The sequence below is a fragment of the Miscanthus floridulus genome, chromosome 3 (assembly GCF_019320115.1).
Source record: "Miscanthus floridulus cultivar M001 chromosome 3, ASM1932011v1, whole genome shotgun sequence".
In the NCBI taxonomy this organism is placed as follows: Eukaryota; Viridiplantae; Streptophyta; class Magnoliopsida; order Poales; family Poaceae; genus Miscanthus; species Miscanthus floridulus.
This window is the reverse complement of record NC_089582.1, coordinates 24,045,898-24,116,375: the sequence shown is the minus strand read 5'-3', so window position 1 is coordinate 24,116,375 and position 70,478 is coordinate 24,045,898. Positions and strand designations below refer to the sequence as shown.

The 70,478-nt window shown below is 47.7% G+C and overlaps 6 protein-coding genes across 6 annotated transcripts in view; 2 read left to right on the top strand and 4 right to left on the bottom strand.

Moving 5' to 3' along the window:
* Positions 1-2,747, bottom strand: part of LOC136543339 (uncharacterized) — a 3,965-nt gene extending 1,218 nt beyond the window's left edge. The window contains exons 1-2 of the mRNA XM_066535816.1: positions 2,664-2,747; positions 1-257 (exon numbers count right to left, since the gene is read on the bottom strand). The exon at positions 1-257 is cut by the window's left edge and continues 33 nt beyond it. Coding sequence (XP_066391913.1) covers positions 1-257; positions 2,664-2,747 — 341 coding nt within the window. The remainder of the gene's footprint in view (positions 258-2,663) is intronic.
* Positions 2,748-25,550: 22,803 nt separating this feature from the next.
* On the bottom strand, positions 25,551-25,946 carry LOC136543338 (uncharacterized). Its single transcript, XM_066535815.1, has one exon. The coding sequence runs from the start codon at positions 25,944-25,946 to the stop codon at positions 25,551-25,553; it is 396 nt and encodes a 131-aa protein (XP_066391912.1).
* Positions 25,947-38,741: 12,795 nt separating this feature from the next.
* On the bottom strand, positions 38,742-40,394 carry LOC136543337 (uncharacterized). The gene is made up of 3 exons (XM_066535814.1): positions 40,284-40,394; positions 39,378-40,179; positions 38,742-39,287 (listed from the first exon to the last, which is right to left on the bottom strand). Exons 1-3 carry the CDS (start codon positions 40,392-40,394, stop codon positions 39,205-39,207), a joined length of 996 nt encoding a protein of 331 aa, XP_066391911.1. The 3' UTR covers positions 38,742-39,204.
* Positions 40,395-43,020: 2,626 nt separating this feature from the next.
* Positions 43,021-44,385, top strand: LOC136545236 (carboxylesterase 15-like). The gene has a single exon (XM_066537284.1). The coding sequence runs from the start codon at positions 43,061-43,063 to the stop codon at positions 44,135-44,137; it is 1,077 nt and encodes a 358-aa protein (XP_066393381.1). The 5' UTR covers positions 43,021-43,060; the 3' UTR covers positions 44,138-44,385.
* Positions 44,386-57,241: 12,856 nt separating this feature from the next.
* Positions 57,242-58,450, bottom strand: LOC136545235 (carboxylesterase 15-like). Its single transcript, XM_066537283.1, has one exon. The coding sequence runs from the start codon at positions 58,420-58,422 to the stop codon at positions 57,349-57,351; it is 1,074 nt and encodes a 357-aa protein (XP_066393380.1). The 5' UTR covers positions 58,423-58,450; the 3' UTR covers positions 57,242-57,348.
* Positions 58,451-59,709: 1,259 nt separating this feature from the next.
* On the top strand, positions 59,710-60,610 carry LOC136543336 (uncharacterized). The gene is made up of 4 exons (XM_066535812.1): positions 59,710-59,922; positions 60,010-60,200; positions 60,309-60,470; positions 60,574-60,610. Exons 1-4 carry the CDS (start codon positions 59,710-59,712, stop codon positions 60,608-60,610), a joined length of 603 nt encoding a protein of 200 aa, XP_066391909.1.
* The last annotated feature ends 9,868 nt before the right edge of the window (positions 60,611-70,478 follow it).

Below are 70,478 nucleotides of genomic sequence, written 5' to 3'. Positions count from 1 at the left end.
AATGCACTCAATTCCTCAACCTGCTTGTCCCCATTGTCATCAATCAAATTCATGTAGCCAAACAAAAACATGCCCTTATTCAGATGCAGGATGGGCCGGCCGTGCCGGGCTGGCCACTGGAGGTGGCAGCCGCGCTGCTGGAGGAGGGGCCGCGCCGGGCTGCTCGCTGGAGGAGGGGCCGCCAGGATGGCCGCTGGAGGTGGCGGCCGCGCCGGACCAGCCCCGGCCGCGCGCGATGCACCAGGCGGGTGAAAGCTCTAGTTTGGTTTTGATGAATTGATGAAACCCTAAGTGCTAACCTAGTTTATCAAGTGATCATAAGATAGGTAGCACACTCCAAGTGGTGAAGCAAATGAAGATCATAACATGATGATGATGCCATGATGATGATCAAGTGCTTGGACTTGGAAAGAAGAAAGAGAAAAACAAAAAGCTCAAGGCAAAGGTATAAACCATAGGAGCTATTTTGTGTTAGTGATAAAGACACTTAGAGAGTGTGATCACATTTTGGTTTGATAGCCGTACTATTAAAAGGGGTGAAACTCGTATCCGAATGCGGTTATCAAAGTGCCACTAGATGCTCTAACTCATTGCATATGCATTTAGGATCTAGTGGAGAACTAACACCCTTGAAAATATTTATGAAAATATGGTAACACATGTGCACAAGGTGATACAGTTGGTGGTTGGCACATTTGATCAAGGGTGGTGAAGTTTAGGTGCAAGGGTAAGTAACTCCACCGGTGGAGTGTCCGTCCGTAGAGTGCAGACAGTCCGACGGTGCCACTGGCGCCCTAGACTGAAAAGACGGAGGTCACTGTAAGTGACCGGACGCTGGTCTCAGAGGCACCAACGCGTCCGGTCAAGTGTGGCATCTAAGACGCTAGCGTCGGTCAAACGACTGGACGCTGGGTCTTGGACTGACCGAACGCTGAGGTCCAGGGTTCGGTCCTATTGTCGAATAGCGCAGAGAAAAGTCACTGAGTGACCGGACGCTGGCAGGGTCCGGTCAAGCATGACCGGACGTGTCCGGTCGAAGAAATCCGTTTCTAGAACCTTACTGGAAACGACCGGACGCTGGAAGTTGAGCGTCCGGTCAGTTATAGCGCAGCGTCCGGTCAACACAAGTGACCGTTGAGATCAGGACACGTGGCTGTCGTCGGGCGACCGGACGCTGTGGTCCAGCGTCCGGTCAACATGACCGGAGCGTCCGGTCAGCCCGTGTTGTGCCCAGTGAAGGGGTACAACGGCTCTATTTCGTGGGGGCTTCTATTTAAGCCCCATGGCCGATTCAAGCTCACTCTCTTGGCCATTTTACATTGACGTAGCAACCTTATGAGCTTAGCCAAAGCCTTCCCACTCATCTCCATCATTGATTCATCATCTTCGTGAGATTGGGAGAGAATCCAAGTGCATTGCTTGAGTGTTTGCATCTAGAGGCACTTGGTGTTCGTGTTTCGCTGCGGATTTCGCTTGTTACTCTTGGTGGTTGCCGCCACCTAGATGGCTTGGAGCAGCAAGGATCGTTGAACGGAGGGTGGTGATTGTCTCCGGCTCCGATCATGGTGATTGTGAGGGGTTCTTGACCTTTCCCCGGCGGAGCGCCAAAAGGTACTCTAGTGGATTGCTCGTGGCTTGTGTGATCCTCATCTTGTGTTGGTTGTGCGGCACCCTATTGAGGGTTTGGCGTGTGATGCCAATTAGCGCGTGAACCTCTAAGTGAGTGAATCGCCACAACGAGGAGTAGCTTGCTGGCAAGCAAGTGAACCTCAGTAAAAAATCATTGTGTTCATCATTGATTCTGAGGTGATTGGTCTTCATTATTATTCATCCTTGTGATTGATTGGTTTCTTCATCTACACGGCGGTATAACCTTCTTGACCACTCTCTTTATATTACCGCAAACTAGTTGTCAAGCTCTTTAGTGTAGTTAGTTGTGAGAGCTTGGTTGGTTGGTTGGTGTGGCTCTTTAGTTTTTGGTGTTTCTAAAAAAATCCTTCGTTCAAACTAAAGACTTTAAAAGTTCTTGGTGTTTGTAGCTGTTAACTGAATCATTAACATTTTATTACGTTGGAAAAAAATGTAAACTTGTTGATTCACAAGCCACAAACAATCTGCTAATCGCCCTGCGGGTCGGCAGCTGGCAGCCACAGCGTGTAGTTTCGCGGCATGAAGTGGCAGATCTCCTCCCCACGCGTCGCGTTCAGCATCTCGAAGTAGCGGGCGTCCCAGCTCGTGGTGTTGGCGCGGCACATGGCGATCGCGGTCACTATTTGGTCAAAATGTTCCTCTCAACTACAGTTGGAGCAATCACAATGTGCTTTAAAAGCAGTCGATAGGAAATAAATTATTCCTTACAGACTGCCTATAGAGTAATTCATAGCAAAAGTCACCCGTAAACCTATGAACATGACATTGACAAGCCTTAGGCCTCGTTCGTTTTGGCCCGGAACGGTCCGGAACGTGGCCTGATCCGCCCGGATTGACATGGCTCGGTTCGAAGTCAGGTCGGGCTAGGATTGGTCGTTCGGTTAGATACGGCCCGGAAAGGAAACTGGCCAGGTTTGGCCATTCCGCCCCCTCCGTGGCCCGGAACAAAGCCACACCTCCTACCCTCCGGATCGGATCCTGGAGGGAGGCGGTGCGAGGTACGACGCGAGAACCAGAGGCGAGGCGACCACGAGCTCCCGCAGTGGGGGCGATGGCGGGGCGGCGCGAGGCGACGGCGACGGCGACGGCGACACCATCGACTCCAACCGTACGTCCTTCCCCTTCCTCATCCTTCTCGCCGGTGATCCCCTCGCTCTCCCCTTCGTCCTCGTCATCTCTCCCTCTAGGTTCTTGATCCTGGACGACGAGCACGATGATCTAGTTCTAGTTGAGATCCGCGGTGCGGGTACGTGGGATATGGATTAAATTTTGTGCTAGTGAGTTCTCCTCTTCCTTCCCCTTTTTTCTCCCTGGTGCTGCCTAGGGTTCATAGTTTTGGAAGTCAAGATTCTTTTTCTTATAAAGTATTGAAGCCTCGATTGGTTAATGATGAGTTGATGCAATTGCTTGGGTGTTCTGTTTACACACTGTTCCTTGTGTTCTGATTATAAAGTCTCTAGGTAATTCATGACAGGGGTTAGGAAATGTGGGTAGGTTCTTAGGTGGTGCTGAGTTGTTATATATGACAAATATATCGCGGTCCTAAATGAGAAGGTAGATGCCTAACATGATGCCTGTTATGTTTAATTGTGGTGCCTTCTTGCTGTATGAGTTTTGTCACCATATCCTAATATCCATGTGTCATGAGTTATGCAACTGCAAAGACAACTTATTTAGCAACTTTAGTCTAACTGAAAATTAACCATTTGATATGAGATGTCGTATTGTTTTGTTTTGTTTTCCAAAAGAGAGAAAAAAAGACACTGATTGGACCAAAGACTTGTCCAGGTAGCAGAGTACTAGTATACTCCTCGTAGCAAAATTGAAGTTGGCGTACTACAATATGTCATAATCCATGCTAGCTTATTTTGTGTTAATTATGACCATGGCTGCTGCTGAAACGCTGCAACTTATATTTAGTTTCTGAACTTCATTATGTATCCCGTGCATGCTTGTCTTCTATTAGTATAGCAACCTGGTTACGTATATGCTTCATCCATTTTAAGTGCTGACTGTAATGGTTTAGTTCAGTTTATAAATTGATTCCATACAATTTAATCATATTCGTAAGTCTATAGTAACTGTAACTTAAATATGAGTATTGCCTGCTAGGTCAAACATATGCTTAGATCATTGTAAACGTGGAAGTATGATATGAATGTGAGGAAAACATTGAAAACCACCTGCTAAGCGCAAACTTCTTGTCTGAACCAAATCAGCACCATGAATACCTAGTGATTTAATTATCTGGACCTACAGTAGATGCTTACTCATGTCTTGTCCATTCTATAAACGTCTGCATTGTAGAACTGGCCTCTGATGTATTTTACCATCATATGTCCGTCAGAAAACTTATTGCCATATAGTCTCTATTCTTCATTCTTATAAAAGCAAATTATAGCCACAATGTATAGCCTGTTCGCTTGCTCGTATACGATCGTGGATTATAAGCTAGAATAGTATTTTTTCTCTCACACCAAACCAGCTAGCAGTAAATAATCCACGATCGTTTACGGCCTGCCGAACAAGCTGTATAATAGATGCCATGTGCACTTGTGCTAATTCATGAAGATCCTAGTCACACCAGTGGTGCATCTTTATTTGGTGGAACTTATCTCTACTTGTAAAAATATTTTCATGTGTTGGTGCCACTCCGACGGTGTGGCAGCAACAGCAGTACCCAGCGGTATGCTTGTGCACTTGTGCTAATTCATGAAGATGCTAGTCTCCTTTTCAAATACCCACTCTGATTTAATGCCTGTGCACTCTAATTTTTAAATGGCATCTGCAGTGGTTACTAATTTAATTTTAGCAGTACTCGTTGCTTGCTTATTATACTTGCAACGCATATAATTTAATTAACTCTTGGCTTATACATGTACTATTGTATTTTACCTATAAAAGAATTTTCTGTTCTATATTTTAGAATTTGTTGCGAGATCTCATAGTATTATTTATACTATGATCAGCAGGACTATTCCTATTTTGGTTAGGAGCTAGGGCTAATGGATTATATATTTTTTGGAATTGCAGTTCTCCATTAGAATTTTAGTTAGGAGCTAGGGCTAATCTAATTTGTCACTATTCCTGATTATGAATCCAAATACTATTGTCATGCCTACGGAACTGATGTTGAACTTTTTGTCAACCAGGCTTGAGAGCAGGGGCGGACCCAGCACTAGGGCAGCCCAGGCCATGGCCCTAGTCGCGACCCATGTAACAAGGGAGCAAGCCTTCACTTTTTTTTTGGCCCATCAATCCATCGTTCCATCAACAACACAGGCAGCGAGCAAGTGAGCACCAACGGAGACAGAGTGAGAGCCGCTCGGCCTTGGCGAGTCGCGCAGGCGCAGGGGAGGCTCCACGACCGGCGGCTCCGCTAGTGCGCACCGGCGCGGCGCTGGCTGCGCCCAGCCGACAGCCTACGCTCACCGGCCCTCCGCTCCGTCTCTGCCCTCCGGCCTCCACGCTCCGGCTCCGGCGCTCCGCGGCGGCCAGCGGCGCAGCCTCGCCCCCTCCGCTGTGCGCTCCGTGGCGGCGCGGCCGGCAGCTCCTTCCTCTGTTCCTCACTTCCTCAGCCAGTCAGCCGGGTGCCGGACTGTCGGGCGCCCGCCTGCTGACCGGTGAGCCTCCTGCCCTCCTTCCTTGCAAGTTTGGATCTGACCGGTGAGCTGAACAGTTGAATACTTATGCGTTCATGCTCATCAAATGTCAGCGTAAATCATTTGTTCGTTTCAATTAGCATTTACAAAATGAGCATTCAATCTAAGATTTGGCCCTAGTCTTGGTCAATTCCTGGGTCCGCCACTGCTTGAGAGGCTTGAGTGTGCAGGAGGTCTAAGGTCTTCATATATTTATCAACATCACTAGATAACCTAGAGTTCTTGTAACTTCTATGAGAGATTTATGCTTCCGCCTGTTCAAACTCTATTTTGTCTTGATCAAGACTGAAAGACTGAAAGGATGATGCTTATTGATCAAGACTCTATTTTTGTTTGCTACTTGTCTGCTACTTCTCCCCTCATTTCAGTCCCTTGCTTTTCATACATGTAGATAAATGTTTACTGTCAAGTTGCTATCAAACAAGCTGCTAATGTATACTGTAAGTTGCTGTCGAACAAGTGACCTTGATTTGCTGTCAAACAAGTGTTTACATTGAGTCGTTAAAGTTTTTCATTCCTGGCCGAACGGGCCTCATGTTGTAGAGTATTGATTCCTGGGCCGGATCCATTGGTGACAAGGTTTCAGTGAACCACCCGGATTCACTCGATCTGGCCTATGAATAGAAACAGGCGTGTTTTCAACCTTGCACAATTGAACTAGGCCTTAAGAGTTTCGCGGTACAAAAAAAAATCTCGGCACCTCGATCGCCATTATGACTCATCCGTCGTTCTCGTCTAGTACAAATCAAGCCAAATCACTGTCGGTCATTCAACCGGCGGCAAGGCATTCGCCATCCGGTGAGGCCTACAAGCATACTGGACCGGGCCAACATTTGGTGACGGGTGCTTTGCCTTTGTGACCCAAAAGACCCAGACCCGATGGAAGCCCACGTGGCGACTCTAAAATTCAGAGAGCCTATAATAGTAAATTGGAAAAAAAATCTATTTTATCTGCCTGAATTATCCTCAAAGTCTAGTTTTCCTCTCTAAACTCGAAAACCGGGTAAGCCTCCTCCCTCAACTTTTAAAATAATTCATTTTACCTCCTTGACCCGGTTATAGGCGGTTTTCAAAGGCGGTTTTATCTTTATCTTTTTTATTTATTTTGGCTGAATTTTTTAAAAATCATAAAATACAAAATCCAATCTTCTTGGACTCCACATGAGTAGATCTACACACTGAATATATAATACGATATGCTTTAATATAAAGTTTTTGCTGTAACTTTAGATCTATGCTTTTCTGTAATTAATTCAAAGCTATAATTTCTAGGGTCCAATTGTGGTGAAATTTTTATGGTGAGCTAATTATTATATGATTGAACTGTAGTAAAAATTTCACTGCTCATTGGATCATGTATAACTGAGTTATAGATTTATTTATTTTATGCTTGTTAAATAGTTTTAAAATAGTTAAAAGTGTGTAAAAATAGAAGTGAGTATGAAATTTTTACTACAATTAAAGAATATAATAATTAGACCACCATAAAAATTTCATCACAATTGGAGCATAGAAACTACAGCTATGAATTAATTACAGAAAATCATAGATCTAAAGCTACAACAAAAACTTTTTACTAAAGAATACCATATTATATGTTTGTTGTGTAGATCTACTCATATGGAGTCCAAAAAATTGAATTTTTCATTTTATGATTTTTCTGTGATTTGATATGATTTTTCAAATATTCTGCCAAAATAAATAAAAAAGAAAAAGACAAAACCGTCTTTGAAAACCACCCATAACCGAGTCAGGGAGATAAAATGAATGATTTTAAAAGTCGAGGAAGGTGGTTTACTCGGTTTTCGAGTTCAGGGAGGAAAACTAAACATCGAGGATTGTTTAGGGAGATAAAATGAATTTTTTCCTAGTAAATTTATTTATTCCACTAGAAACATCTGCTCGGCTGCCTTTCTTGTACAGTTACTACGGCTGTGGCTGCATGTTCCTCTCCGGCTACTGTAGCTAACTGGCAGCATCGGCACAAACCACGAGCACAGCCGATCGGGGATAACAATCCGCCTCTCAAACACTCTGTCCCAAACGAAATGCAATTCTAGCTTCTGAATTTTGTTCTATAAAATGATGCACATGATATAGCGGAGTTTGTTTCGTTCCTTTAGAAACCGCGTGCGACATTTACTACCTAGCGGTACTACCTATGACGTTAGGATAATAGATTATCATTTTTTAAACAATTAGCTAATAGATTATCAGTGTATTTAAGGGCGCTCCCAATGCTATATGTAGGACTTGTTTGACTACACATAAATCCATCCTAATCTATACGGTTTGAGAGGGATTGAGGTAGAGCTTAAACTAAATTTCACCTCAATCCCTCATAAACCACAGGGATTGGGGTGGATTTGTGTCGGTGTGAAAAATAACCAACAAGTAAATATTTGTAGTTTTGTTGTACGTTGTGATCGGATGTGGCCTAGCACTCAATGATACAGGATTTATACTGGTTCAGACAACGTGCCCTACGTTCAGTTTCAGTCGATCGGTGACTTTTTTCCTGAGCCCAGGTGCTCGAAGTTTGCTGTGGGGTTACAAACGAGTGAGCAATGAGAAGGGGATGTTAGAGGTCCGGTCGGACTCTGAACCAAATGGAAGAGAGTGACAGATGCTCTAACGTGCACTAAGTATTGGAGCGTATGCTCTGTGTAGATGTCGAGTTCTAGAGCTGTTGAGCTATTCGAGTCCTTAGGTCGTCGAGTCCTCGAGTCGTCTAGCGTCCCCCTATTAGGAGAGAGCGCATCCCCTTTTATAGGTGAAAGGGATGTCCTTACAAGTCAGAGAGAAAGAGAGAGAGAGCATACTTGTGCTACCTAGTCTTGTTGCCAACGCTATCGGGTATGAGATGGTTGTCAGCGCTCACAACATTGTTTATGCTCTAACACGTATGGAAGGTTGTGGAGTGTCCGTCTGTCATAGCCTGGTGGCACCGTCCTGTAGATGCGCAGGGTATGGCAAGGTACGGTCCTCGGTATTGCGGTTGACTTAAGCGCCTTATCTTATCTGCTCCGCCTGCGCCCTAGGCCCACACCGAGTGGGCGTCCCTGGTCAGTTGCTCCCAGTTGGCCCCAATCGTGTCAGTCAGGAAAGAGCAGCGAGCAGAGGTCCGGCGTATCCTCGGTCGAAGAAAAGGGGTCGAACGAGGCAGAGCCCGCGACCCAAAGGTCGGGCGAGGCCGAGCCCCCGACACAGAGGTCGGCCCTTTCTACCCCTCACTTAAAAGGTGCCCTGAGCAGTTGTCGAACCCATCGGTGGGCCAACCTTTAAAATCTTGGTCCTAGATGGGCCATAGGAGCGTTTTTAGCTCCGTATCCCTCTTTCCTGTGACGGGCCATGGCCCGTTCATGAAGGCCTTGGTCGGAGGTGCCGGTTAGGGACCGGATCGTGGTCTTAGCCTGTTATTGTGTATCTGGGCCGGTCCAGGCGTGTGCTGTCATTGCACCGCCTGATGGGCCGAGTTTTATAGGGAAGCGGGTCCATTAGGGACCCCGAGTTTATGAACCCGACAGGAGCCCCCGAGCCCCTTTGAGACTTCTATGAAGTCATGAAGGGGCTGTTATTGGAACTTTGGTGTTCCCCCCTTTGTTTGTTGTACCGCGTAGGTTAACCAAATAGGATTTAGGCACCTAGTCTCCATGTGGAGGACTGGCAAAGGCCGTGGAGGCGCATAAAGTGGATACGGGCGCCTAGCCCCTGAGGAAGGGATTGGCGAAGGCCACGGAGGCGCGCCATGCAGATATAGGCGCCCAGCCCCTGAGGAGGAGACTCGCTGGTAATCCGTTTTCCATCGGGTGCGCGCGAGCGCTCCTGGTGGATGTAGCCCCCGAGCCTGTGGCTGACTGAGGAGTTGATCGGAGGCTGAGTACCTTGGTACTCTTTTTTGGGGCTACGGACCCTTGTGTCTCTTCCGGTCAGGGTGTTCGCTCATGTGAAAGGTCCTTGTGTGGTTTTGGTAATTGAGTGACAACCTAGGTTGCAAGTGTGAAGGGCAAGTTGGAGGCTTTGGAGCGATGGACCATGTGGCGGTGAAGCTTGAGCAAGACTCAGCGCCGATGGACGAAGGAAATAGTGAAAAGCAAGTGATGTTAAGATCGATGAACCAATATGATCATGTGATGATACAAAGTGGATCATATCACTGTTGATCATGTTGCTGCATGTGTTGCTTCAACATTAGAGGAGATGAAATGGAATGCGCATGGCAAAGGTATAACCTAGAGTAACCGGACACTCAGGGCTTGCGTTCGGTCAGTGCTGACGTACGCTGATGTGGTGGCGTGAGGAACAGCAGTGATGCGTGGCAGTCGAAGAATGACTGGACTTAGGTGTTGTGTCCGATCGTGCAGGATCGGACGCTTTCGGTCACAAAATAGAGGCTCGGGGAGCTCTCTAGAAATGACTGAACTTTTGCTGGTCTATGTACGGTCATGATCAGACTGACGCGTCTGGTCGTGAATGGAACCTCTCTAGAAACGATCGAACTCGGCAGAGGTGCGTCCGATCTTGGCACTGTGCTGTGTCCGGTCATCACTTGATCATTGGTGTGTGGTAGCTGACCGTTGAGATCAAGCGACTGAGGTTGAATGGAGGCGACACGTGGCATGCATCCGTTGATTGAACGCTGGACCGGGTGCGTCCGGTCGATCTGACCGGAGCGTTCGATCGCCCCGAGCAGTGCCCAGTGAAGGGTTACAACGGCTCTATTTTTGTGGGGGTTATAAATAGAAGGTGGTCTTGGCTATGGCTAAGGCCGAGCACCTTTGGGGATTTTGTGTCCATGCTTAAGAGTGTTTGGGAGCCCTCTAACTCACTCTAGCTTGATAGTGTTGATCCAATTGAGTGAGTGAGCGGTTTTAGTGCAATTGCATCATGAAGTTGCATCGAGTGGCACTAGGAGGTCATCTTGCAAGCCAGTGGTGCTTTTACTCTTGGAGGTTGCCACCTCCTAGATGGCTTGGTGGTGGTCTCCGTCGAAGCCCACAAGAAGCTTGTGTGGTGCTCTAGAGAAGAGCTTTGTGAGGGGCATTGTGCTTGTCCCGCGGGAGCCACGAAGAGCAACTCTAGTTGAGCGTGTCATTGAGCTACCCTCACCTTCGGGGTAGGTTCATGCGGTGCCTGACGTGCGGGCTTTGCGGATGATGCCAATTAGCTGCCGAACCACCAAGTGAGCGATCGACATAACAGGGATATAGCGTGTTGGCAAGCACGTGAACCTCGGGAGAAAATCACCGTGTCAACATTGTTTTTCCCGTTGGTTTGCAATCCCCTTACACAAGCTTATAATCATTTTCATATACATTGTGCTTGTGTAGTTGCTCTTGTAATTAGTTAGCTTGTGTAGCTCACTAGTTACCTTCTTGCTTGTGTAGCATAGAAGTAGCTCCCTTGCTTGGCTAATTTGGTTTGTGTAACCTTGTTAGTCGCATTGCTTAGTTTGTGTAGCTAAGTATTTGCGCTCTCTAATTTGGCATCGATTGCCTTGTTATTGAGAATTGCTAGTGAGCTTAGAAGCTTTATGCTTTTGCTTACTAGAATTGTGTAGGAGCTCCCCGGTGTGCAAAATACTAGTGGCATAGGTTTGTGTGACCTTGCTCCTAAAATTGGATAGGTGAGCTCTAGCTAGCTCAGCACCTTTGTTGGCTAAATAGGATCTTTGCAAGGTGCTTGTGAACTTCGATAGAGGGGTGTAGTCTTGGCTAGATCTATTGTTTTAATTCCATATTTGTTTCGGTTAGTCATCGCGATTAAATTTAGAAAGGACTATTCACCCCCCTCTAGTCCGCCATCTCAATCCTACAAGTGGTATCAGAGCGGGGTCTCTCATTTGTGGTCTTAACCGACCCGAGAGGATGGTGAACTTTGGGCTAGATGTTGTTTGTGACACACACATTTTTTATGGCACATACTATGTAGGTGGAAACGTCATATGCTTGATCATTTCCAGATTTGGGTCCCAAGGCATGGTGGATCATTGTTGTTGGTTTTTCTCATGACGCCTTAGATAAGGACAACTTAACCCAAGCACAAGAGGATTGCTTACAACTTGATCATTGTGCCCTTTATTATCTAACGTGTGCTTTACATGATGATGTTTTTAGACGTGTGTGGAATTTAGAGTGTGCTCATGATATGTGGATGGCATGCCAAGCCTTCTACAGTGACTCCTCCACAAGTGATGATGGCAAATTCAAGAAGGAGGATGATCACAAGGTGGAGGCACATGAGTGTGTTGAGCATGACCATAATTTGGTGATTGTGGAATATTGCTCCACCTCATAGTCAAGTGATAATAATGATGATGCTACCACAAAATCATTTGATAAGATTGATGGTGATGCCTCAAGTAATGCACATGATGTTCCTACCCCATGCACACTTGATGGTGATGATGGATCATGCTCGGGCTATGAGATGATGTTTCTTCAAGCTCTCCAACTACACCACATTGCTTTATGTCACAAGGTGACACCAAGGTATCAAATGATAATGTGGTTGATCATGTTGATTCATATGATGAGCTTGTGAGTAGACTTGCTAGCATAACCATGTCCTTAGAAAATGAGAAAGCTAAAACTTTGAAATTGGAAAATGAAAACTCATTTCTAAGGAACTCTTGTGAAGAATATAATAAATTACTTGATAGTCTAAAATCTTCACATTGTGAGCTAAAATTGAATCATGAGACACTACTTGCATCTCATGAAGAATTATTAGAACATGCTTTTCTCATTAAAATGTTTACAAAGAAACTTAAAAAAATGAGAGCTCATCACATGGATCAAATGATAAATTGCAAAATATTGCTAACCCTTGCGATGTAGACAAGAAGCATGTGTCCACCTCTTGTGATGATTTATTAGATATGCCATGCTCTTCACATATAGATGCTTGTTCTACTTCTATGTCTTGTGAGACTAACCTTTTGAAGGAGAACAATGAGCTCAAAAATGAAGTGAAGAATTTGAGCAACAAGTTAGAGAGGTGCTACAACTCAAAAAATCACCTTTGAGCACATATTGAAGACTCAAAGAAACTATAACGATAAGTGTGGCCTTGGCTTAAAGAAGAAAATGACAAAGAGCAAAAGAAAGAGCGAAAGAAAGATGAAGAAGCTACAACAAAGAAAGATCTCTCATACCATGTGCTACTGGTGTCATGAAGCGGGACACCTTGCAAATGGAAGCTCAAGAAAATAAAAGAAGAAGAGAGGCTCAAACATGTGAAGTGCTTCAAGTGCCGCACTTGGGGTCATCTTACCTCAATGTTCCCAACTAAGCAATTGGTGAAGCAACTAGAAGAGCCTCAACTAAAGCCACAAGTTGAGCAAGAGAAGACACTCCAAGAGCAAGTCAAGATCTATCATGAATATGGTGGTGACTTGATGATGAAGAAAAAGAGAACAAGAAGGGGTGGAAAGGCAAGGCATCAAATGCAAATTCAAGATGCCAAGATGATGAGCAAGACACAAGATGAGAAGAAAGTCTATGCTCATATCAAGTGCTTCAAATGTGGAAATATAGGACACTTTGCCTCGAAGTGTGAGCTTCAAACCAAACACTCAAGCATATATGTAGGGGGAGCTAATACTACCATTTCAGGTTTATGGTACTTGTCCTAAATCATTTACACATGGTAAAAATTGCTTGGGCAAGCAACATGGATCCAAAAGAGCTTAATTTCCATATCTTTGTAGAGTTATCATCAATTACCAAAAAGAGGGAGATTGAAAGGTCCTTGTGTGGTTTTAGTAATTGAGTGATAACTTAGGTGGACTAATTGTGTTTATGTGAGATACACAAGTGATTAGTCCGTAGGTATATATGTGTGAGCAACATATGCCTTGGAGGTGAAAATGGCTCAGAGATGTTGCAAAGCTCACACATGTGAGGATGAAGGAGCTCATTGCAAATGAGACATGACATTGAGTCATGTGATCAAGGTGGAGAAGATCAAGACAAGACTTGGCTTGATGGATCGGTAGCAAGCGTGAAGGGCAAGTTGGAGGCTTTGGAGCGATGGACCATGTGGCGGTGAAGCTTGAGCAAGACTCGGTGCTGATGGATGAAGGCAATGGTGAAAAGCAAGTGAAGTCAAGATCAATGAACCAATATGATCATGTGATGATATGAAGTGGATCATATCATTGTTGATCGTGTTGTTGCATGTGTTGCATCAACATTGGGGAGATGAAATGGAATGCGCAAGGCAAAGGTATAACCTAGGGCATTTCATTTCACTGGTCATAGGTGTGTAGAGAAGTTAATGACCATGTTTAGGATAGATGGCCATACTATCAAGAGGGGCAAACTTGTTTGCATATCGGTTATCTAGTGCCACTCGAGTGAACTAACTTTGCATCATCACTAGGATTGAGTGGCATGGCAAGTTGAGTGGTTAACTCCTTGAAAAATGTTTGTGAAAAGCTAACGCACATACACATGGTGGTGTTGGCACATTTGCAAAGGAGATGCAGTTGGAGTTGATGTGGATCAACTTGGTGATGAAACAGAGAAGAGAAGGGGTCACTGTGAGTGACCGGACGTTGGCCTCAGCATGACCGGCACGTCCGGTTAGTGTCAGCAATGAGCGCGCGGTCTCGGTCTTGTGACCGGACGCTCAGGGCCTGTGTCCAGTCAGTGCTGACATACGCTAACGTGGTGGCGTGTGGAATAGCAGTGACGCATGGTAGTCAGAGAATGACCGGACTCAGGTGCTACGTCTGGTCATGCAGGACTGGACGCTTCCAGTCACAAAATAGAGGCTTGGGGAGCTCTCTAGAAATGACCAGACTCTGGCTGGTCTGCATCCGGTTGTGATCAAACTGACACGTCCGGTCGTGAATGGAACCTCTCTAGAAATGACCGAACTCGGCAGAGGTGCATCCAGTCTTGGCACTGTGCTGTGTCCGGTCATCACTTGATTGTTGGCGTAGGGCAACTGACCGTTGAGATCAAGCGACTGAGGTTGAACGGAGGTGACACATGGCATGCCCCGAGCAGTGCCTAATGAAGGGGTACAACGGCTCTATTTTTGTGGGGGCTATAAATAGAAGGTGGTCTCGGCCATGGCTAAGGCCGAGCACCTTTGGGGACTCTAGCTTGATAGTGTTGATCCGATTGAGTGAGTGAGCGATTCTAGTGCGATTGCATCATGAGGTTGCATCGAGTGGCACTAGGTAGTCATCTTGCAAGCCGGTGATGCTTGTTACTCTTGGAGGTTGCCACCTCCTAGATGGCTTGGTGGTGGTCTCCGTCGTAGCCCGCAAGAAGCTTGTGCGGTGCTCCGAAGAAGAGCTTTGTGAGGGGCATTATGCTCACCCCGCGGGAGCCACAAAGAGCAACTCAAGTTGAGCATGTCATTGAGCTACCCTCACCTTCAGGGTAGGTTCTTGTGGTGCCTGATGTGCAGGCTTGGCGGGTGATGCCAATTAGCCACCGAACCACCAAGTGAGCGGTCGACACAATAGGGACGTAGCGTGTTGGCAAGCACGTGAACCTCGGGAGAAAATCACCGTGTCAACATTGTTTTTCCTGTTGGTTTGCAATCCCCTTACACAAGCTTGTAATCATTTTTATATACATTGTGCTTGTGTACTTGCTCTTGTAATTAGTTAGCTTGTGTAGCTCACTAGTTACCTTCTTGCTTGTGTAGCATAGAAGTAGCTCCCTTACAGCCGCCCGAGCCATCTAATCGACTCAGGTAACCCGTTGGCCTCTCCTCGATGGAGATTCTGTCGGTGGGCCCCTCTAAACCCTGCATGGAAAGGCATAGGGTCATTTGCTTGCGATTGCACCTTGTTTCTCAGCTCAGGTTGCGGTAGTGGTACGCCCTGCCTAGGCCACGTCCCATCAGCTAGGGCCACGTCCCGCCTCCCGCCTTTCCACATTAAATAGGGGGAAAGGAGAGGGTTTTCCTCCCGTTCTTTTGCCTTTCTTCAACCGATGTTGTTTCTCCTTCCTTCTTTTCGCCAAGCCTATTCATGTGCAGCAACAGTTTCTAGGAGAGAGGAGGGCAGAGCGAGGGAGAGGAAAAACTCATAGATTCATTCGTAAATCTGAGGTGCGATGTCGAACTAGAGGCCTTTCGATGTGGATGATGAGGTGCTGGCTGCCTTCGCCGAGAAGGGGCTGCTCCCATTGAAGGAGGTGGTGCATTGGAGGGCTGCTGCGCTAGGGGAGGTTGTTCTGCAACCCTAGGCTGACGAGGTTGTCTCCTTCCTTGCCTTCCATGAGCGCATGCTTGGGTATCCCGCGTAATGATTCCTATGCGGGCTCCTCAATGAGTGGAGCCTAGAGTTGTAGCACCTCAACCCGATTGGGGTACTACACATCACTAGCTTTGTCACCATCTGCGAGGCCTTCCTTGGGATGGAGCCCACATGGACCTCTTTCGGTGGATTTTTAGCGAATGAGCCCTGTCCAAGGGGAAGCCGCCTAGAATTGCACCGGTTGGGGGTTTTGCCCTATTGAAGAGGCTGAAGCCGTCGGTCTCCTACCCCACATACTCTCCTTGTGACTCCAACCGGGGGTGGCATGGCGAGTGGTTCTACATTAGAAACCCAGCGGAGGCGCCATTCCTGACGTTCATCGGGGAGAGGCCAGAGAGGAGGGAATGCTAGTCGTGGGGTCCCGCCCATCAGTAGAACAAGCTAGATATTATCAAGACAGAGCTTCGGAGGCTCATGCGGTATGGCCTTGACGTGTTGCGGGTCTTCCATACCTTCTTCTGTCATTGGGTCACCCTGTTGGTGGAGAGAACATGGCCGATGTAGGAATACTGTGGCCCGTTGGATCCCAACCACGCATCGCCGGAGGAGTTGTCAAAGGATGAAGTGTAGAGTCATCTTGATCGGGTGTTGTAGTTGAGGGATGAAGACTTCATCGAAGGGACGCCCAGACCCCTCCATGTCGTGAAGCTGTCCAATTTGGTATGCTTGTTTCCCTTGACTGTTTTCTTCTTGTTTTGATGTTTTGATTGATTTTGAGTTGCCCATTTCGAAGGAACTCGTGGGCTATAAATCCTGGCCGCATCTTCCGAGAGGGTCAGAAGGTGCGGTTTAGCAAGCTGCCCAGAGGGAGGCCATGCTTGCCAAGAAGAAGAAGAAAGCCAAGAAGGCCCAAAGGAGGTTTGATAAGGAGAAGGAGATCAACCAGCGGGTCCGTGGTGGCAAGAGCCGGAGCGACATGGAGGCAGAGCTCGAGTTGGAGGAGCCCACAGAGATGGGTGATGATGGGCGTTCCTCAGAGGACGAGGAAGATATGGGCATTGCTGTGACCATGGTGGAGCGCCGTAAGCTCGAGCTACACTCGTCGGCGGTGGGCGTGTTATGGAGGTGCGCGGCGATGTTCCTAAGTCAAGGAAGCACGCCGTGAGTGAAGATGCCACCCTCGAACGAAAGGTGAAGCGAGCACGGTCGTCGTGCCCTTCGGAGGTGTCGGCCACTTCGTGGCCCCCTGCTCCAAATGTAGCGGAGCACGCTGGTCAATCAGGGGGACATGATCGTTCCCCTAAATCTCCGGGGTTGACACGTGTGCGCGACCCCCAACGGGGAGATGTCCCACCAGTTGCTCCGGTGGTTTTGCCATGAGCTGGCGGTCATGGCCATTCACGGGCCGATCGGGGACCGGCCAGGTCGCCTCCTCCCTTGGTTGATGTGAGGGGGCATGGGTTATGACCCTAGAGCGATCCTCATCCGGTCGTCTCATCGTCAACCGGTCAGGGCTTTAGGGTTCAGCCGCTTTCGTCTGGGTATATATTCATGCTTCTTTTTGTCCTCATAGTAGAGTTTTTGAGTGTGACTAACCTACACTTGTTTGACAGCGACAAGGGGTTGGCAGGACTAGGGATCTGCCCACCTCCTATGCGAGAAGAGTGGAGACCTAGCCTGCAGTGGGTTGCGATGAGTGGTGGGGGAAGCAGGTTGGCGACGACACGACCTTCATTAATGGGGGTTGTGTCTTCCCGACCGGTCATGAGCATGGCAGCAGCGGTAGCGGTGGTGATGAGGACGATCCCTGTGGTGATGACGGAGACCGGGTCAGAGGTGACTCTTGCGGTCCCTCCCCTAACGGTTGTAGAGGAGGAGAGGAGGGAAGGTTTGCTCCCTATCTCGCCCGGCGAAGGAGCGCATCTTTCACCCACCTAGTCAGAGCTGGAGGGGTCCAGAGGAGCCATGACTAGGCTAGAGGTAGAGCAGCGCTGGCAAGCCATGGAGTCCTGGTGGTGGACATCCCCTTCGATGGTGAAGAGGACACCGAGGTGGAGCCGCCAGCCATCCCACCATCCTAGGAGTTGGTGATGATCCGGTCATTGCTTGATACTATGATGGCTGGATCTTCCAGTGGGTTGGGAGCGACCCACGAGCTGGTGTGGCCTTGTCCCGGTAAGCTAGGAAAGGCTTGGTTCGTCCTTCATGACAAGGAGTATAAGCTTTAGCACCTGCATGGAGAGAGAGGACTGTTGATGGAGTTCGATGTCGCCCTTACCAAGGTGAGGCTCAAGGAGGCCTTAGAGAGGGTTGAGCTCGTCCATTAGGCCATGACTGTGGACCTACCACGCATTGTAGAGGTAAGTTTTCTGCGTTCTTGGTATCATCTTTGATTCCTTGGCATTTAAACGGTTGTCTTAGCACACCTGCTTCTTGTCTCATAGGACCTAGAGATGATGTCGATCCATAAGTCCTAGTTTCTCTAGGAGGAGCACGGTTAGATGGAGCAAGAAGTGGTTGAAAGGTCCTAATGGCTAGAGGGGGTGAATAGCCTATTAAAAATTTCTACAACAACACTTAGCAAACCAGTTAGACAATTATGAGGCAAAGCAAGTGTTGCGCTAGCCTACTAAAATTGCAAGCCACCTACCACAATTCTAGTTTCTATAGTCTCTATCCACACAATGGCTATGTTACTACATTAAGTTAGTGTGCTCTCCAATGCTAACTAAAGAGTCACACTAACCAAACTAACAAGCTCTCACGACTAGCTACACTAAAGAGCTTGACAACTAGTTTGTGGTATTATAAAGAGAGAGGGAGCAAGATGGTTATACCACCGAGTCGATGAGTGAACCAATCAATCATAAGAATGAATACCAATGAAGACCAATCACCTCAGAATCAAATGATGACACAATGATTTTTACCGAGGTTCACTTGTTTGCCGGCAAGCTAGTCCTCGTTGTGGCAATTCACTCACTTGGAGGTTCACACACTAATTGGCATCACACAGCAAACCCTCAATAGGGTGCCACACAACCAACACAAGATGAGGATCACACAAGCCATGAGCAATTTACTAAAGTACCTTTTGGCTCTCCACCGGGGAAAGGTTAAGAACCCCTCATAATCACCATGATCGGAGCCGGAGGCAATCACCAACCTCTGCTCAACGATCCTCACTACTCCAAGCCATCTAGGTGGTGGCTACCACCAAGAGTAACAAGTGAATCCCACAGCAAAACATGAACACCAAGTGCCTCTAGATGTAAACACTCAAGCAATGCACTTGGATTCACTCCCAATCTCACAAAGATGTTGAATCAATGATGGAGATGAGTGGGAGGGCTTTGGCTAAGCTCATAAGGTTGTTATGTCAATGCAAATGGCCAAGAGAGTGAGCTAGTGCTGGCAATGGGGCTTAAATTGAAGCCCCCACGAAATAGAGCCATTGTACCCCTTTACTGGTCATAGCTCGGGGTGACCAGACGCTCCAGTCAGATCGACCGGACGCACCCTACCAGCGTTCGATCAATGGATGGCTGCCACATCATCCCTCTCTTCAAATACTGAATGCCCAATCCCAATGGTCAAGTTATGACTAGATGCGATGCTCGAAGTGACCGGATGCACCAACACCAGCGTCTGGTCGTTTCTAGTTAGGTTCCACTCACGACCGGATGCGTCCGGTCATGCCCGATCGGACTCACCCAGCATCCGGTCACTCACTGTCTCCTCTATGCGCTGCCACATCAGTAGGACTGAACACACCCTGCCAGTGTCCGGTCATGAAGTGACCTAGCGTCTGGTCGAAGACTGACGCCAGCGTCTTCACTGCTTCCACTGATTGGACGCTCCAGTCCAGTTGAGACCAGCGTCCGGTGCACTCTGTGAAACCCTATCTTTTCTGTGCAGGGCGCCGGTGGCACCATCGGACTAGACACTCCACCAATGAAGTTTCTAACCCTTGCTCAAATGTGCCAACCACCAAGTGTATCACCGTGTTCCTTGAGGAGCTACGCGCTCTCGAGGGAGAGCTCGACCAGATTCATAATATCGCGCAGGTGGTGGTGGAGGCTCGCCGTTCGACCGTGGCCGCAGACATGTATCGAGAAGATGTCATCTAGTCTATGGAGGCAGCAGAGGCCGGGTTAGAGGCAAGTGTCGCCCCACCCCCAACCGAGCCAAACGTCATCCTGACCGTAGCCGAGCCGAGCGCCGTCGTGCCGACCACAACCGAGTTGCCTTCGTCCTCACCAACCGCACCATCAACTGACGCCATCGGGGGGCCACAATAGAGTTAGAGTAGAAATAGTCAGTTTATGTACAAGATGAATTTGTGGGGGAGCCCCCATGTGAACAGTTTACATTCATGAATATTTTAAGTTTGTTTTGTGATGAAATTACATGTGAGGGGAAACTTGTCCCATCTGCCCTTGTTTTTATCCTTGCATAGCTTTGTTTTTGTCCTTTCTTTTTCGCACCTGCCCATTGACCCATAGGCTGCAACCTTAAGAACCCAGGCATGGTCCGCGAGGCTCAGCTACTCATAACCATAGGTCGTGGCGGGGTGTTCACAATCGGGAGGCTAAAAGTGCAAGTTATGTAGGGTAATCAAAGGAACATAATGCCCTTTCGTTTGGGCGACGCCCTTTTGTTTGGGCGAAAAGTGTTACTATATGATAGTAAAAAAGGGAGTGGTATCGCACCCCCATGGAGTCCCCAAGTGACCTAGCCGAGAGTGCTCGGGCTAGGGTGCTATAGGAGCAAAGCATTGAATGGAAATAAACGGTAAGACCAAGCTTTAGGGAAAGAAACGATATAATTGTTTGATGTTCCATGTGTTGATGAGAATGTTGCTATTGTCATCCTTCAGTCGGTAGGTGCTCGGTCGGATCACCACAATCACCGTGTAGGGTCCTTCCCATGGTGGAGAGAGCTTATGTTTCTTTTTGGTTGACTGGGTCCTTCGGTGTATGAGATCACCGACCTCGAGGATCCTTCCCCTGATTTTTCTTTCATGGTACCTACAGCGAGTTTGCTGGTAACAAGCAGAGTGGATGATGGTCATCTCACGAGCCTCCTTAAGCAGGTCGACTGTGTCCTGCTGAGCCTCTGTGGCTCGGTCTTGGTCGAAGGCCTTTACTCTTGTGGCGCCGTGATTGAGGTTGGAGGGCAACACTGCTTTGGCTCCATATGCGAGGAAGAAAGGGGTGAACCCTATGGATTGGTTTGGGGGTCGTTCTTAGGCTCCAAAGGATTACTGGGACCTCTACAACCCATCGCCCAACAAACTTTTTGAGTCAGTCGAAGATACGGGGCTTGAATGCTTGGAGGCCCATGCCATTGGCCCGCTAGACCTGACCGTTAGTACGTGGGTGTCCGACCGAGGCCCAATCGATCCTAACGCCGTATCCATCACTGAAGTCCTGGAACTTCTTCCCAGTGAAGTTTGATTCATGGTCGGTGATGATACAGTTAGGGACACCAAACTGATAGATGATGTCGAGAAAGAACTTGACCACTTCTTTTGAGCGGATATTGGTGATGGGCTTCACCTCTATCCACTTGGTGAACTTGTCCACCACCATGAGTAGGTGAGTGAAGCCTCCCGAGGCCTTTTTGAGGGGTCCGACCATGTTGAGGCCCTAGACCATGCATAGCCAGGTGATGGGGATGGTCTCAAGCTCCTACATCGATAGGTGAGTTTGTCGGGTGTAGAACTGGTATCCTTCACACCTACGGACAACCTCCTCAGCATCTCAGAGTGTAGTGGGCTAGTAGAAACCTTGGCGAAAGGCTTTCCCGACCAGCGACCTCAGGGCCACATGATGTCCGTAGATTCCAGCGTGGACCTCGAGGAGGAGTTGTTTCCCCTGGTTTGTTGGGACACACTTCATGAGTACTCCTGACTGACTCCGTCTTGGCACATCGAGCGATTCATCACGCTTCAGTCCTTTCTGGTGGGAGAACCACCTCGAGGAGGTAGGCGAGCAGTGGTGCTTTCTAGTCGGCCAGATCAAGTGCGATCATGGTGATGTCGCCGGGCGACATTGCCATGGAGGTGCCAAGGTCGGAGCCCCCGAGCGCTCGGTCAGGGTGGGAGCACGTCGAGGGGTCAGAGCCCCCAAGTGCTAGATTGGCATTGGAGCGTATCTAGGTCGGATCCTCTTAGATGTGGGCAGACAGCTCATGGAGGTCGTTTACAAAGACCCCATTGGCAGGCGGTTCCCGTCTAGCCACCAATTTTGTGAGGAAGTCGGTGGTGTCATTGTTCTTTCAAGGGACATGATGCAGTTTGATGCCTCGGAACTTTCCTTGATCTTGTGCACCTCATAGCAGTACGCCGCCATAAGAGGGCTCTTGCAGGAGGACTCCTTCATGACTTGGTCGACAACCAACTTTGAGTCATCATAGACATACAGACGCATGGCATCAAGCTCGATGGTGATGCGTAGTCCGTTGATGTGGGCCTTGTACTCCACAACATTGTTCGAGGCTAAAAATGGAGACGGGTCACGTAGCGGAGCCTGCTCCCATCCGAGGAGATCAGAATGACTCCAGCCCCTAAGCCGAGTGCCATGACTGACCTATCAAAGCACATCGTCCAGTACTCGTGAGTGATGTCTGGGGTTAGGAGCTGAACTTCCATCCATTAGACGATGAAGTCGGTAAGAGCCTGAGACTTAATAGCGGTGTGGGGGACATACCTAATGTCGTGGCCCATAAGCTCAAGAGCCCACTTGGAGATTCGGTCGGTGGCGGCACGGTTATGGACAACCTCCCCGAGTGGGTACGAGGTGATGACCATGACCTCATGGTCGGTGAAGTAGTGTAGGAGCTTCCGGATCGCCATCAGCATGGCATACAGAAGCTTCTGAACCTACGGTAGCAAACTTTGGCGTCGGTGAGTACCTCATCGACGAAGGGGGTGTCTCGGCTCCTCCCTCTTGATAATGAGGGTGGCGCTCACAACATGGTTGCTTGCCGCGATGTAGAGGAGGAGGGATTCTCCCTGTTTGAGAGTGAGGAGGATTGGGGCCAACATCAGTGATGCTTTGAGGCTTTCCAAAGCATGCTGTGCCTCCTCTATCTAGATGAATGCGTCAGTCTTCTTAAGAAGTTTGTAGAGAGGCATCGCCCGTTCGCCTAGTCGGGAGATGAACTGGCTCAGGGTGGCCAGACAGCCAGTGAGCCTCTATATGCTCTTGACGTTGCATATAGGGCCCATGTTGGAGATGGCCAATTTTTTTTAGGTTGGCCTCAATGCCGCGCTCAAACACGATCTATCTGAGCAGCTTCCCCTTTGGGACCCCAAAAACACATTTTCGGGATTCATTTTGACGTTGAACCTTCAGAGGTTCATGAATGTTGCGGCCAAGTTTGCGATCAAGTCGTTAGCATGAGACATTTTCACCACTATGTCATCTACATAGACGGCGATTGTTGATTTCGGCCGCTCGACCTGGTCAGGTTGGTCGGGCGGGTCGATTTGGTCGGTGAAGCATCACTCCATGCACCGCTAATAGGTGGCACTAGCGTTCTTTAGACCGAAAGGCATGGCTATGTAACGGTACAAACCATACGGGGTGATGAATGAAGTCACGAGCTAGTCGGACTCTTTCATCGCGATCTGGTGGTAGCCTGAGTAGGCATCCAGGAAGGAGAGGATTTTGCACCCTGAGGTGGAGTCGACTATCTGATCTATGCATGGTAAAGGGAAGTGATTCTTTGGGCACGCCTTATTGAGGCCAATATAGTCAATACACATTCTCCACTTCCCATTCTTCTTTTTCACAAGAACAGGATTAGCTAACTAGTCGGAGTGGTATACCTCTTTGATGAATTCGACTGCCAGAAGTTTGGCGATCTCCTTGCCTATGGCCCTGTGCCTTTCGTCGTCAAAGCGACGTAGGTGTTGCTTGGCGGGCTTTGAGCCCAAGACGACACATAGTGCGTGCTCGGTGACCTCTCTCGGTATGCCTGGCGTGTCAGAAGGCTTCCATATGAAGACATCACGATTTGCGCATAGGAAGTCAGCGATCTCGCTTTCCATATTTGGCTGGGAGCTTGGTTCTGACCTACACTGTCTTGGTCGGTGAAAGCTCTAGTTTGGTTTTGGTTAATTGATGAAACCCTAAGTGCTAACCTAGTTTATCAAAGTGATTATGAGATAGGTAGCACTACTCCAAGTGATGAAGCAATGACGAAGATCATGACAATGGTGATAGCATGGTGATGATCAAATGCTTGAACTTGGAAAAGAAGAAAGAGAAAAACAAAAGGCTCAAGGCAAAGATATAAAATGTAGGAGCCATTTTGTTTTAGTGATCAAGACACTTAGTGAGTGTGATCACATTTAGGATAGATAGCCGTACTATTAAGAGGAGTGAAACTTGTATCGAAATGCGGTTATCAAAGTGCCACTAGATGCTCTAACTCATTGCATATGCATTTAGGATCTAGTGGAGTGCTAACACCCTTGAAAATATTTGTGAAAATATGCTAACACATTCGGCGCTTTTGGAAAAATGAAATGTCTATTTTCTATTGCGCCGGATGCAAAATTCTTGGTGGTTGGCACATTTGAGCAAGGGTGAAGAAGTTAGAGTTGAAATGGAGTTGGTCGAAATGATGCTGGCGTCGGTCTACTAACCGGACGCTGGGTCACTCAGCGACCGGACGCTGAAAGGCTACGTCCGGTCGAGCTGGCAGAGAGGTCGCCAGTTTCGGTGTTGCACCGGACGCTGGACCTGAGATGCACCGGACGCTGGTTTCTGCGTCCGGTCAAACTGACGGGTCTACACAGTGGCTAAGGGTTGAGCACCGGACGCTGGCTGCGTCTGGTCAAGGTGGACCGGATGCGTCCGGTCCGAAAAATATGCCTCGGGGAGCTTACTGGAAACGACCGGACGCTGGGGCTTCAGCGTCCGGTTAGTTTTGACCGGAGCGTCTGGTCAGCTTCACAGCCGTTGAAATCTGACGAACAGCATTTGAAGCTGGTGACGTGTGGCGTCCATCGGGCGACCGAACGCTGAGGGCCAGCGTCCGGTCAGTATGACCGGAGCGTCCGGTCAGAGCACGTTTTGCCCAGTGAAGGGGTATAACGGCTCTATTTGATGGGGGCTCTATTTATAGCCCATGGCCTGCTCAAGGGACATCTCTTGCACATTTTCATTAACATAGCAACCTTGTGAGCTTAGCCAAAGCCCTCCCACTCATCTCCATCATTGATCCATCATCATTGTGAGATTGGAAGAGAATCCAAGTGCATTGCTTGAGTGATTGCATCTAGTGGCACTTGGTATTCGTGTTGTGCTGCGGATTTCGCTTGTTTCTCTTGGTGGTTGCCACCACCTAGACGGTTGGAGCAGCGGTGGAGGATCGGCACGAGTTGGTGATTGTTCGTGGCCATCTCCGGTGATTGTAAGGGGAGTTGTACCTTCCCCGGCGGAGTGCCGAAAGGTAACTCTAGTAAATTGCTTGTGTCATTGAGTTACCTCACTTGTGGGTCAGTTCTTGCGGTGTCCTATCGTGTGGACGAGGTTTGTGAAACACCTCTTAGCCGCCGAACCACCAAGTGTTGGTCGACACAATGGGGACTAGCGTGTTGGCAAGCACGTGAACCTCGGGAGAAAAATCGGTTGTCTCTTGTCATTTGCATTCTCCCGGTGATTGGCTTGATCTTCATCTTGTGATTGGTTCATCCCCTACACGGCGGTATAATCACCCTACTTACTTGTTTACATTCTTGCAAACTAGTTGATACAAGCTCTTTAGTGTAATTAGAATTGAGAGCTTGCTTTATTATTTACATTCATCTAGTTGAGCTCTTTGGAGTAGCAAGTTTGTGTGCCTAAGTAATCATTGCAACTAGAATTGTTGGATAGGTGGCTTGCAACCCTTGTAGAGCTAGAGCAAGTTTGCATTACGCTATTTGTCATACTAATCAAATTGCTCTAGTTAATTTGTAGATTTTTAAATAGGCTATTCACCCCCCTCTAGCCATATTAGGACCTTTCAGTCGGGTCGGTGGGGTCGATCTCCACCGCCTTGGTTTCCTCAGTCGGATGGAAGGCACTCAAGGAGGTTGGCCCATTGTAGTCGAGAACTGCTAGAGTCACCGAATTCTTGAGCTCTAGGAGCTCGATGGAGTTGATGATGGTAGTGGCGAGCTCGTAATGCTCATGGTCACACATGTAGGTGTGAGAGAAGGTGCTACCTATGGTGATGATGTCATTTGGCCCTGGCATCTTCATCTTGAGGTAGGTGTAGTTGGGGATCGCCATGAACTTAGTGTATCTAGGTCGCCCCAAAATGGTATGGTAGGACCCCGGAAAGTCCACGACCTCAAAGGTTAGGACCTCCGAGCGGAAGTTGGTGCGGTCGCCAAACATGATGGGCATGTTGATCTACCCGAGTGGATACGCCTGTGCCCCTGGGATCATGCCGTGGAAGGGAGAGCTCACTGAGTGGAGCTTTGACCAGGGGATGCGCATGTCATAGAGGGTGTCGACATAGAGAATGTTGAGGCTGCTGCCTTCATCCATTAGCACCATGGTGAGGCGCTTCTTGTGGATGATGGGGTTGACGACGAGCGGGTAGCGACTCGGTCGGGCGACGTGGGAAGGATGGTCTCTCTGATCAAAAGTGATCGCAGAGTTCGACCAACTAAGGAAAGAGGGGATGGCCGACTCGGCGACGCATGCCTTCTATAGCGTACCTTGTGCTAGCGCTTGGAGTGGATAGCATCGGATCCCCCAAAGATCATGAGGCATTCCTTGGGGTCGAGGAAGCCATCATCATCCTTGCCCACCATGCCTCCTTTCTTGGCCTCCTCCTCCTTGTCTTTTAGTTCTTTTGGCTTGGAGACCTGCCGCGGGAAGCACTTGAGGAGCTCGTAGTCCTTGTAGAGGTGTTTGATGGGATAGGCGTGGTTGGTGCATGGACTCTCCATGAGCTTGTTGAAGTGGTTGGGCTGGACCTACTAGGGCTGCTTGCCTGCTCGGTCAGCCACAACGACCAAAGCTAGGTCGGCCAGTTAGCGCCAATCCTTCTTGTTCTCCATGCCCCTTTGTGTGGAGGGGCACTCACCTTGGTCCTCGCACTTGGCCTTGCCCCTGTCCCAACTGCCTCCTCGTCGAAGGCGTGATTTGTGGCGATGTCAAGCAGGTTGTGGGTGGTACGGGGCTTCACACAGCCGAGCTTGTGGATCAAGGACTCGTAGGTTGTCCTAGAGAGGAACGCGCTGATGATGTCCTCATCGACGACATCAGAAAGGGAGTTGCACTGCTTTGAGAACCTGCAGATGTAATCCCATAGGGACTCATTGGGCTCCTACTGGTAGCTCTTGAGGTCCTAGGAATTCCTAGGATGGACATATGTCCCCTGAAAATTTCTGACAAAGACCCTCTTGAGATCCGCCTAGTCACGGATGCTATCGAGCGGAAGGAATTCGAGCCATGCTCGAATATGCTCTATCACACAGATGGGGAGGTACTGGATGATAAAGTAGTCATCATCCACTCCTCCAGCTCAGCAAGCGAGCCGAAAGTCTTTGAGCCATATACCAGGGTTTGTCTCCCTAGTGTACCTGGCAATGTTGGTGGACGGTCGGAAACGCTATGGGAACGGTGCTTTCTAGATGCGATGACTAAAGGCCCATGGCCCTAGGCCATCTAGGCTAGAGCTTTGGTCATTTGGTCAGCCACCATGCCTAGGGTGCATGTCCCCACACTCCTCGATGGTCAGGCCAAGGCCCGCATCGCCTGCTCTCACCGCCACTCGATGGACGTCATCATCGTGTCGGGCATGGCGTCGATAGTTGATGACGCTGCATGCATCACGGTTAGCCCTGAGCTATTCACAAATAGGTGGTCGGTGTGGAGCGGGCACTGGGTTGGGTTGCGGTGTAGCCACGGCTTCCTGCCCCACGCCGACAACTATAGTGGTGAGTGGATGGAGCGATTCGTCTAGTGCGGCCCTAGTCCTTCGGTTGGGCAAGAGGCCATGAGCCAGTGTCACGATGCGGAGCTTTTAGCTTGTTGAACAGTGGCGGTCTCCACTAGCGCTCGGAGGTTTCAATGGATTGCCTGTTCTTGGGGGTCGGTAGGCTCAGGGAGGCCGCACAAAAGCATCGCCGCAGCAGCGATGTTCTGGCCAGCCCAAGCAAGCTGAGGGGGGCCATTCCCTCCGTCCAGGATGTTACGCTGGACCTAACGGGCGTGACCCCGAGCGTTGCTCACTGGGTTACACGCATGTGGCGTAGCATGCTGCACCGAGTGCTCCAGCGCAGGTGGTGGCTGGCTCTACCGCCTTTGTCATAAGTCCTCGCCGTGCTCCTACGCACGAGCGAGGGCCTTTGCACGAGGGTCCAGAGGGGTGTGAGTCTATAGAGACTCCACCACCACCGGTGGCTGTCTCAGGGTGTCCGCCATAGCACACTCCCGGGACAGAGGGTGGCCAGGTGCCATGACATCGCTGGTATTGGAGTCATCTCTTTCGACCTCGTCGTCGATGAGGTCGTGAAAGGAGGCGGGAGCATAGCCCACCATCCCTACGAACTCGGACATGAGAGGGGCGGTGTCAGCATCCTTCAGAGCCCCAATGCGCACACGTCCATGGGGGACGCGAAGCCATAGGGGAACCAGTCGCACAACGATCGTGGTGGGGACAATGGGGTCCGTCCAGAGAGTCGGTGGAAGGTGTTAAATAGTGAGTAAAGAATGATATGTACATCACTCACCATGGGGTTTGTGCCCAGCATGGGCTTAAGGCAAAGCGCGAGTGTCTCGATGTTGAGGTCGTCGAGTGGCCCGGGGCTAGTGGAGGGTGCTCCTCCTCCAGCGAACGCCGGGATGAGTGCCTCCTCGCAGAGGCGAAGTATGCTGAGCTAGTCAACGATGAAGTCCAGACTCCCAAAGAGGAAGGTCTGGAGTGGCACAAAGACATGAGGAACCCACATCCCAATAGGTGGGAGCGTGAGAAACTCCAACGAGCCGAAGCAAATCGTATCGCTCGAGCCCGCCATGCCAAAAATGGTGGAAAGGTGGGCCATCCGATGACCAAAAGCGTGAATGCATGGTGTCCTCCCCATAGACGACGTCAACTGTCAGTGCAAAAAGTGACCAGCAAGTGAATATTTATAGTTTTGTTGTGCGTTGTGATCAGATGTGGCCTAGCACTCAATGACGTATGATTTATACTGGTTCAGGCAACATGCCCTACGTCTAGTTTCAGTCAATCGTTGACTTTATTCCTGAGCCCAGGTGCTCGAAGTTTGCTGTGGGGTTACAAACGAGTGAGGAATGAGAAGGGCGGTGTTAGAGGCCCGGTCGGACTCTGAACCAAATGGAAGAGAGTGATAGTTGCTCTAACGTGTGCTAAGTATCAGAGCATATGCTTTGTGTAGCTGTTCGAGTCCTTAGGTCATCGAGTCGTTGAGTCGATGAGTCCACGAGTTGTCTAGCATCTCCCTGTTGGGAGAGAGCGCATCCCCTTTTATAGGTGAAGGGGATGGCCTTACAAGTCAGAGAGAAAGAGAGAGAGAGAGAGAGCGTACGTGTGCTACCTAGTCTTGTTGCCCATGCTGTCGGGTACGAGATGGCTGCTAGCACCCACAACACTGTTTATGCTTTGACACGTATGGAAGGTTGTAGAGTGTCCATCTATCATAGCCTGGTGGCACCATCCTACAGGTGCGTAGGGTATGACAAGGTACGGTCCTCGGTATTACGGTTGACTTAAGCACCTTATCTTATCTGCTCCGCCTGCGCCCTGGGTCCACACCGAGCGGGCGTCCCCGGTCAGTTGCTCTAAGTTGGCCCCGACCATGTCAGTTGGGAAAGAGTAGCGAGCAGAGGTCCAGCGTATCCTCGGTCGAAGAAAGGGGGTCGAGCAAGGTGGAGCCCGCGACCCAGAGGTCGGGCAAGGCGGAGCCCGCGACCCAGAGGTTGGCCCTTTCTACCCCTCACTCAAAAGGTGCCCAGAGCGGTTGTCGAACCCATCGGTGGGCCAACCTTCAAACTCCTAGGCCTAGACGGGCCGTAGGAGTGTTTTTAGCTCGGTATCCCTCTTTCCTGTGATGGGCCGTGGCCCGTTCGGGAAGGCCCTGGTCAGAGGTGCCGGTCAGGGACCAGATCGTGGTATTGGCCTGTTATTGTGCATCTAGGCCGGCCCAGGCATGTGCTGTCGTTGCGCCGCCGGCTAGGCCAAGTTTTGTAGGGAAGCGGGTCCATTGGGGACCCTGGGTTTATGAACCCGACAATTTATGTGTAGCCAAACAAAGCCGTAGTTGGGATAATTCCATACCATTTCATATTTTACTAATGTGACAACAAACATTAATAAAGAGGAGAAAAAAAAGAAAACTACAAGAAACTTGGTCTTATGCAAAGAAACTAGATCTTGCATAAAAACAAAAAAGGAACTATATACGAAAGGGCTAGCGCCGGATGTCCGGTGGTCTAGCCATAGGAGGCGTCCGGAAGCTGCTCCCTGTTCAAACGCATCGCGCCCGTCGCACCCACGTAATAGGGCCATAACAGAAAGGAGCACGCCGGCCTCACCCTGCCTACGAATGTGCGCCGTGGAGGTGCCTGTCAGCCTCAGGTGCCCGCATGGTGACCCATGGCGGCGCCCCAGCAGTAGTAGCAGGCGGCAGCAATAGACCGCTGCCCCTCAGCCACCAGGGCCATTACAACTTGTGCTCCCTTGGATGTACTTTTGAAACATCTAATTGATACACTTGCAACATATGATTGAAAACATACGAAACACTTGAAACATACGCTTAAAACATGCGTGTGTAGCCATCATATGCAATATCTAGATCTACTTTTGCAACATTCAGATGAAACACCTGCAACATATGTATGAAACACTTGGAACATGTGCTTGAAACATGCATGTTATGCAACATCTAGATATACTTCTGCAACATTCAGATGAAACACTTGAAACATACGTTTGAAAAACAACTAAATACTTGAAACATAAGCTTGCAACATGTGTATATTGTCATTGCAACATATGCAACATCCTAGGATCTACTTTTGCAACATCCAGATGGAACACTTGAAACACAGCGTCGCCAACCTACTTGGTGGGGAACTGCAGTAGCCAGCAAGCTCGTGGTCCCTCCTCCCAAAGCATTCGCCGCTCCCAAAGCCCCTCCTCATCCTCCTCATCCTTGCTCTCGTACGAGGGCGAGTACCGCGCGACCACCATGAGCCTCGCCAGGCGGCGCCCGCGCCCACGGACTGGTCGGGAACTGCACCGACAAGGAGGTGCCCGGGCGTGGAAGGCGGCGCTGGGTTGGAAAGACACGTGGGACACTGCCAGCGCGAGGGTGAAGCCTACTATGACGCCGACCATGGCTAGCAGTGGTCGGGTGCAAGCTTGGTGGCAGACCTTATCTTCTTCAAAAGGAACGAGTGGAGTGGAGGGTTGACTCTCGGTGGGGAGTGGGAGAGATATTTTTTTAGAGATAGAAGGTATTGTTGGGCCGGTAGCGCATAGGCCTAGGAAACGTGGCGTCCGAATAGACAGACAACGTGAGGAGAGCATCCCTGATGTAACATCCATTAGAATGTGCATCACAGATATTGAGACAGAGACATCAGAGTGATGAGGAAGATGATTGGGAGAGAGATGACAAAAATGATTGAAGAGATTTATTTTGTAGCCTCAATTAGACTGTGTACTGCGAGTTATAGTTCCTTAGTGATGTCTATACGACATGGTACGTTGCAAAAACCACTAAGTATAGTTTCCTTTTTAAACTGCCCAACGAAACTTGTTTTGAAATACATCTTTTATATTTTGATATGATTCCAAATAAGATAGAGCATTGGTCTTTTCAATTGTTTGCTTTCAAGAGGATGGTCTGTCTAAATTGGAGATTGCTTAGTCCGTCACTGATACCAAGCGGGCCATGTTTGGGTGTCCACACTGCATACGCTGGTGGTACCCAGCTCACAGTTTGTCTTTGTTTCTTGGGGAGATGAATCCAAGCGCCTGGACATCCGGACGGACGCCCGCGCCCTGCTTATGTCACGAACCTCTCAGTTTTCCGCGCCTCCTTCGTTTCTCGTGTCGGTGTCGCATGGATGCGTCGCCGTGCTCATGCTGCCCGCTCGCACATGGGAACTTCCCGCTTTAGCTCCGCTCCCTGCGCGCACGTGGGACCGCCTGCACCCCCGTTCTGCATGCACGGCACCCAACAGCTGCAGCAAGCAGCAACGATAGGTGGGTCCTATTACAACATGTGCAACACCATATCTACTTTTGCAACATCCAGATGAAACACTTGCAACGTATGTCCAAAACAACCGAAACACTTGCAACATACGTCTGAAATACTTGCAAAATATTCGCATGTTGGTCCCATTGCAACATGTGCAACACTAGATCTACTTTTGCAACATCCAGATAAAACACTTGCAATATACATCCGAAACAACTGAAACACTTGCAAAACGCCTGAAAACACTTGCAAGCCATTGCAACCATATGCAACATCCAGATAAAACGCTTGCAACATATGCGTGAAAAACATGCAACATTAAGATTAAACGCCTGCAACATATGTCTAAGAAATAGATGAAACATTTGAAATAGATGCTTGCAACATGCGTGTATAGCCATTGCAACATATGCAACATCTCGATATACTTTTACAACATCCATGTGAAACACTTGTAACATATCTCAAAAACATTTGAAACAATTAAAACATACACTTGCAACATGTGTTTCCGCGCAACATCTATCGTTGCTGCTTGCCGCACGAAGGGAACGCAGCTATGTGCGTGCCCCAGCTACGCTAAGCTAGCATGCCACTGTCGTCCAAGATCATCCACGAGCAGGCTGACCATCAACACGAGCGACGCGAAGGACGTCTACGCGAGGAGGGGCGGAGGCGTATCAAGACAGCCGGCAAAGCATGGCGCCATAATAAACAGGAGGGCCGCACGGTTGTGTACGCATGTGGTAGAGGAGTTCATCTACTACGCGCCACCGGCCGAAGGGTTGTGCCATGGGGTGGCGGAGGAAGCGGTTGGAGAGGCAGCCACATCTGGCACCGGAGCAAAGCGAGGACGACGCAAGGGCCAGGAGGAAGACAGGTGGCCGCAGCGGGCAAGAGACGCGATGGAGAGGGAGGCCGCGCTCGGGCGCGGTGGAGATGCCGGCCGACGGGCGTCGGGACGCTATGGAGAACGCCGAGGCAGCACGACGGAACACGGTCATGGCGTTGCGGTGATTTTTTTTTTAGAAATTGCATGACTGGAAAACCTTATGGAGAAGCGAGTGAACAAGGTCAGTGTTCGGTAGATTACTGATCCTCTCCAGGTCAGTGTTCCTAAACACGTCGAGGTGGACAACAGAAGTGAAGTTCTCCAAAGAGCTTAGGTTCTTGACACCATAGATGCCTAATTCCTTCAATGCCTTTGCGTGGAAGGCAAGGCCAGGAGGCATGTGGCTCAACTTGCACATGTTGAGTTTAAGCCTCTCCAAGATAGGCATGGCTTTCACTTGTTCCTCCCACACCCATTCCTCCCATTCGACAAATCTACCAAAAATCAAATCATGTAATCTGGGAAACGCAACCCCTACATGATTGCTTGGTTGTAGGAATTCAAGCCCAACACGCTTGATTGCGGCCCTAGTTCCTCCAAGATTGGCCAGTATAACAGATGAGGAAGAAGCTACATTCTCCAAGAAACAGATATGAAGATCTGTTAGCTGGGAGAGCGGCCCTAGTTCCTCCAAACTACAGTGATCACAGTCCATGTGGGCTGGAAATCCATATAATTTCCTCAAAGAAGTTAGGCCACTAAATTCCCTTGGTATAACACTTACATTTTTCCGGTGAAGTCTGAGAAACCTCAAGTCTTGTAGTACTCCAATACTACTAGGAAGCTTGGCCAAACCCGGACAACCAGAAAGGCTAATGTACTGCAAGAATTTCAACTTGCCTATGTCTTCGGGTAACTTGGATGTTTTACAGTTTTGTATTGACAAATACCTCAAATGTTTCAGCTGATACAAAGATTCGGCTATTGCATCAATATTTACACTGTCCAAATGTAGTGTGCGAAGACTTGAAAGAGAAACAAATGAATCACCTGGCTTAATCTTTATATTACCAACTAAAATTAGTGTTCTCAGTGAGGTCTGTGTTCGGAGAGAACACCACTCCAAATCATGTTGTTCTGTTCCTTTGCTTTCCAGAGATAATCTAAAAAACTTTTGCGATTTAAGTTTGTCGATATCTTGCACATAGAGGAGACCTAAACAGCAACTAACTTGATATGTGTTATCTATTATATGCCTATATATTGATGTCACTGTTAACTGGTCTTTCGAAGGAATATTTGAATTTGGCATACTACCTTATGATTAATTGACAAATATGTTTATTTTCTTTTGCTCCCTCATTCCAGGGACCTTCTACAGCTGGATCGAACAACGATCAAGACTTGGACTTGTCTCCGTTTCTCGGTAGGGCTCCGACCATGTGACAGGACCATGTTTCACTTGTTTGTATGTTGAACTTAGAAGTGGGTTGAACTTTGTGGACTTTGGACATGTTGATGGTGTTTGTGGACTTTGCATTGTGCTTGTGACATTTGTTGTAGCTATATGTTGGTTATAATGAGTGGATGTGACATTTGTGGACATATATGTGATATATATTGTCTATCTGTTGGTAACTGTGATATTCTGTTATAATTGTTGTTAATTGTGGCTGGATATGCACTGCAACAAACAAAAAAAAATACTGTGGACAAGTTTTACCGAGTGTTACACTCGGTAAAGGTCATGTTTACCGAGTGTTGCACTCGGTAAAACAGAGAACAGAACCAAATTGGTTCTGATTCTGTTAATTTTGCCGAGTGGTGCCATTTTTTACCGAGTGCCACGACCCACTCGGATATATGTGCCATTTTTTACCGAGTGGAACACTCGGTTAACGAGTTACATGTTTACCGAGTGTTACTGGTACACTCGGTAAACTATATTAGGGAAAAATATTTGCGGAATTGTTTTAATCATGAAAATGGTTATCTGTTTACCGAGTGCTATGTATAACACTCGGTAAACGACGCCGTTAACGGCGAGCTTGGGGACTGACGACCGTCACGTCGTAGTTGTTTACCGAGTGCCGGCGTAGCACTCGGTAATATTTATTCTCCGAGTGTCCCGTTATTTGACACTCGGTAAACTAACTTTACCGAGTCGTTGTTTACCGAGTCATGTTTACCGAGTGTGGCACTCGGTAAACAATTTACCGAGTGTTTCTCCATATTTGCCGAGTGTTTATCACACTCGGTAATTAATCAGTATCCCGTAGTGATAGGATAGGAAAGCGAGTGGACGAGGATAGGATATGAGGGGTTGTTGCGCTGGCGACTGGCTTTGCTGCCCTTAGAAAGGAGCGTCTATATGAAGTATTACCGTTGTTTCTTGTCACTCCAAAGTCCAAGCTCTGAACAATCCAATCCATCTGCTTTCCCCACTCTTCAATCTGATCGTGCGATCAACTCTCCATCCAACGCCCTCTTCAACCAAGGCCTCCACAACTCCATAACTCCATTGGAAGTTTGGATAAGCCTTTTCTTCCAACTCTGTTAAGTTAGGCAATTTGGCATCTTCTTCTTTCCATCCTCTTCATTCAGTCAGATTAATTTGTTGACGCCTTTCTTTTTATTGCGGTCTACCTTGATGGAGATAAATGTTTTTTTTTGAACTAAACGGAGGGGAGAGTTTCCCCACCTTTCCATTCAAAAGCACACGCCCAAGTTAAGTAGGACGTGGAAAAGAGTTTGAGGTACAATCGCGGAGGTGAGCGTACCAGCCCAGCAGGCCGTTCCCTAGCTCAGGAGGAAGGCGCTTGCGCCAAGTTACAAGGTCATCACAGACCCTCGAAAGAACCACGCGATTACAGAAATTTTCATTACGGAATACATACCCATTCCGACCGTCCCAGATACGCCATAAGATAGTCAGGAAGATGAAAGGCCAGAGAGTCGCTTCTAGATTTGCTGGAGTGTCTGCTTCCCATGCTTCATCATCCGTCATCTGTCCCACATCGCCCATGCCTATTGCAGTCCACAGCGCATCACTTTGTTCGCAGCCGAAGAAAACGTGTCGCCTGTTCTCCGGGTCCCTAGCGCAGCGCTCGCATTGTTCGCCGTCGACGATGTGTTTTGCATGGAGGTTCACCCTTGTGCTGAGCCGGTCTTTGAAGTACAGCCAAGCGAACACCTTGACCTTGTTTGGTAGCCTTGTCCGCCAAACACGCCCACCGTGCGTGTCAGTGTGGTCACCTGAAGAGTCGAGGGCTGCGTAGGCATCCCTAGCGGAGTAGGTGTGCCCTGTCAGCTTGAGCAGCCGTAAGTTAGGGCCGTCGCCGATGTTCATCTCCTGCAAGAAAGAGAGCAGGCTGCCTAGCTGATGGCTAGCAGCATTAGTGAGTCGAGGACGCAGACGCAAATCAAAACCACTCTGGAAGACGCGCTGCACCGAGATGTTAGGCATAGTGGTGTGTGTGAACAAAGCATGATGGGTGGAGAAGAGGGGGCCGGCAGGAAGCCAATGGTCGAACCAAAAGGAGGTTGCGGCGCCATTGTTGACTTTGACGATGGTGATGGAGCGAAAGGTGTTAAGCTCGTCATTGACAATGCGCCAGAGGAAGCTAGACGCGCCGCTGATCGGGGTATCGAAGGAGGAGGCACTGCGTAGAAGCCAATCTTTCCAGCTGGTTTGTTCTCCACTGAATAATTTGTTGACGAATTTCATCAGCAAGCACCGGTTCTGAAGCTCCAGGTCTTTTATTCCCAGTCCGCCGGCGTTTTTGGGAGCTTGGACCGTGTCCCAAGCGACAAGGCATTTGGAACCGTGGCAGCTATCTTCTCCAGTCCAGAAGAAGGCACGACGTCTCTTGTCGATGGCCTTGAGGACTGTCTTAGGCACGCTGATTGCAGACATGTAGTGAAGCGGGAGTGCGCTGAGAACAGAAGTGCAGAGGGTGAGGCGCCCCGCGCGGTTAAGAAGAGAGGCTCGCCAACCTGATAAGTATTTGTCGCAAGAGGTGATAAGGGGCAGGCAGTCAGAAACAGAGACTTTGTGAGGGGTAAGAGGAAGTCCAAGGTAGGTCTGAGGGAAGGTGGAGGTGGTGGTGCCAAAAGTGGTGGCAAGGGCGGCGGCTACGTCGTTAGGGACGGCAATTGGTAAGAAGGTAGTTTTGTGGTAGTTGATGGCCAAGCCAGTAGCTTTCTCGAACAGCTGCAGGATGCGTTTGGTCGCAGAGATGGCGTTGGGGGTGCAGCGCATGAAAACAAGGGTGTCATCGGCGTACTGGAGGACGGGGCACGGCTCATCGGGGAGGATGGGATGTCGAATATCCGCGGCAAGGTGATGGTTTTGGAGCAGACGGCGAAGAACATCGGCAACAATGATGAAAAGATACGGTGATAGGGGGTCCCCCTGCCGGAGTCCACGGCGGCAGTTAATCCAGTTGCCAGGAACACTGTTAAGGAGGACAGTAGTTTTCCCAGTGCTGAGCAGGACGTTGATCCAGGCACACCATCTATCAGAGAAGCCACGGCATTTCATGATCTTGGTCAAGCTGTCCCAGGCGACACAATCGAAGGCTTTGTGGAAATCTAGCTTCATGAGAACGGTAGGGCACCCTCTCCGGTAGCAGCAATTCAGTAGATCTGCTGCATAGACGAAGCTGTCCGCGATGCACCTTCCACTGACGAAGCCGGATTGATCAGTTCCGATGAGAGAGGGGATAAAGGGCTGCAGGCGGTTCATGAGAACTCTGGAGATGCTCTTAACCGTAGTGTTTTGCAACGCAATTGGTCTGAAATCATGTGGGCGCCGGGCTCCCTCCTTCTTAGGTAGCAGCACGAGGTAGGATCTGTTGATCCTTTCCAGATCCACCGAGTGCATATGGAAGGCAGAGAAGAGGGCGGTGATGTCTGCAGAGATAACTGTCCAGGAATGTTTGAAGAAGAGAGATCCAAAGCCGTCAGGACCTGGACTTGCGGTGGAGTGCATATTTCGGAAAGCAGACCGGATTTCTTCAGGTTCGAACTCGCCATCCAAACCAGCAAGGTGCTGGGCATCATCCGGGTACAAGCCATTCAGATCAAAATCCCAAGTGGTTTCAGTCGACGTTCCCAGGAGGTTCAGGTAAAACGAATGCAGGACAGCAGCTTTCTGTTCATGCCCGTGGACCTCGCATCCATTGTGTTCCAAAACTTGTATGTTGTTTCTTCTCCGGCGTTGATTCGCACACGCGTGAAAGAAGCGTGTATTTTCATCGCCCTCTACAGCAGCTCTGATTTTGGCTCTCTGCTTCCAGAGCAGTAGCTTTGCGTTGGTGGTGCGGCCAAGCACAGTAACGACGACAGTACGTAGACTAGCCTCATGCGGCGACAGAAGTCTGCGCTCTTCTACTCGGTCGATGAGGTTGATGACAATCTTACAATCATGCTCTTGCTGATTAAGGTTAGACTGTTGCTTTCTCCAAAGTTTGAGGGCCCGCCTGGTTTCCTTCAGCTTGGCGGCCAGCAAGCAGGCGGGGTCACTGTTGGGCGTCCGACAACGCCAAGCAGCCTCGACGACTCCCCTGAAACCTGAGCAGTGGATCCAGTAGTTCTCGAAACGGAAGATTTTGGATTGGGGGATGTGAGTAGACACGTTGACCAACAGAGGAACGTGATCAGACGTATGCCGAGTGAGCGAAGAAAGGGTAGTGTTAGGAAGGACAGCGTCCCAGGCAAGATTGATGAAGGCACGGTCAAGTCGTTCAAGGGTAGGGGAGTCCCGGTTGTTTGTCCAAGTGTATCGCCTGTCCAGGAGTGGCAATTCGATCAGACACATGGCGTTGAGGCAATCATTGAAGGCTTCAGCTTCGGAGTGATGAAAATTTTGGTTGTTCTTTTCATGGGGGTAGCGAATCATATTGAAATCGCCAAAAAGCATCCAGGGGGAATCGGGGTGAGGTGTGAGAGATCGTAGTTCATCAAGGAATGATGGCCTCAGCTCAGGAGTGGAAGGAGCGTAGACATTTGTTACAGCCATAGGGGTGTTGGAAGCGGTGGAGATGAGGTGGGAAGTGAGGGTGTGAGTAGAGGATGACACGCTGTTGGAAAGCAAGACAGAACTACACCAGGCAGTAAGGATGCCGCCGGCGGTGCCAACAGCAGGATTGTAGAGGAAGCTGTCAAGGCGACGAGGGAGGAACGACCGCAGTTTTAGGGGAGGGATGGAGTGCAGTTTAGTCTCTTGGAGCAAGACAATGTCAGGATTAGCGGATAGGAGTTCAGACAACACATTGCCACATTTAACGGGATCATTCAGGCCTCTTACATTCCAGCTACAGACTTTGATGCTTCTATTCATAGATAAAAGATTCTACACCGTGCGCGGGACGGGGCACCCAGACAGCCGTCATCTTCTGTACATTATTTTTGCAGCAACCAACACTGCAGAGGTAGGGGGTAGACATGGTTGTAGGAAGCATCCTTGTACACATACTAGTGGGGTTCAGCATAGCGCTACTACTACCTAGTACAAAATTGGAGCACAGGTGCTCGCTGGCGTAGAAGTAGGCTCGCCCATCTCGCCTGGCTCTGGTGTAACACATTAGCTGCTGGTGGACGGCATAGCCGCCCCGCCTGAGATCTCTGCCATCTCTTCCTCGTTGGCTCCGCAAGCAGCAGCGATATCTAGAAGGGATTCAGTGTCATCGGAGGGATAGTGGTTATCAAAGGTAAGATAAGAGTGAGAGAGGGCATTACGAAGACGACGAGACGCACCAGAGAAATCGAACTTGGACTGCTGAACGCGCGCCGCCTTGTGTTCGGGCAGCTCAAAGCCCGCTTCTTCCTTCTCCATGAGACGCAGGCTCCTCCTCAGCTTGCTGGCGCTGTCCTTGGCCCTCTTGCGGCGGACACGCCGTTTCTGGGCACGGCTCTCGTGCTGCAGATCAGCGCGCCCACCGGTGGTGAACCCGCGTGGCGCGTCGAGGGCCAGTGCCGCGAGCCACTCAGCAGTGTTGTCTCCATCCTCGGCCACCTCGAACTCTGGAACCACCTCCTCCTCTGGCATGACCGCCTCCTTGCCACCATCCTTGTCTCCGCCAGACACACCTCCTTCCTGGGTCTCCTGCTCAGGGACCCCGCCGATGCCGTACCAGGGAAGGGCAAGCACCAGAGGAGCCGCACGGGCGGGGTACGGCGTGGCGCGCCTGGTGCGGACCGGGCGCAGCGGAGGAGTGTCTGCGACGTCGTTCTCCCACTCGAGTACAGTGGCCACCAGGTTCTGCGGCGCAGGCGGCAGCTGGGTGGGCGGGTTGCCGACGGGGTGGTAGTAGGGCGCGGCGTGCAGAGCGGGGACGGGACCAAAGTTGTAGTCACCCCATTCCGGCTCTGGCCCGGGGTCGATCCACGTGCGGATGGCGTAGACGTTGGCGATGCTCGCGGGACCGTTGTGGTTGCGCACGAGCAGCTGGTCGGGGATCTCCTGGTGATGGTCCAGACGGACCACAGCCCGCATGGAGGTGTAGTCTCCGCCGCCAAAACAGGCTGGGTCCAGGCAGCAGACATGGAGATAAATGTTCTGGAGATGAAAGTGTTCATTTCGTACAAAAAGCAAAGCTTGCTCGTCATCTAGATATCCATCCAGATACGAGATATGCTTGCAGGATTTCAGATAATTCACACCCTGTTGCTGTTGCAGGAAAGATGAGAGGTGCCGCAGCTATCCGAGAATACTCTGGCCTCTGATCTTTCATTGGACGGACGAAGGATATTTGGATATGCCTCGACGACCATTATCCATGCGTTTTAGTCGTTTGTTCGTTTCTGTGCAGATAGATAGTAGATAGAAGATGGACGAATGCAAGCTGAATCACGTGTGCCACTTTATCTCCGGTGTGAAACATGTCGGCTGACTGATACTGATGACTTATCTCCAGCAGTCCAGTGGGAAAAGGCCACCCCGCCCACCACTACCTTTCCACCGAAAACGACGGGTGCTCGCTCCCTCTCTCTGACTGAAAGGGAGAATAATGCACCTCATCTTATTAGGAAGGACGGTGAAAGCAAGCCAACAACAACCACTGGAAGATAACCTAGGCTTCCAGAGAATTCTTTTTTTTAGAAGACGGTAAAAGCTTTGCCGAATTTTTATTAGACGAGGAAAAAGAAAAAAAAAAAACAAAACAGATTTACAGATAAGCTTCCAGAGAATTCAGATCTTCCGCAGATGAACACTAATGACTGATGTAACAGATTGAAAATTCATCCATCCATCAGCAAAAGCACCCAAACTGTTCAAAACCTACGTATGTTGTTCTCAACGTGTTAACATTCTGTTCGTACAAAGGCTAGGAGTGCGTCATACTACCTCCCTTCCGTTTTGTAGAGTTAGAGGATATTAAATTTGACCAAATCAAATATTTTTAAAATATACAAATATGATGTGTAATAAATATTATTATACTAAGCATCAAATATATTTTAAAGTATAAATATTAATACTTTTTTATATAAATGTAGTTTTTTGGGAATTTATATTAATGTAGTTAAAGTTGAGATTATTTGACTTGTCCGAAAACGAGAGTTATATGACCTGTTTGGTTCATAATTACAACTTAATTACCACGCCATTAGTTAGTTATGCCATAATTTTTTCGACAATTGTTTAGTTTACTGTCGCGTCTATGGCACGCCATGGTTTTTTAGAATCCTATCCCACATGTTATAGACTTATTTCTTACAAGCTTTGCCATAAGTGTGACTTTGACTTTGCTCGTCACACTTCTTTCTTTGACAGTCACAGATTACGGCACACAAATCAAAGAAGCTCATATTCTTTTTGGGATCCAGAGAGTACTTTCATTATTATTATCCTGAAAAGAGCACCCAAGCTGTGTGTGTATTATTATAGAGGTGGGGATGATTTTATTCTTTTGTCTAGAAAAGAAGGCTCTGCCACCTGAATATGATATATAGTACGATGCTGAGCCGCACTCACAAATGTAGCCAATGGTGGCACACCAATTTGTGCCGTGGCCCGACTCTCCCTCCCTCTCTCAAAGTCCCTTATTCCTTCTTTGCGACTGAAGGTCGCTATCACACTAAAGCACGGTATGCTATTTGCTAAGCTGATGTGGCACACACATATAGCGCGTGATTCTCAGATGGACAGGATTTGGCCAATGCCGACTCAAAGGCCACCATGCACACAAGCTACTAGCATGTTGCACGCCCATTAACCTTTTGAACTCCCAAAATGGAAGTAAAAGAGGATGGATGCTTACCCATGATTGTGCTGATGAAAACACTGGTTACCACAAAAGACCAGCGGTTAACATCTCGTACTTCCCAAAATCTCCATTTTGGGGTTAGGGGTTTGGGTGGGGATGGTGCTGGAGTCATAGAAGGGTGGGCTTAGGGGATGGTCGTTGGTGACGGTTTGCCTGGCGATGGTGGAGAATTGAGGGCGGTGAGTGAGGATGCTGTTGGATTAATCGGTAAAGGAGTCAAGCATATCCAAGTAGTCAGTGGAGGACATACAATGACAGTGAAGGCGGCGTTAGAGACGGCGAGATCACTATAGACCATGGACAATGAAAATGGCCAATAGTAGTCGGCAGGTGTCTATAATGCCAGTGAAGACACCATTAAGCCTGGAAGCAGGTGGACCGTGTGGGGTACACACACGACTATAGCATGAGGTCGTTGGGGAAGAAGGAAGAAACGAAAATGGAAGGGAAAAAAAGGAAAAATGAGGAGACGAGGTGCTAACCTAAATCGACACGTATCCTTTTTTAGTGCCTGTCCAATTCCCCGTGTGATGCTTGATTGAGGTGCTGAATGCAACTTCCTATACCTTTGTTGAGCTAGCATATGCCTGAGGGGGATTATTGATGTTCATTCTGCGGACAATCAGGCTTATTCGAGTGCCAATCATCCAATCAAACAAATTGAAAGATCAATCAACAGTCAGTATTACTTGCTCCCTAGTTTTTAGCACATGAGCTTTGGTTCATATCGTATCAGTCCCCAAATAAAACAACTTTGAGGAGTCTTAAGTAAAAAAAAGTTTGAGGCATTTCAAGAAAAGAGTGCCAATATTTATGAAATAAGCACAATATGAAAATACATTTTATGGTGTATATGATTAATTAACACTAATTTGGTGTCATAAATCTTGATGTTCTATATATATTTGGTCAACCTTTGGAAATTTTGACCAAAGATAATTTTAGAAATTGATTTATTTAGAAATTGGAGAAGTATTTTTTTCCCCGGCAGCCGCTAAGAAAGTGGCGTTTTACCGACATCATTGTCGATGCATATCAAAATGATTACATTCCCTTGGATGATGGCTATATAAGACGACTTACGGTACACTAAACCTCATCATCAGCTTAGCTTCACTGTCTTCCAGGGAGCAAGTCCTTATTAGTCTTTACACGCCCAAATTAAAGGACATGCCAACCATGCCCGCAGTTTCGGGCGCCACCGGCGTGTTACCTCCGGCGGCGGCCAACGTCGTCGTCGAGGACATCTATGGCTTCCTGCGCGTCCTCGGTGACGGCACCGTCCACCGGTCACCGGAGCAACCCGTGTTCTGCCCGGACACCTTCCCCAGCAGCCACCCGTCGGTGCAATGGAAGGAGGCCGTCTACGACAAGGCCAACAACCTCCGCGTCCGCATGTACAAGCCGTCGTCCACGGCCGGCGGCGGCGAGGACGCCAGGAAGAAGCTGCCGGTGCTGGTCCACTTCCACGGCGGCGGCTTCTGCCTGGGGTCGTGCACGTGGGCGAACGTGCACGCGTTCTGCCTCCGCCTCGCCGCGGAGGCCGGCGCCGTCGTGCTCTCCGCGGGGTACCGCCTCGCCCCGGAGCACCGCCTACCCACGGCGGTCGACGACGGCGTGGGTTTCCTGCGCTGGCTGCGTGCGCAGTCCACCATGGATGCCGCCGCCGACGGCTGGCTCACCAAGGCCGCCGACTTCGGCCGCGTGTTCGTCACCGGCGACTCGGCGGGCGGCACCATAGCGCACCACCTCGCCGTGCGCGCCGGCCTGGCCGCCAACAAGCGCGGCGAGGTCGATCTCGACCTCCGCTCGGTCACGGTGCGAGGCTACGTCCTCCTGATGCCATTCTTCGGCGGCGTCCGGCGGACGCGGTCGGAGGCCGAGTGCCCCGCGGAGGTGCTACTGAACCTGGACCTGTTCGACCGGTTCTGGCGGCTGTCGCTGCCGGCCGGCGCCACCAGGGACCACCCGGCGGCGAACCCATTCGGGCCGGACAGCCCCGAGCTGGGCTCGGTGGACTTCCGGGCGCCGGTCCTGGTGGTGGTCGGTGGCCTCGACATGATGCGCGACCGCACCGTCGACTACGCCGAGCGGCTGGCGGCGATGGGCAAGCCCGTGGAGCTCGTCGAGTTCGCCGGCAAGCCCCACGGGTTCTACCTGCACGAGCCGGGGTCCGAGGCCACCGGCGAGCTGATCGGCCTCGTCAGCCGGTTCCTGCACAGTTGCGAGGTGCGGTTGCTTGATTAGCTAGCTCGGACCTCGGTGCATGCATGTGCCATGTAACTGTAAGATCGCATCAAGGTTCGTGCATGTGTATTGTTGTGTGCATGCAGCTTGCCCAGTGTGTTCCTCGCGTCAAATGTGTGCTCCAGTGCATGTACTGTGTACTTGTGTAGTAGGATTGATACCACGTGTCGGCAGCTAGCTTAGTCGAATTGTGTCCACGTGTCAGTCATGTTTTGATGTTTAGTGATTGTCTCGTACACTCGTGCATGCATGCATCTATGGTCCTATATATATATATATATATATATATATATATATATATATATATATATATATATATATATATATATATATATATATATATATATATATATACACACTCGTGCATGCATGCATCTATGGTCCTATATATATATATATATATATATATATATATATATATATATATATATATGAGACTCTGTATGGATGTTGCAGGATTTTATATTACTGTATCGATCAAGACACTATTTTGCTGGGAAGATTCGAATATTTTGATTTTATTCATCATCGAGTTTGTGTACACCATATTCGGATATTTTACCCTTCTTCTTCCAGACCTGAACTTTGAACTGACCATCGTCGACATTTCATCCATGGACCTCCTTCGTTCATCTGTCTTAGACCTTGGTGCCTAATTATCAGCCTGTTCGGTTGGCTGGTTCGTATCGTTGCTGGTTCGTGAAGAAGTATTGTTGGCTGGTTTATGTGAGAGAAAAATACTGTTCCGACTGAAAATTTACGATCATTTACGATAAGCCACAGCCAAACGAACAGGCTGTATGCAGTTAGCACTGCAGAACCACGGTCAAATCCTCGGAGGAAGAGGGGGGGGGGGGGGGGGGGGGCTTTGGATTTAAACCCAATGAATGGCAACCATCATAAAAACAAAGTTTAGTGGACAGGAGTGACAGGAAGAAGTATGCAGCGGAATTATCTTCAGGGCGTGAGAGAAAGAGAAAACAACCATGCTACACAGTAGAGAAAATGTAATAGGGCCAGCAAGTTATATTCCCTAAGGCATGTTAGTACTAATGGTAGAGCTCTGAACATTAGAAGTAAGAGATCCAGACATGCCATTGCAAGTCGTGCTCTTCCTTTAATTCCCCTAAGACATGTTAGGATTAGTGGTGGGACTATTTACCTTAGTTAACTAGAGTTCCACATATGCCATTTTTTATTGCAGGTTTCGTCCATGTAGCTCGCTGTGTTAATATTCGAATGTATTTGTCCCTTCAAAAGTTATATTGTTCCTTATAGTACTCAAGTTATGGTTGGGTGATGATTATCTCCGGAAAAGCACAACAAATGTTTTTAGTGTTGCTTCAATAGTGCTAAAGTTAGTTTTCCGTCGGGTGATGGTTGTGTCCGTAAATGAGGAGCAAATCGGGTGATGGTTGTGTGGAAAAGAAGGAATACAACATAAAATAGAGTAGTGGGCTGCACAGGGGCCGACGGTCGTGTCGGCAGCTCGATAACCAACTGGCCTGTCGGCAATCTAGCTGCCGACAAAGATGCTATCATCACCGACAGGCTGTCCTGGGGGCGTCGGCTGCCACGTCGCCGCCACGTAGGCCTGTCGGCTACAGAGTGGTCGACAAGTGTCCCGGCCATTGGACGGCCGACGATTTCTTTATAACAGCTTCTAGATTTACAATTATTCATTCAAAATATTATTTAAAAAAATTCAGATGGCATATTACATACGTGTCGTAGCTTGGATGATCATAGTGGACACTAATACATAACTTCAAGTGTGAACTGAGCGTAGCTTAGTTGGTTGGGTTTTTTATATTTGAATCTGTCTGCTCTGACACGGGGATCGTATTTTTTTAGATTTATTCTAGTATTTAACTACATTATTCTTTCATTGGTACGTAAGGCGGCTACGATGCCTTCATCAATCTTAGATCTATCTGTTCAATCTCAATTGGCAAGGTCAAGTGAGTACTTCTTGTTGGGTTAATTGGGCTTGTTCCACAGATTTCCTCCGATCCAGTTAAGTCGAAAGCCCAAGGCCCATGTTTATGCTAGGAGTTATGTGTATTAACCCCACATGACAAATTAAGGTGAAACTAAATCACATTTCAAGGGTAAAATTGTTGCAACTGTTGTGAACCTGCAAAAAGGAGGAATTAATCTTGCTACCCACGCGCTGCTTGCTTCTGGTCGTGCGCCTTTATAAGAAGGGTTCTTTAGTCTATCTATCTCGCTCTATGGGCAGCTCCAATCATATTATTTCGTATTTTAATAGAAGAGAGAGAAAAATGATCTCTTTATCAAAAACTAGTCTCATGTGCATATATTCTAAGATTACGTGAAAGTGTCATATGAGATTATTCATATTATGAGCTATGTGCAAAAAGTTAGTACTATAGGATAAATTGTCTTAGAGCCAGTAACTAAGTCATACTATTGAGGGGGCCATATATACTTTCTCAAAAAGTTCATAAACATCAGTACCTTCAAGATCAGGGGCGGAACCAGCCGTAGACCATATATAGGCTCAGGTCTACCCTAGATTTTGGCCAAATTATTAGTACTGCTAAATTTTAAAGGTCTAAACTAAAAGAAGTCAAACATCGTTAAGTACTTTTGTCTCCAGATTGTCCCTCCGCTTGGCTGATGCTCGCTGCTTGTGCTCAGCCCTCGCTGGGTTCAAATTATGTATTGGATTATAGCATAGTAAATACGAGATATGTTTGTTAGGCATACCTTGAGTTGAAATCCTAGGTCCGCTATTATTCAAGATGTTGCCGGCCGGGTTGCTTACAAGTGTATCATTTTTCATGCGGATATTTTCATGGCATGGTTGTTGCATGAACAGAGCATGGATATATATATATAACCCTCATTGGGTACACTTCTAAGAGCAACTCCAAGAGAGTAGCCATTTGAGTTGTGAAATCCTATTTTAGGTATTTTTGGAAGAATCATGGCTCCAACAGCTATTCTATCATGTTTTCCAAAATAACAAGTCATCCATTCTGCACTTCTCGCTAGGTAAAAATAGCAAGCCGTGAAGGCTCGCCATCTGCACGGTGGTGTGCTATCAAATGGTTGGAGTACAGGAAATGGAGAAGCAAACCAATCTCAACATGACATGTCAGATTTTAAAAATAGACAATGAGAAATTTAGAAAGGTTGCTGCATTACTCTACTCTTTTGGAGAATGTTCTATTTTAGACAATGGCTAAACCATGGATTTTAGACTCTTATTTTACAGAATTCCTTGGAGTTGCTCTAATTAATTAAGATTCAATAAATCTTTGCCATTCATCATCACTCATAATTTTAAACCTCCTCCAAGATACTCCAAGGAAATATCAAACTCTGAAAGTGTAAGGAAAATGGACCCTAGGCCCATTTACTTTGGATTTTTATGTTTGATGACCAACACAACCAAATTGGACTAATGAATTTGCAAGTGATTGATTTGTAGTTCAATAGGGTGCAAGACGTGACTTGGACGATGGCGACATGATGATCCGATGATCAACACCTTAAGCAAGACCCTAGAAGCACCAGAGAGGATCCAAGATATCAAGCAAAGTCCAAGCACAAAGATAGGAACCAAGCCGGACGTAAGATCTCAAAGAAATGAGCTTCACAGAGGTGAACAGACGCGGCCCTTATAGCGACCGGACGCGTCCGATCAAGATGCTCGGCAACGGTAGGCGTCAACAGCAGCGACTGGGCACTGAGGATTCAAGTGTCCGGACGCGATGATGGCACTGTTCACTATCGCGATAATAGCTCAGCACTAATCGGACGCTAGAGGGTGATCGACCGGACGCAGGAACTGCAGCGTCCGATCGAGTCCAAAGAGGTTCCAGAGCGGCGCCAGCGCGACCGGACACGTCCGATCAACAATGACCGGACTTAGCGCCGAGTCCGATCAACACGCTAGCTTCAACGGTGAGGACGACCGGATGTGTCTGGTCAGAACGACAACAGCGTCCGATCAGTAGCAGAAAGCTAGGTTTCGCCCCCAACGGCTACTTTCTCGGTGGGGCTTATAAATAGAACCCCCAACCGGCTATTTGAGTAAAGAAGAGCTGAGGAAACATACCAAGGGTGTTGATACACCATTTTAGTGATCTCCACTTGCATAGTTCTTAGTGATTCATTAGGTGATTAACGTAGGTGCTTATGCGCTTGCTCTAGGTTTGGGCCTAGTGTTTAGTGAGGTTTGCATACCTCTTACCACTTGGTGCTTGCACGTACCATTATTGTACAACGGAGGGGCTTGTAATCTTGCGAGATCACACCAACCGCATTTGTGGTATGGCCGCCACCGTGTACCGGAGGAAACAAGGCTCGTGGCGGTTCGGCCGAAAGCTTGATAGTGAAGACGGTGGGGAGCGGTCCGGAAGAGGCTTGTCGGAAGGCATACTAGTGACCCACTTGCGCGTGGGGAAGGACCAGGGCTATCTACGGAGTTACCCGACTGGGTGCTTGGCCCTTGCGAGAGATTCCTTGCGAGAGGCTCCAACAAGGACAAGGGGGAAGCTTGCGCACTTCTCAATACCTCGATAAAAATACCAGAGTCATCGATGGGAATTTGCATATCTATACCTTACTCTTTAGCTTCTGTATTTACATTGTTTGCATAACTCCTTTTTGCTATAGAGATAGCAACACACTAGCAAAACCGTAGTTGCACTTTTAGATAGTTTATTTTTTGCATAGGTTTTGCTAAGGTTAGAAAAAGAGGCCATAGTTTAGAGTTAGAGTTTTAAGTTGCCTAATTCACCCCCCTCTCTTAGGCGTCACAGTCCCTTTCAATTGGTGTCGGAGCCGGTTGGCCCAATTTGGACCTTTGGCTTCACCGCTGTTGAGCCGACGCTATTTAGAGTGGTTGGGATGGATACCTCTAGGCCTCCGCACTTTGACGGCACTAACTTCCCCAACTATAAAGCTAGAATGGCTTGTCACCTTGAGGCGGTAGATTTAGGTGTTTGGAGAGTCACTCGTGATGGGATGAAACCTATTAAGAAACCCGATAAACCCACAAAGAGTGAAAAAGAAATTCATTTTAATGCTAGAGCTAAAAATTGCTTGTTTGAATCTTTTAGTATAGATGTGTTTAACCAAGTGTTCACTTTAAATACGGCACATAAAATTTGGTTAAAACTCCAAGAGCTCCATGACGGCACAACTAATGTCCATGAGCAAAAACATTATTTAGCTAAACAAAATTATGATTCCTTTAAAATAAATGATGATGAGCTTATTCGTGATATGTATTCTTGTTTGAATCTAATTATCAATGAGCTCCATTCAATAGGATTAACAAAGCTAGATGATGTAGACATCATGAGGAAGATCATCTCCGTGCTACCACAAAAGAAATATGCAAGCATCATCACCATCCTTCACAACATAGAGGACTTGAGCACCATGACCCCGACCATAGTCATTGGTAAGGTAGTGGCATTTGAAATGTCACGCAAGATGGGTTAAGAAGAAGCCTCTTCATCAAGCAAAGGCAAAGCTCTCACATGTAGTGAAAAAAGGAAGATGAAGGGCAAGCAAGTTGAAACAAGCACAAGCTCAAGCTCCTCAAGTGAATATAAAGAAGAAGATGAGGATGACGACGACGAAGAATCAAGTGATGATGATCAATCTTCCTCCTCCACCTCCGACCTTGATGAAGAATCTATCAAGCTTATCAACAAGGTGGAGAAGATAATCCAAAAACTCAATGTCAAGGGTGTGCCCATCCAAATTCAAGATTTTATCTTCACCAAACGAAGAAATGAGTAAAGAAAGAAAGGATGCTATGGATGCGGTGAGTTGGGGCACTTTGTGGAAGTTTGTCCAAACAAGATCACACCCAAGACAAAGAAGAAGGCGTGCAAGGACAAAGCCCTCACATCAATAAGGTCGTGGGACGATTCTTCAAGTGAAGAAGACCACCAAAAGAGGCGCGGGCACAAGCACTCATCGTCAAACACCTCACATGTGTGCCTTATGGCATGAAGTAACAAAAAACCAATCCCTAGTGATAGTGACAATGATAGTGATAGTGATGATGAGCTACCTTCTTGTAATGAAATTGTGCAACAAAATCTTAACTTTGCTAAAGTTTACACTAGTCAACAAAAGAAGCTTGAAAAATTAAAAGAAAAACTAGATAGCTCACAACAAGCGTATGCTACTTTGCTTGAACAATATGAAACTTTTGCCAATCTTAATATGGAGCTATCTACTAAAATTGAGCAATTTAAGACTAGTGAAAACACAAATAATTGCACAATCAATGATGAACAACTTGTAAAGAAAAATAAAAAATTAAAGAAAAAGTTAGCTAGCTCACAAGATGATTATAAAAGTTTGCTCGCTAAAATGGAAACCATATATAAACATTGTGATGAGCTAACTAATAAAGTTGCTAATCTTGAAGTCGTCGGTACAACCCCCACCGAGGCACCTAAAAAGAAAGGTTCAATTTTTGACACGCCTAAAAAGGATGCCTCTACTTCTTGTAATGATTTATGTTTAGACTCACCCTTGTGCAACCAAGTTTGTGTTGAGAAAGTTGTTGTAGAAACATGCACATAAGAGGCCGCAATGGAGAATGAGCAACTCAAGCAAGAAGTGGCTTGCCTCACCAAGGACTTGACTCAAGTGAAAGGCAAGACGAAGCAAGCCCAACTTCGTCAAGATAACACCATCAAAGGAGTGAAGAAGCTTGATGAAGGACAAACCATGGTTTGCTATGTATGCCACAAAGAAGGCCACAAGTCCTATGAGTGCAAGGTGAAGAATGGGGGAGGAGAAAAGAAAAAAGAGAAAAACAAAAAGCAAACAAGCAAGCTCTCCAACACCTACACCAACAAGGTGGACAAAAATGCCTCCACACCTTATCTCTTAAAGAAGAAGAAAAATAACAAGGTGGTGTCCATCAAGGTGAACAAGCAAGCCAACAATGGGGCCAAATGTGTTTGGGTGCCAAAGGAGATCATTTCCAATATGAAGAGCACCAAGAAGGTTTGGATCCCGAAAGAAGTGAGAAGTCCGATGGACTTCGGAAAATGTGGAGACTTGGTATAGTTTTGGGTGCATTTCATGGGGTGCATCACATTGGATCATGTCAATTGCCAAGTGGGTTAGTGAACACTATGGACCCAAATTCCTCTTTCCATATTAGGTAACTAGATTTAATTTTTTGCAATTTCAATGAGCATCTAGTTCTTTTTCATGTCTAGGTTTGTATTTGCATGTTTAATCTTTTGTCTTGCATACACTAGGTATATCTTATAGTAGGCTTGCTCGGTTTCATTCTTAACCCTTAGAGCAAATCTACATGATTTAAATTGTTTAGGAGCACGGCACATAGCTTGTTTTATAATTGTTCATCTAATATGTGCCAAAGTCCAAATTGTAGATAATTTCTCCCGAATATCACCTTTGAAAATGATTCTCACATTCATGTGATGTCATCTTTCAAGTGGTATTTTTTATTCTAAAATCAATGTGCATGTCTCCTACAAGTATTCTATACATGTGTGCACAAATTTAGGGGGAGGTTACTCTACAAGTTAGATGCTTTGAGACTAACACCTTTTTAAGTTTATCATGTGTGTAGTAGTCTCATTGCAAGGAAAATAGAGTTCCTATAGTTAAGCATCATACTTCAAATATCCACCACCTATTGCAAGTGGTATAAATTAAATTGGTTTCCACATGTGGTATTTCTAAACCAATATTATCATGTTGATTTCACTTTGATATTTATATGCTTTCCCCATGCATTATATAGATTAAACTTCTTTGAGCATTAATTTACCAATTATGCATAAACTTCATTCTCCATCATATATATGCATATATTTAGGGGAGCTTAGTCTATGTAATGTGAAAGTCAAATTTTGTGACCTATTCCACTCCACATACAAAGGATCACAAAGTTTGACCCTCCCTTGTGCTATTAATGTCTTCCTTTTCGATGTTTGATTTCAAAGGGGGAGAATTTGTAGGACCAAAAGCAAGCTCGATCATAATAATTTACAAGTGGTAATGGTCTGAGAAAGGGAGGGTAGTGGATTATGGAGTTAGGGAGAGGCTTAAATCCATAATTCCACGTGGGGACATTTGCAAGGGCAAGATAAGTTTCCAAAGATGTTTACATGTGGTATCTTTTAGCATCATATAACATTATCGTTTGCATTGCATCCTAGCAAGTAAATAATTTTTAAATTCTAAAATTTTTATTACTTGCTTGTTTTGGTCGTGTTGTCATCAATCACCAAAAAGGGGGAGATTGTAAGAAAAATGGACCCTAGGCCCATTTACTTTGGATTTTGGTGTTTGATGACCAACACAACCAAATTGGACTAATGAATTTGCAAGTGATTGTTTTGTAGTTCAATAGAGTGCAAGACGTGACTTGGACGAAGGCAACATGATGATCCAATGATCAACACCTTAAGCAAGACCCTAGAAGCACAAGAGAGGATCCAAGATATCAAGCAAAGTCCAAGCACGAAGATAGAAACCAAGCCGGACGCAAGATCGCGAAGAAACGAGCTTCACAGAGGTGACCAGACGTGGCCCTTATAGCGACTGGACGCGTCCGATCAAGATGCCTGGCAAGGTAGGCGTCAGCAGCAGCGACCGGACGCTGAGGATTCAAGTGACCGGACGTGACGATGACACTGTTCACTATCGCAACGATAGCTCAGCACTAACCGGACGCTATAGGGTGATCGATCGAACGTAGTAACTGCAGCGTCTGATCGAGTCTAGAGAGGTTCTAGAGCGGCGCCAGCGCGACCGGACGCATTCGATCAATAGTGATCGGACTCAGCGCCGAGTCCGATCAACGCGCTAGCTTCAATGGTTGGGACGACCGGACGCGTCCGGTCAGGATGACAGCAGCGTCCGGTCAGTAGCAGAAAGCTAGGTTTCGCCCCCAACGGCTACTTTCTCGGTGGGGCTTATAAATAGACCCCCAACCGGCCATTTGAGTAAAGGAGAACTGAGAAAACATACCAAGGGTGTTGATACACCATTTTAGTGATCTCCACTTGCATAGTGCTTAGTGATTCATTACGTGATTAGCGTAGGTGCTTTGCGAAGTGCTTAGGTTGATTAGACCATCGGTTATGCGCTTGCTCTAGGTTTAGGCCTAGATTTTATTGAGGTTTGCATACCTCTTACCACTTGGTGCTTGCGCGCACCATTGTTGTACATCGGAGAGGCTTGTAATCTTGCGAGATCACATCAACCGCGTTTGTAGTGTGGCCACCATCGTGTACTGGAGGGAATAAGGCCCGCGGCGGTTCGGCCGGAAGCTTGATAGTGAAGACGGTGGGGAGTGGTCCGGGAGAGGCTTGTCGGAAGGCACACCGGAGACCCACTTGCGCGTGGGGAAGGCCCGAGGCTATCCACGGAGTTACCCGATCAGGAGCTTGGCCCTTGCGAGGGATTTCTTGCGAGGGACTCCAACGAGGACTAGGAGGAAGCTTGCACGCTTCTCGATACCCTGGTAAAAATAACAGAGTCGTCGACGGGAGTTTTGATATCCCTACCTTACTCTTTAGCTTCCGCATTTACATTATTTGTGTAACTCCTTTTTGCGGTAGAGATAACAACACACTAGCAAAACCGTAGTTATACTTTTAGATAATTTATCTTTTGCATAGGTTTTGCTAAGGTTAGAAAATTAGGCCATAGTTTAGAGTTAGAGTTTTAAGTTATCTAATTCACCCCCTCTTAGACGTTACGGTCCCTTTTAGAAAGTATATATGTTCCACTCATGGACCACAAATTATGGAAGTAATTAAGCAAGGCCATCGTACATGCATGTCCCCACCTAGAAGTCAGCCCTCTGTGGCCAGTAATAAATCTCAAGCAACTAACATGCTCTGACTTTAGAGCAAGGCTGATAGTTAGAGCCGGTTCCTGACTGTAAGGTTCTTTGTAGCATTTTTTTAGCCCACTCATATAATAGTAAGGTATTCACTATTAATATATGGCCCGCGTATCTCTCTCTCATAAAGTTTCTTAGTTCTTATGCCTAAGTCGGTTGTAAGTTTACAGCCCGTTTCTCCTCTCTCTCCTCCGCCTTAGTATTTAGCCAGCTTACAACCTGTTATTATACTTGCTCTTGCATGGCAAAGCCGGCTGTAAGTTTATAGCCCACTTCTCCTCTCTTCTCTCCTCTGCCTCAGCATTTAGCCAAATTACAGCCTGTTATTATACTTGCTCTTGCATGGCAAAGCCTAAGTGGCTAATAAAAATGACCATTGCTTGTGCTAGGAACTACTACTACGAAAGAAGAAATTAGTCAGTCTGTGGAATATACTATGAGCTGCGGAGGCAATGATACAGCAAAATGACCATCGCAAGTCAGTACTAGTGTAGTAACATGCAGCCAACTTTGTTAAACTAATAAGTGGCATAGCCTAATAAGTGGGCAAATGACCATTGCTTGTGCTAGTAACTAGTACGAAATAAGAAATTATTAGTCAGAGTCTATGGAATATATTATGAGCTGCCGAGGCAATGATATATGACATATAGTAATTTAGTCAGTACACAGTACTAGACTACTCGTAGTAACATGCATCCAACTTTGTAAAACTTTAAACAGCTAAAGCTTGAAGCCTAGACTACTCAATGCTTCCGCTGTCACACGTACATTCATGCATCTCAGTAAGAAATGTGTTTCCCATGTTGAATTTTCTACTTAGTGGTAACATGCAGCCAACTTATTAAGCACGGATTAGTCTTGTCGGCACATGAACATTGTATATTAAGAGGTCAACAGCTATACACTGATTCGTGGATCAAGTTAATCCACCCCAAATAAACCCGTCCTCCACTCCTGCTCGTAGCCATTGGCGAGCTCTATCCACTGTACTTTCTCTCCCTCCACTCGGCAGTGTCGGCCCAACCTTAGCAGCCATGTTCCCGTTCCCATCTCCGTTCCCGGAACAGGTCCCGAAACGGGAACGGGAACGGGAACGGGAATTTAGGGTACCATTTTATAACGTAGGAATGGGAACATTCGCGTTTCTGGAACGTAGACGTTCCCGGAACGGGGGAACATGGGAACGGGAATGTGGGTCATGTTCCCGTTCCCAGGCTGCTAAAGGCCCAACTCCCTCGTCTTTAAAATGTCTCCCACACTATCAGCTGACAGCTACTACTCCCTCCGGTTAATATGAACTAGTTAAATTCAATTAATGTTACGAGTTACCACAAGTTCGGCCGAGGTGGCGACATCTAGCCGTTGCGCGCCTGCGCGGCCACCAGTGGGATTGAACTCTCCCGGACGCAGATACCTCGGTCGAGCTCCTCAGCACACCGCCACACTGCCGTCTTTACCGAGCCTTATCGGCCTATTGTGGCTGCTCCACTACCGGATACAGGATCTTTGCCGAGTGCCAGGGGCACTCGGCGAAGCCCCAAAAACACTCGGCAAAGGGTTTGCCGAGTGTTACACTTGGTAAATGACACTCGGTAAATGTTTTAACGGCAAACGCTAGTTTGCTGAGTGTTTTTTGTCACGCACTCGGCAAAGACGTTGCCGAGTGCCCAAAAAACACTCGGCAAACAAGAGGGAGGGGGGAGGGCGCCACCGCAGGGAAAGGGAGGGGGAAGGCGCCGCCGCGCCAGAAGAGGGAGGGGGGAGGGCGCCACCGCGTCGGGAGAGGAGGGTAGTGCGCCAGATTCATCCGCCCACGTCGGGCCGGATCCGGCCTCCCCGTGCGCCACTGTCGCTGGATCCACCCGCGCTAGGGCCGGATCTGGTGGAGGCGGTGGAGGAGCGCCGCAGGTAGATCCGCCGCTCGCACAGGGAGAGGGAGGGAGGTGCGCCGCCAAGCAGGGAGAGGCAGGGGGAGCGCCGCCATGCCGAGAGAGGAAGGGGGAGGGCGCTACAGCCGGGAAAGGGAGGGGGAGGGTGCCGCCGCGCTGGGAGAGGGAGAGGGAGGAGGGGAGGGGAGGGGAGGGAGGGGGCGCGCCGGCGAGGGAGGAGGGAGGAGGGGAGGGAGGGAGGGAGGGAGGGGAGGGGCGCGCCGACGCTGGAAAAGGAGGAGGGGATGGAGGGAGGGGTGGCCGCGGGAGAAGAAGAAGGGAGAGGGGAGGGGCGCGCGACGTTGAATGAAATATGATTTTTTTCCTTTGCCGAGTGTCCAGATCTGGGCACTCGGCAAAGTTTTTTTTTTCATTTTTTTTCTTCTCCTCCTTTTCTAGAAAAAAAGATTTTATTTCTTTGCCAAGTGTCCTAGATCTGGGCACTCGGCAAAGTTTTTTTTATTTTTTTTTCTCCTTCTTTCCCTGAAAAAAGATTTTTTTTCTTTGCCGAGTGTCCTAGATCTGGGCACTCGGCAAAGTTTTTTTTTTCATTTTTTTTCTTATCCTTCTTTTCTAGAAAAAAAGATTTTATTTCTCTGTCGAGTGCAAAAAAGAAAACACTCGGCAAACCTCCTGTTTGCCGAGTGTTTTTTTGACACTCGGCAAACCACCTGTTTGCCGAGTGTTTTTAGCGCAGCACTTGGTAAAAAACTTGTTCGCCGAGTGCCTGACAGAATACACTCGGCAAACATAAAAACACTCGGTAAATTTGATGTTTCCGGTAGTGCTTTAAGCGTACCAAGAAAGCAGACTGACTTAAAGTTATGGTAATTTAGATCTTGCACGAAATGATTAGTAAGTTTAGGAACAAAAATATACATTTTGAAAATGTATAGGCATCTAGATGGCACCTCAAATACCGGTGTATTTTACTCTAAGTTTGTGCCACCGTGAGTTGTGTGGCACCATGGATTAGCACGTAGGCTAACGGGTCAGATCAAGGCCTATTAGGACCTCTGTTGGAACCCACTACGTGCAAGTTTAGACTTTAGAAACTAAAAAGTAGGCATTTCTAAAGTTGGAAGACCGGAATGGCACAACAAGCTATAAGTTTGAACACCGGTACTGAATTTTACTCAATTTACATTTATATGGACAGCGGGAGGTAATAATAATGAAATAAAAGACTCTTGGATGTAATGTAATCATATATGATAGAACCTCGCATACACTGATACACACGAACACCTCAGCATACACATGCAAGTTGCACTCTACAAGAATTTTCATCAAAAAAAAAAAAGACAAGGTACGAGTGAACAACAACACGACGACACGACTTGAAACGTGGTACATGCATATGCATGCATATACCGAGTAAATTAAGCAGCAGCCTCTGACGCAGTGATGGCGCCGCAGCCGTCGACGAAGCGGGCGACGGTCTGGATGAGCTCGCCGGTGGCCTCGGACGCCGGCTCGTGCAGATAGAACCCGTGGGGCTTGCCGGCGAACTCGGCGAGCTCCACGGGCTTGCCCATCGCCACCAGCCGCTCCGCGTAGTCGACGGTGCGGTCGCGGATCAAGTCGAGGCCGCCGACCATCACGAGGACCGGCGGGAAGTCCACCGAGCCCAGGTCGGGGCTGTCCGGCCCGAACGGGTTCGCCACTGGGTGGTCCCTGGTGGCGCCGGTCGGCAGCGACAGCCGCCAGAACCGGTCGACCAGGTCCAGGTTCGGGAACGCCTCCTCCGGGCACTCGGCCTCCGAGACCGTGCGCCGGACGCCGCCGAAGAACGGCATGAACAGAACGTAGCCGCGGACCGTCACAAGGCCTAGCTCTGGCTCCGCCGCGGCTGAGCCGCTGCCACTGCCAGCGCGCACGGCGAGGTGGTGCGCGATCGTGCCGCCCGCGGAGTTGCCGGTGACGAACACGCGCCTGAAGTCGGCGGCCTCCGCGAGCCATCCGTCGGAGGCGGCGCCGCCCGCGGACTGGTCTCGGAGCCAGCGCATGAATCCGGCCCCGTCGTCGAAGGCCGCGGGGAGGCGGTGCTCGGGGGCCAAGCGGTACCCCGCGGAGAGCACAACGGCGCCGGCGTCCGCGGCGAGGCGGAGGCAGAACTCGTGGACGTTCGCCCACGTGCACGACCCCAGGCAGAAGCCGCCGCCGTGGAAGTGGACGAGCACCGGAAGCTTCTTCTTCTTCCCCGCGGACGCGGTCGGCGTCGGCGTCGGCTTGTACATGCGGACGTGGAGGTTCTTGGCCTTGTCGTAGACGGCCTCCTTCCACTCCACGGACGGGTGCCTGCCGGGGAAGGTGGTCGGGCAGAACACCGGGCCTGCCGGCGACCGGAGCACGGTGCCGTCCCTGAGCACGCGCAGGAAGCCGAAGAGGTCCTCGGCGACCTCGTTAGCCGTCGCTGCGGCGGCGCAGCAGGCGGCGGCCGAGACGGCAGGCATGGTTTGCCAACTTCACTTCAGACAACCTCGGAAGACAACAAGTCAAGAAGGCTGGCTGAGCTGAGGATCTCCAGCTGCCTAAACCGTCTTATATATAGCTAAGCTAGCCATCCCGTGGTGTGGTGGTGGTGAAAACTAAAAATAAGAGCGTTGCGCATTTTGATTTGATAGAAGTAGTATGCCCTTGGTTCTATCGAGCATGATGTAGCGTCTTTAGCTAGCAGCCACGCTGTGGAAATTTCCATAAACTAACCCCACAGTAGCAAAAACACATTAAGGCCTTGTTTGGATGTTGTCGGATTTAACTCAATCCACATGTATTAGGGCGGATTAGAGTGGAACTTGAACTAAATTCTAACTCAATCCACCCCAATACACATGGATTGAGTTGAATTGGACAACATCCAAGGCCTAACTGGTACCACATCGTGAGAGCATCTCCAAGAAATTCTAAAACACTCTTTCAATCTAAGATATTTTGCAAAATTGACAAAAAAAACAACCAATTCCACCTTCCAATCTAATGGCACTTAGAAAAACTCACTCCCACTGAAAAAGTCCGCGCAGAAGCAGTCGTGCGTATACCATCTGCTCGTTCTCACCTGCGTGCCTGTGCCTGCTGCTGCTGGCCGGCAGGGCTACTGCTGGGTGCTGGCCGGCAGGGGTTGCTGCTGCCTGCCATGGCCAGCTGCTGCCAGCCCGTGCCTGTGTTGCCCGTGCCTGCTAGTGCTAGCCGGCAGAAATGCTGCTGCTGCCTGCGACTGCTGCAGGATGGCCGGCTGGCGGCTGTTGGCTCCCTCGGCTGCAGGTCGCTGCTGGCCGCGAGATGCAAGCACAGTGCACAGACTCGATCTCCTGCGAAAAAATCCGCGCGGCGTCAGGAAAGTTTCCCATAATCTATTTTCTTTTAATATTTGGATTAAGTTCACTTTTGGCTTCTCAACTCTCATGTCGATCTAATTTTGACCCCCAAGCACAAAACTGTCTGGTCTGGGCATCGAAACTTTCAAACTTGTTCAGTTTAAGCCTCTCGACGCGATTGAGGTGGTTTGCGCTGACATGTTCCCGGTTTTGACTGGCCACGCTGGCGTTGACCGTGCGGGTTAAAAAAACATGAGCCGGCCCGCTTAGCTCTCTCTCTCTCCCTCTCAGTTCGTATCCCCCGAACCCTAGACGCCGCCGCCACCCCATCGCCGCCGCCGCTACCGCATCCTCTCCTCCAGTGCCTCCGCGTCCGCAGTCTCCCCTCCGCCTGGGAGTCCTCCGCCGCCGCCTTCGCAGTCGTATATGGCGACCTCAAGCGGGTCCCGCCGAAGTTTGGGGACCCAAGAGTCGCGATGGCGTCGCAATGGCGATTCGTACTCACCCATCCCCTATCGTGAAGGACCACTGGAGTATACCCCAGCTGTGCTATGCAAATGCGGTGCAAAAGCTGCTAGGTTCATATCTTGGAGTGATTTGAACCCAGGATTGCGGTATCTGAAGTGTGCACGGGCTCGTGTAAGTTGTTCTCTTCGTGATTCATAGTCTGTAGATGCATCCGTGATTGAGTGTCTCTGATTTGTTGGTTATTGGTTTGTTTCATAGGATGGTGGTTGCGACTTTTATAATTGGGTGGATCCGCCAAACAGTAGTTTCAAGAAGCAACTTCTGCTTAATTTGCGAGATGCAGTGAAGTACTGGAAGCATGCAACTGGAATAGCTGAACAGAGTTTGGAAGAAGCAAGAATGGAGACTGCAAGACTCTTGGAAGGTGCAACAAGGGAGAATCAAAGACTGCAGCTTCAGCTAGAAGGCACAACAAGGGAGAATCAAAGACTGCAGCTTGAGCTAGAAGACGCTGTCAGGTACAATGAAGACAGAGGGGCCATGTTTGTTGCATCCAGGAGAGATGTGGCCATTATGCAAGCTGAATTGCAGTTGGGAGCTGAATCTAGAGTTGAGTTAGAGGTGAGGATAGGGACATTGGAGAAGGAGAGGAAGTTCTTGTTTGGTACTCTATTTGTGTGTGTAGGATTAGTGGCTGCTTCCTGGATGCCTTGGATCATGTAAGTCAATGTGGCATTAGCCTTGATGTAGTTGTAGCTGTAGTTAGTAGGATCCATGTTGGTACTGAAAACCTTTCAAGTTCTATTATGGGTTGTGTCTCAGCTTAATGCATGAGCTTAATGCTCAGGACCATGTATGAGTATCAGGTTAATTCTCATGTCCTAATGTTTTAGTGAAATGTGGTTGCATGAATCCTTTTATATGTGTAACCAGTGAGCTTTGTCAAATTTTTGATGGCGCCTGCACAAAGAGATGACTAAAGTTCAATACAACACAGATCCATACAACACATGTCATTCAGTGATTAACACATGTCATTCAGTGATTAACACAGATCCAAGTTTATTACAATAGTTCAGGTTGCACACACACAGACTCATGAAGTAAGGTAGAAGGATAGATCCAAGTTCATTACAATACTTCCAGATAGCATAGATAAGACACAGACACAGACATGGGCTCAAGGATTTGGGCCTGTCAGCAGTAAGGTAGGAGTGGCTCCCTTGTGATCAGCTGCACTTGGTCTTCCTTCCTCTAGATAAATCTGCTTGGCTGGTCCTACAGCGGACACAACAACCTTGGAGGTAGAAGCACCTAAAACTTGGAGGCTTGCTTTACTGTGCTTTCCAGACATCTCTGGTATAGTGGCCTCTAGGGTGACCTTAGCCTGAGCCCCTTCCTTCAGCATTGTCTTCACTCTTGCTGATGACTTCATAGCTTTTTGCCCATCCTGCAAGACAAAGAAAGTATACAACTAAGACAAAGAAAATATATTACTATTAAGGATGACCACATGGAATAAGCAGTTAAACTTACATTGCGGTGTCTTTTGCTACTAGCAGTAGTAGATGAAGGGCATGACTTTCTTTTTGATGAGCCTCCTCTTCCAGACTGTGAAGCACCATCACCTCCTCTAACAGATTGTGAAGCACCACCACTTGCATTACCAGACTGTGAAGCACCACCACTTGCATTACCAGAACCTGTCCTCCTGCTACAAGTTGTCCTGTTGTGTCCAATCCCTTTACATACTCTGCACCTTATAGCTATTCCTTTCATGGATAGCTTACCCTGAGGTGGCTTCTTCTTCTCCCCATCTTGCCTTTTCCTCTCATTCTTTGGTCTTCTAGGCATCCTTACATACTTGGGGGGCAATGGTTTTTCTCTATTTGATACTGGCCAGAAGGCCTTGCCTTCCACTAGTTGTAGGCAGTGTGCATATGTCTTGTTGTACTCCTCAACAGAATAACACTTGGCTATGAATTCTTCTAAAGGCCTGGATGCATAGTAGATGCAGGAAATAGCATGAGGGCAGGGCAAACCAGACAACTGCTAGAACCTACAGGAGCAAGTTCTCTCATCCAAATTCACAGTGAATCTATGATCCTAGTAGGTTACTTCATAGCAATTGTTGCCATTGCTGATAGCATGGTAGAACCCACTAGCTGTGACATATATCATCAACTTCTTGTAGGTGTTTGGACAGATAAGACTTGTCCACCTTTCTACCTTGTTCCTGTTCTCATGGATTCTTACCATAACTTGGCGTCTTATACCTTCAAGCATACTTATGATTGAAAGGAACCTTGCTTTCAGAATCTAGTGGTTGAAGCACTCACACATGTTATTGTCCACAGAATCATAGAATGACCCAATTTTGAACCATGCTCTACTCCAATGCTCAGGATCAGTTCTCAAAATAGAATCAGCCCCATGTGGTGTCTCTGCCCTTAGCTTGTTCATGTTGTAGTTGAATAGATTCATTGATAAAGACTTTGCACATCTCCAAAAAAGCTTCTGATACTTCTTGTTAGTGAACTTCTTCCTCCAGTTAGCATAGATATGCCTAACACACATCCTATGCTCCACCTTAGGTGCCCACTTGTTTACAGCATTGATGAGCCCCTTCTGTTGGTCAGAAATGAATACCCAGCCATCACCATCACCAAACTATAGGTCAGTGCTTAGCAAAGATAAGAAAAAGTCCTAGGACTCCTTGGTCTCCCTCTCTACAACTGTCTAAGCTATTGGGTACATTTGATTGTTGGCATCTCTACCTAGTGCACAAAGCGGTTCTCCATTGGTTAATCTCTTAAAAAACAACCATATAGTCCAATAACCTTCCTGCAACCAACAAGGAACCCCTTCTTGCATGCATCAAAGCAAACATAAAACCTCATGAACATGGGTTCAAGTTCTTTAGTGTCAAGCTTCACTACTATTGTACTCCCAGGATTGCTTCTCAGCAGTTCAAGCTGGTAATCAAACACCAGAGCATACTTCCCCTTGGTTGCATCATACATCCTTTGCATCACAATTGATTTGGCTCTCTTAATCTTTGAAATACTGACATCTGCAAACATTTCCTCTTGAATTGTTTCCCTCATACTCTCAACTGACCACTATGGGTTAGCCAATATCAACTTCTCATATTTATCTGCTATTCTCCTTGGTGTCACTAAAGAGTTGTCTATCCTTGGTGGGCATGTGTGCACATCTATATATGTGGCTATAAGCCAACTACTTGCCCTTGATGTCTTTGACAGATGCAAAACCCAAGTGCACTTTGGCCATGAACAAACTGCTCTACACTTTATGCTCTCATTCTTCACAAACTTAATCACCTTCCTTTCTGCCAGCCCATCCTTGATGATAGCCTCCCTGAATGCTGACTTATCACTAAAAGCCATCCCGACAATGAATACTGGCACTAGAGCATTGGCATCAAACTTGGGGAATTTCTTCTCCTTCCTAACCAACTCTCCATCAGATGTTTCATCATATGAATCATCCTCTTCATCAGTATCCATAGCATGGGAATCATAGTCATCCTCTTCATTAGCACATTCCACATTGACTTCATGCCTTTCCTCATCAACCACCAACATGCCTCTAGCTTTTAATTTCTTCTTTAAATCCTTTAGCTCCGCTCTAATCTGGATTACCTCCTCATCCTCTCCACTGCTCTCGTCATCACCAGGCAAGTAATCCTGGTCATTGGAATCATCCATATCTGAACTGTGTTTCTTCTGTACAGGAGCCTTTTCATGAACAGGCACTTCTTCTTGCTGTTTACACTAAAATTTGGAAGGAGAGTCATAGAGACCTAGAAGCTCCTAGGGTCGTATCATCAAGGGATCAATTGCGGGTGGATCAGAAACAGCTGATTTAGATGCAAAATCTAGGAATCAGCTTTCTTTGGACAGCGCCAGCAGATAACGACAGAGGCTACGCTCGACGCCAAAAAGAAAACGTGTCGGACTATACAAAAAGGAGAAAGATTAGAGTCCAAGTTATCTTAAATTAGGAATATTTTCATTTTATGCCAAAGTTTGTAACAAATCATGCTCGAGTAGGACTCATGTTTAGGCTCTAGGTATAAATACCAAACCCCGGCTATTATATCAATCAATCAATCAATCAAATACAAGTCAATTATTTTTTTTAGCTCCGGCCACCCCTTAGGAGTAGGAGTAGAGTAGATCTCGGTGAGTTCTTCGGCAAGTACAGCTGCATTGATACGGTCGACCTCCACTGCTTGTTGTAAGTACCGTCATGGTTTATACCTCTGTTTGTATGGCTGCATTGATCTGGTCGACCCCCACTGCGGCTCTGGTATAAGCTAGTTATCGACTCTTACCTAATTCAAGTATGGCCTGTGTGATTCTGCCTCACACCCCACTGCTTGAATTGGATCAAGGTCAAGTTATCGGCTCTATCTTAGAGTGACAGTCTTTGGTTGATTCATTAAGTTATCGATATTGCTTATTGCTTTCATTGTTTATCTAATTACAACAATATCACTCTGTCTGATTGAGATTGATCTGGATCAGCCTTATATCTTGTTTAACTTATCGTTTGCTAATCTAGAACTAATCTAATCTACATCTTAAGCGATGAGTTATGTTTTTATCGGCTATTTTGTGTCAATCTTAATCGTGCATAGCGTGCAGTTAACGCATGTTCGATCTTGAGTAGATCTATCGGTTAGCGAGAACCATTTCATGGCCCGTCATCATGCCCTGTGGGATTCTACCTCTCACCCCACTGTTGGCACCGTGGAGTGGGGATCGTTGGTTGATAGACCCGTTCCTGAGAAGACATGACTTTAACTGTGCAATATGCCTAAATTGGCTGTTTAGCCGATATCGAATGCTTTCATGAACAGTTCACATCACGAGATCGTTGAAGTAGAGATAAATTGAAAGATGTGTTAGCCCCATGATCTTGTTATTGTATTACGGCCTGCATGATTCTGCCTCATGCCCCACTGATATTAGTAATGAGTTAGGGTCGTCGAGTTTATTGTTGTTTCTATGGCCTGCATGATTCTGCCTCATGCCCCACTAGTCATGGCGATAGATGAGATCTAACATGTTCATTAGATTTATCTTTATTAAATGATTAAGTGATGTTGAATTGTTTCTTTATATAAAAAGGAGTTCGGTTACTTATAATCATTGGCTCAGCATGGACCGATCATCATTGATATTTTATTATCATTGATAAATATTCGTTTAAATGATGTTTATCCTGAATGATAACTGATTCTCTTCACACGACCCCATATGGTATAACTGACTTATTCTCATGAATATACTGGAATCGGCTATTTAGCCGATTTCCTTTCATAGCGGCTCTCACAGCCGTACATTCGGGACTGTCTGGCAACACCGGCAAGTTCCGCCCTTAATTACTGTCAACACAGAATTTCGTCCCGTGCTGAGGACACACGCAGCAAGCGGGAAGGGTCTGCTCGATGGAGCATATCCGCCTAGCTTCAGTGTAGGGGTGGTCGATCCTGCGCAATCCTCCCAAGGCGTGACAGTCAATTTGACCCTGCAATTGACAAGGAGAGAAAATTCATCAGTAATTAAGGATGGAACTTGCCGGTGTTACCAGACAGTCCCGAATGTACGGCTGTGAGAGCCGATATGAAAGGAAAACGGCTAAATAGCCGATTCCAGTATATTCATGAGAATAAGTCAGTTAGAGCTCATGGGGTCGTGTGAAGAGAATCAGTTATCATTCAGGATAAACATCATTTAAACAAATATTAATCAATGGCAATAAGATATCAACAGTGATCGGTTTGTACTGAGCCAATGATTATTAGTAACCGAACTCCTCTTTGTATAAAGAAGCAATTCAACATCACTTAATCATTTAATAAAGATAAATCTAATGAACATGTTAGATCTTATCTATTGTCATGACCAGTGGGGCATGAGGTAGAATCATGCAGGCCGTAGAAACAACAATAGACTCGACGACCCTAACTCATTACTAATATCAGTGGGGCATGAGGCAGAATCATGTAGGTCGTAATACAATAACAAGATCATGGGGCTAACACATCTTTCAACTTATCTCTACTTCAACGATCTCGTGATGTGAACTGTTCGTGAAAGCATTTGATATCGGCTAAACAGCCGATTCAGGCATAGCGCACAGTTAAGGTCATGCTTCCTCAGGAACGGATCTACCAACCGATGATCCCCACTCCACGGTGCCAACAGTGGGGTGAGAGGCAGAATCCCATAGGCCATGATGACGGGCAATGAACAATTTTCATTAACTAATAGATCTACTCAAGATTGAACATGCCTTAACCGCACGCTATGCATGATTAAGATTGGCGCAAAACAGCTGATAAAAACATAACTCATCGTTTAAGATGTAGATTAGATCGGTTTTAGATTAGCAAACGATGAGTTAAACAAGATATAAGGCCGATCCAGATCAATCTCAATCGGGCAGAGTGATATTGCTGTAATTAGATAAACAATGAAAACAATAAGCAATATCGATAACTTAATGAATCTACCAAAGACTGCCATACTAAGGTAGAGCCGATAACTTGACCTTGATCTAATTCAAGCAGTGGGGTTTGAGGCAGAATCACACAGGCCATACTTGAATTAGGCAAGAGTCAATAACTAGATTATACTAGAGTCGCAGTGGGGGTCGACCGGATCGATGCAGCCATACGAACAGAGGTATAAACCATGATAGTACTTACAACAAGCAGTGGAGGTCGACCGGATCGATGCAGCCGTACTTGCCGAAGAACTCGCCGAGATCTACTCTACTCCTACTCCTTAGGGGTGGCCAGAGCCGAAAAAAATAATTGACTTGTATTTGATTGATTGGTTGGTTCCTTTACAATAGCTGGGGTTTGGTATTTATACCCAGAGCCTAAGACGAGCCCTACTCGAGTACGACTTAATACAATCTTTAGTATAAAGGAAATATTCTTATCTTAAGATAACTTGGACTCTAATCTTTCCCCTTTTGTAGAGTCTGACATGTATCTTCTCGATGCCAATCATATCCTGTCATCGTTATCTGCTGACGTCATTCAAAAAGAATCAATCCAGTGTCACATTCGATCCAGCAGATATCAATCTTTACTCCATCGACTCCTTGATTGGCATAATTCTAGAAGCCTATGAGTTCCCACGTTCTTCTCCCAAATTTTGGTGTAAACACATGGCCCCAATTTTGGGATAAAATAGTTTTATCCCAAAATTCTAGTTCACTGGTTTACCACGCCGCAACTGCACTATCCGAGATATACGCGCGACTCCTAACTCCTCGGTCCGAGTTCTATATAACATCCCAACGATATCTTTTGCAATTCACACGACCTGTTTGCTTTCTCCTTCTTTCTTAAGCCAACTTCCAACAACCGACGCCGTCATCGCCAAGCTCCCAAACCCTAGCAGATCATCTGTTCCAACGAGCTGTCACCCAAGCGATCCTTGCCAGATCCAAACCAATTTTTGACCGCGATGGCGACTGTCGACCACGTCCCTGAGGTATGTTTTCCAAGTTTCCATTTTCCAAGTATCGGCCGCTATCCCATATCTTCCTTCTTCTTAAATTTATTTTAACTGATTTCTAGGAAATGAGGAATGAGATCTTGATTTCATCAGCTGCTGTCCCTAATGCTTATTTTCTTGGGCCTGTGGGTGATTCTGACCCATCTGATTTCATCCGCTAAGAAACCAATTAGATCCCTTTTAAACAGTCTATAGTGGATTCATCCTCCTAGAACAAAACTTCTTCAGAAATTGGCCCAACGCGCCTAAGGGATGGAGAGATTGGTTCCGCAGGGTATCTACGAAAAAGGGTGAAGATTGGGAGCTTTATGATCTGAACCAATGCTTGACACTTTTGCTGTCTGAAATAGAGAGGAATGATTCACTCTTGATCTCTGCCTCTTATTTCTAGTCTAATGCCCTAAATGCTTTCATTTTTTGTCACGGTCCAATGACCATCACTCTGGCCGACGTATACATGTTGACTGGCCTTAGGGTCACTAGATCAGTGCAACCTTATGAGTATTTGAGTGCTGGTCCCAAGAGATTGGCCAAGATAGCAGACTATACCAGATGGGCAAGTTATATTCTAAATCATATTGAAGATGGACCAGCTGTCAGTGAAAGGGAATATGTGGCCTTTCTGAACATGTGGTTGGAAAGATTCATTTTCTGCGGGTCATCTTGTGGTTCAACCTATAATCACAAACTCATGGCAGAGCACCTAGCATTAGGCAAAGATATCCTTCTTGGAAAATATCTGTTAGGAGTTGCTTATCATCTGATGTACCAGGTGGCTGCTCAATTGCTGAAGAATGAACCGATGCAGACTACCAGCGGTCCTTGGTGGCTGATACAATTGTGGCTCAATTGGTATATGCACAAAATTGTAAAGCCTGACCTCAGAGACTTGAGCATTCCTTCCTCTAATTTTGGTGAGGAATATAAAGGCAAAGAAGGAAGAACCCGACGGTGTACGAACTATGGTGAGGCTGCATCAGCCATAATAATCGACTTCGGTGCGGGCCACCTCTTCAAAAGATTTTACAGAGGGTTTGATGTGGCTGTCCTAACTTGGCTACCTTATAATGAGGAGGATGAACTGACTTTTCCTTTTAGATTCTAATTTGAATCCGGCTGCTCGGACGAGACAGCGGCTGTGATCTTCAATTCTTTTATTAAACCCTGTGTTCTCCTAGTCGAATTTCACCATGGTAGTGGCAAAATGATTAAAGGCTCCTCCATCCCAGGCAATCCTCCAACCTGAGTTTTACAACCCTTCGTTTGTGGCTCGTCAGTTTGGTCTCAGTCAACTTCCTCCTTGTTTGTTTTTCAAGAACATCCTAAAGCCAAGGGAAGATATCAGTGATGTGCTAGAAGCTTCCAGAGTCTTCCAATTGGGATCAGACCTTCCGTCCTTTTCTTTGCACGACTGGGTCAGGGCCAGCTTTTCTTCCAACCTCTTCGACTCCTAGTGGTAAGAATGGCATTCCCATCTTTTCTGTGGGCCGGTCCACCCTCTGTGCATAGCTCTGGACGAGGAATTTGCTTCTGATAGTGAGGTAATCCCTTCATTCTCTTTTCGAAGAGGTCACTTGGTGAATATTCTTTCCAACTATTCTGACCGACCCTTTTAGGACATTGAATTGATCCTCCAAGCCAGGATAGGAGAGGGCGTCCTATACATTACCAGCCGTCATGCCTAGTTTTAAGGATGGGATCAACTGCACCTTCCTTGAAGAAGCTGATGAGAACCCATGCTGCTCCCATGATCGTTACATGCCAATCTCCAAAGTGCAAAGTGGTTTCAGGGGCAACTCAAAAAGCCACTACTGGAAAAAGGCTCCATAGGACAAGACCATCGGCTGCTTAGGTGAACGCTTCACACTTTCCTCAAACTGATGTTCAATTTTTTGATCCTGTTTTCTCACAGTTATCGAGCATCATGTCTCAGTCTACTTTGGGTGTAGGACAGTTATCTCAAGTACTTGATCCACCATCAACCGAACCTTCCTCTCAGGAGAAGCCGATTTTAGCGGAGGCGACCGTTGCTTTCACAACGGCAGAAAATGTGAGTTTTATCCTTGATACTCGTTGGGGTATTTTCCTTTGACTTCTTGATTCACTCAGCTTTCCAACCTTTATTTGATCATTTGTCATGCTAGACATCTTCTGAGGAAATACCCGTGCAAGAGCAGGGGCCTGGCAGTTCGCCTATTGACAATGATCCCATTAATGCTAGGAACAACCCTATTGTTGATACTCATACTGCCGATTCCCCAATTCGGCATATGCCTGATGGTGAGGAGATTGTATGCTTGGTCTATCCCTCTGCAATAAACATGAATAACAGTCCCTCTTTGCCATTGCAGATATTAGCGCCGGACGTCTAGAGCCAATTCAACCAGATGCTATTGGTGTATCACCAGCTGCTCCCCCTCTTCTGATAGAGGCTATTACAGAGAAGGTATTGTACCTTTTCACCATTCCTTTTTGCGATAAGCTGATTCGAACCTCTTAATCAAGATTTCCCCTATATATAGGCACTCGATCCTCTAGCCCAGAGTTGTTCTTTCAATCTTGAGGAATATTTTGATGAAGACAAAATCAGATCATCAGCCACTTCTCCTAGTAAAGCCCTGTTGGAAGAGACTAGAAAGCGGCTAAGACATATTGCCAATGCTCGAGAAGGACGTAGCCGATCTGATCCAAGACACCGACCTGATGTAGAGAGTCTTCTTAGCTGTAAAGGGTGATCCATCTCCAACCCTCTCTAGAGTCTTGTTATATTTGTCTTCTTTTGAAGATCAAGCTCTGAAGGCAAAAAAGATTCAGAGAAACCTGTCCAACCGTGAAGCTTTGATGGCCTAGGACAGCTCCAACAAGCAAGAGGCTAAAGAGTTGATGCGGCTAATTGATGATCTAAAAAATTCCTCCTCTAGGACCGATCCGGAGCTTTCCCAGCTAGAAATCAAACATGTTGAACTTGAGAAGGAACTAGAAAGCGTGAAAGCTGCTATTGACCGTCGCAAGTTTACTCTAGCCCAAATCCCTGATGTCGTCAAACAGAAGAAACAAGAATTACTGGCCAAAGTAAAAAGAAGCAGAGCCATTTGTAGCAGTCTTGAGAACACTCCTGGAATAGCCGAAGAGTACGAGCAAAAGATTGCAGAAGTTGACGTC

Coding starts and splice junctions, on each gene's coding strand:
- LOC136543338 (XM_066535815.1), bottom strand. CDS start 25,946: ATGCCCATCATGTTTGGCGACCGCACCAACTTCCGCTCGGAGGTCCTA.
- LOC136543337 (XM_066535814.1), bottom strand. CDS start 40,394: ATGGTCGTCGAGGCATATCCAAATATCCTTCGTCCGTCCAATGAAAGA. Junction 40,180..40,283: donor TTTCCTGCAACAGCAACAGG/GTGTGAATTATC, acceptor TTTCATCTCCAG/AACATTTATCTCCATGTCTG. Junction 39,288..39,377: donor GTCCAAGTTCGATTTCTCTG/GTGCGTCTCGTC, acceptor AATCCCTTCTAG/ATATCGCTGCTGCTTGCGGA.
- LOC136545236 (XM_066537284.1), top strand. CDS start 43,061: ATGCCAACCATGCCCGCAGTTTCGGGCGCCACCGGCGTGTTACCTCCG.
- LOC136545235 (XM_066537283.1), bottom strand. CDS start 58,422: ATGCCTGCCGTCTCGGCCGCCGCCTGCTGCGCCGCCGCAGCGACGGCT.
- LOC136543336 (XM_066535812.1), top strand. CDS start 59,710: ATGGCGACCTCAAGCGGGTCCCGCCGAAGTTTGGGGACCCAAGAGTCG. Junction 59,923..60,009: donor TGAAGTGTGCACGGGCTCGT/GTAAGTTGTTCT, acceptor TTTGTTTCATAG/GATGGTGGTTGCGACTTTTA. Junction 60,471..60,573: donor TCCTGGATGCCTTGGATCAT/GTAAGTCAATGT, acceptor GTTGTGTCTCAG/CTTAATGCATGAGCTTAATG.